Source organism: Brachypodium distachyon, chromosome 5, assembly GCF_000005505.3.
Source record: "Brachypodium distachyon strain Bd21 chromosome 5, Brachypodium_distachyon_v3.0, whole genome shotgun sequence".
Taxonomy (NCBI): domain Eukaryota; kingdom Viridiplantae; phylum Streptophyta; class Magnoliopsida; order Poales; family Poaceae; genus Brachypodium; species Brachypodium distachyon.
In genome coordinates, this window is record NC_016135.3 from 3,540,184 (window position 1) to 3,612,272 (window position 72,089).

A 72,089-nucleotide genomic window follows, 5' to 3' on the forward strand; every position below is an offset into this window, starting at 1 on the left:
GGGAATAACTAATACTTCCAGTGCCAATTTTGAGTGTCTCAGCTTGTTTTGCAAAATGTTTTCGAATCATCTTAAAGTTTGTGGCTGGGTAACATTTTACTAACAGAGCGGCCCCTTCATGTGTTACCGGGTAGCAACTTTTGAAATGAAAAAAAATAATGTTTTTCAAAACATACCAATATGTGATCTAGTTTTGAAAATCTAGTTTAGCGTGCTATCTAAATAGCACAATAGAACTTAAACTAAACATGTCACTGCATATAAATAGTATCCTCTAGAATTAAGGAAGGGCAATTCATGAAGTCAAAGAGGAATATCTCAAGGGTATGCACTACCAACTTGGCTTTCTATAATATAGATATGTTGTCCCTTTTTTTTGAAAAGGAGATCGTCTGTGTCATTCGTGTTGTAATGACCGTATTACCACCATTTGTTTTTGTTGACATAGATGGCACACCTACTTATTAGATGAAATATTTACGTCAGTTGTGACCGATTAATTAACGACGACCCGTGGAGGACCTAGCAAATCAGTCTTGGGGATTCACACGATCGACAAATTAATAAGGGTTCAAGCTAACCATTAATAATCTAGGGCGTGTTATGAGTGGTAAAGAAAATCCTTAGATCAACCAACCATTACTCGGTTCAACCTTTGGGTATTCACATGTTATATATGCACGTGATACAAAAACACAATAATAAGGAAATATTTATAAATAAGAATGTAACAAAAAACAATTACTAGTCCAGTTGCTTTTAAGATGGCGCAATTTGGCCGGTCAAACTAAATAAATATTTGATACAAAATTACAGCCTTATTACATTGAAAAATGTTGCTCTCTCCAATCCAAATTTGTTGTCGCAACATTTTTTTAAATGAGCGAATCTACACACTGAAATATTGCGTATAGATACATAAGTGTGTAGATAAAACTGAGACAATTAATTTGGATCGGAGGGAGTAGTTCTAACTGTGATTTTGTATGACACGAACAGTACATGTATTAACATAATATAAATTGTTGGTCGAGAGCTTGTTTTAATAAATGAAATCAAACGTTTTAGGGGAGGAAAATAGATGGAATAATTGTTAGTGAAAAAGACTTGTCTAAACGAATCAAATATTATTTGTAAAAAAAGTACATGGAGTACGTAGTTATCTTAATTGGGTAGATGGGCCGCCGAAATTCCAATTCCTTATACAAGTTAGCGAGACAGCTTTGTCCACAACTGAGGTAGCTCTTCTATATATATGCATCTAACTAATTCCCAAGCAATGCAACTGGCTAGCCAGGCATATCGGCTGGTTCGATCGTAATAATGTCGACCGCCTTATTCTTCTCCCTGCCCGCCCTACTACTGCTGATGGCAGCCACCATCATCGAGACAGCCGTGAGTGCTCCTGGCTCTGGCTGTCAGACCAGCTGCGGCGGCGTGGACATCCCTTACCCCTTCGGCATCGGCACCGGCTGCTTCCGCGAGGGCTTCGCGATCGACTGCTCCAACAACAATGGCCCTGTGCTCGCCGGCACGACCCTTCGGGTGGTGCGCCTGTCCCTGGATCCCGACGAGTCACAGGTGATGCTCCCCATTGGGTGGCAGTGCTACAACGCCACCAATCCAGGCGACACCTACGACTGGAGCCATGGAGAGACGAAGATGAACAAGGACGGCGTGTACCGCATCTCCAACACGCAGAACATGCTCGTCGTCATCGGCTGCAACAGCCTGGGCATGACGGCGAGTGAGAGGACCGAGGGCGGCACGGAGAACTACGCCTACTTCGCCGGTTGCATGTCCTACTGCAACAACTCTGCCAGCCCGCAGGACAAGCTCTGCGCCGGCGTCGGGTGCTGCCACGTCGACATCCCTCCGGGGCTCACCGACAACTACTTCAACTTCCGGGAGTATGATCACTCAGCCATGTTGGACTACAGCCCATGTGACTATGCTTTCCTTGTTGGTAAGAACAACTACACCTTCCAGCGCTCCGACCTCCGCATGAACACAAACCGGACCTCGCCGGTGTGGCTAGACTGGGCCATCCGCGGCAACGGCTCCGGCGCCGCCATATTGTCCTGCGCCAACGCCACCACCACGGCCTGCGTCAGCGCTAACAGCGACTGCGTTGACTCCCAAAATGGGCCTGGCTACAACTGCAAGTGCTCCAAAGGCTTCCAGGGCAACCCCTACGTTGTCAACGGATGCAAGAGTAAGTATACTACCTTCCCCATTCCCTCCGTTCCTCTTTGTCAAATTTCTTAAAGATTTATTTTATAAAATCCTTAATCAGCAAAACTAACTTAACCAAACATTCTATGAAATATATATATCTCGATCTGCAGGTACAAAATTATTACAACAAAAAGTTTGTGTTGTCAAACTATTTTTACATGAGAGTGTTGATGGTACCTTCAATATATCTCCGCATAATGAATCTTTATTTTTACTCACTACGCACGTGTTCATACAGAGAAAAAACAACAACATGTTTTCAGAATTATATTTTTGTGATTGATCGATGTCTTTTTAATGTTTATGTTTCATTTTGCGCACACAGATATTGATGAGTGTGCAGATAAGGCCAAGTATCCTTGCTACGGAGTTTGCGAGGACACTGAAGGATCTTACGAATGCACATGTCGTCCAGGCTATCGGAGCAATGACGCAAAAAAGGAACGATGCACTCCTCCGTTCCCACTTGCAGCACAGATTTCCATAGGTACTACTTCGCCTATTCCTAAATATAAGATGTTCTAACTTTTTCTTAAGTGCAAACTTCTTAATGTTTAACCAAGTTTACATAGAAATCTATTAGCATTTACAACTCCAAATTAGTTTTGTTAAATTCGTCATGATTGATGATATATACCTTCATAATACAGTTATTTTATATTTTAGATATTATTACATATTTCTATAAACATGAAAAAAATTTCAAAATTTGAACTTAGGACAAAACTAGAACATCTTATATTTTGGAACTGAGGTAGCCATCCATATGTTTTTCTAACCAAGAGTTTACATATATAATTTGATTTCTATCTTATCGAATGGCGGAGTCTACTGCCTTCTCTTAAAAAAATAATTATATGTTTTCCAAAATTTATTGTTTCTTCGCCACCTAAAATTACACGGCACTACTTCCGTTAAATTCTCTTTATGTTTCAGGATTTTCGTAATTAAATACTACCTTCCTCCGTTTTTTAAGGAATGCATGTGTTCCAAGATCATGAATTTACCTAACAAAATATGTATTACACTTCACAAAAAGCATATCATTAGATTCGTAGTCAAATGAACTTTTGTATGATATATTTTTTTACGTCATATAATTTATATTCTGCTAGTAAAATTGATGATCTTGGAACATGCCATTGCCTTGTAAAAGGGGACAGAGGTTATATTCAATTTCAGAATTTTACTCTTCTTTTTCTTCATATTTAAAATGCCTCAAAATGAGACCTTAAACTAATAAAGTTTATTACTTTCTACGAACAGATTAACGCTCAAAAATTATAGTAATAACTAACACTTTTAAATTTGTTGTTTTTCTGTCCATGTAGGCGTAATACTTGGCCTTTTTGTCTTGGCATCTCTGGTATTTATTTATGTTCTTCGCAAAGAGCAAAGGAAGACGCTAGAGTTTTATAATAAGAACGGTGGTCCTACCCTAGAGAGGGCCAAAAATTTAAAGATTCTTAAAAAGAAGGAACTCGAGCCATTCTTCAAGGATAGCAATTTTATTGGAGAAGGTGGCTTTGGTAAAGTTTACAAGGGTGTTGTTGGTGATGAAGTAGTCGCAGTAAAGAAACCGATTAGTGGCAGTGCGCTAGAGAACAATCAATTTGCAAATGAAGTCATCATCCAATCTCAAGTCATGCACAGGAACATTGTTAGGCTTATAGGTTGTTGCCTAGTAGTGGATGCCCCGATGCTAGTTTACGAGTTTGTCTCCAAAGGAAGCCTAGATGACATTCTTCATAAAGTTGGCAACAAGAAACCGCTCAGCTTGGATGTGCGTCTAAGTATTGCCGCGGAATCAGCACGTGGTCTATCTTATATGCATTCAGAAGCCCACACAACAATCCTGCATGGTGATGTTAAACCGGCAAATATACTCTTGGATGATGAATTCATGCCAAAGATCTCAGATTTTGGCATATCCAGGTTGATCGCAAGAGATAAGCAACATACCTTTAATGTCATCGGTGACCTGACTTATATAGATCCAGTATACATACAAGAAGGCCGATTGACTGAAAAAAGTGATGTCTACAGTTTTGGGATCGTGATCTTGGAGCTCATAAGCAGGAAGAAGGCCACTCGCGACAACAGCTTAGTGAAGAGTTTCCTAGAGGATCACAAACAAGGGAAGAAATCTTCTGAGCTGTTCGATAAGGAAATTGCAGTACCAGCAGATATGGAGCTTCTTCATTGTCTTGCAGGGATCGCTGTCGAATGTCTTAACCTCGATGTGGATAAAAGGCCATGGATGAAAGATGTTGCAAATCGCCTTCTCACACTCAACCAGAGCCGATCTTGTAGGTCGTAAGTTATTTTTATCGGTGATGAACCTGATGAATGCATGCATATATACTCCTTCCATTTCACAAAGAATGGCGCCCATGATTTTTGAGGTCGAACTTTGACCAACGATTGGACCAATTATATGTAGATTATATGTTACAAATTTTATATCGTTGGAAATGTTTTTAAAATACGAATCTAATGATATAATTTTTGTAACACATAAGCCTCAAATCATTAGTCTAATTGTTGGTCAAAGCAAAATTTTGAAATGCGTGCGTGCCATTCTTTGTGAAATGGAGGGAGTATGTTATAGTGTGCACAACATGTGTATTAATTGCCGAATAAAATACGCAATTATCGATGTGGCAAGGTTTATTTTATTTTACTGTAGTGAACAAAGTCCTTGAAATGTAAGCTATGTATTGTAATCCTCTTTCTGAGGAGCGTTGTACTGTGTGTATGTCCATTAATCACAATGCTTTGTTGCCGACGTACCGTGTATTCCTCGGATGCAATCATCAATTTCTGGGTTGCGTTGGGATATAGTGCCTGTGATTGCCAATCTAATCACGATAGCTCAAAAAAGAATATCGTAGCGGAGGGAAAACAAGAAGGCTGGTACCCAAGTCGATCGTCGACACTCATTGGCCCCTCCCAAGCATAATTTTGTTGTTTGCTTTCCTAGATATTGATCCACTTGCTGTTCGTGAAAATAATTAAACTTCAAGTATATCATTCTTATCTCTTATTTAGGGTTTTGTCAAGTGTATGAAAGGTACTAGTTGGTTATAAAATTAAGAGTGAATTCCATTTTAAATCTCCTTTTAATTTTGTGAAACAACTAGCGCTGAGTGGCCCGCTCAATTGTGCGGGCAACATATTCATTTTCACCAAACCGAAGTAAATCTACCTATTTCTTAGCTAGTACATGCTTACCATATTGTATTCCGAGTGAACCTTTTATACATAGTGCAACCTTTAATTTCTATATATTGTATTTCAGGTGAACCTTTTATACAATTAAAATGAAGAATGTAATTTAGTATTTTTCGTTAGTAAACATATTGATATACTTGACATCATGTTGACAATCTCCATTATAAGATAAAGCCTCCAAAATCAAACATAGTAATAAAAAAATTATTGTTATGTTTTCTCTAAACAAAGAGTGCAGGTTTTTGGCTCCCGTGAGCAGAACATTTGAACAAAAATGGGATCAAGAATTTCATAAAATTTATATTTTTTGTTTAGTGAAAGCATAGGTGAATACTACGTACCCTTGTTGAAGGTGGTGGCTCGAAGTGGCTTTGGGATGAAAACCCTGAGTTCGATCTAAGGTCGAATTAGTCATCAGCAGTGCACGTTCAGCAGTCCTTTTTTATGGCATTGGCTAAGACTTATATTTCTTTTCGTTTGTTTCGGCATGTACCATAAAGTCATCGGTAGTTTGGTGAAGTCACTGTTTTTTTTTTCGATTTTGTTCGCCTTTGATGCTTGGAATTTTTGGCTTTAATAATATATGATTGTATATGTACATCAGTCGATGCAGAGGCTAGGGGTTTATCCTTCTTTTCGCAAAAATAAAAGGTATGATCAGAACAGAACATGTACTACACGTGCCAGACTATGTCCGTGGAAAATATAGAAACTAAAGAAGTCTGTACATTATTAATTAATGTTGTTTTCTTATATTTTGATGGGTAGGTATATCCGTGCATGGCACAGCAACAGGGAATTTGTGCCGATTAAAAAAGTACGAGGGCTTAGTTGGCAGTCTTCGGTATTCACACTGGTACCCAAGTCGTCCAAACTAATTGGGCTCTCCCTGACATAATTTTATTGTTTGCTTAACTTCAAGTATGTCATCCTTGTCCCTTGGTTAGAATTTTCTTTCACGCTTAAAAAAGGTACTAGGTAGTTGATGATCCTAAAATATAAAATTAGGCCTGCTGAACCAATTATCTTTTACGAATAGATGCTTTCGTTTTTTGTTGAGATGGAGATGTCACAACAACAGGAATTTGTTCTGTTATCAGAAATACCGAAAGACATGACAAAGTCTTTGATATACTCTCATCGTTTCTCAAAGAATGACACTCACAAATTTTTAGATTTTATATTGACCATCAATTCGATTAATAATACTCCTTCTGTCTAACAAAAGATGTCTCAAGTTTGTCAAATTTTGGATGTATTTAGACATGAATTAGTGTATAGATGTATTCAAATTTGGTCAAAATTGAGACATTATTTGTTAGGCGGAGGGAGTATGTGGATTAAGTTATAAATTTAGACCATTGGAAAGTTTTTTTTGAAAGTGGATCCAATGATATAAAGTTTGTAGCGCGTAACTCACATATCATTTTTTTTACTTGTTGGTCAAAATTAAACCTCAAAATATGTGGATGCCATTCTTTGATAAACAGAAGCAGCATATGATAGAATGACTACTAATACTTCGACACAACTCAAAGAAAGACTTTATTAGTTCATCAGAAGTCATTAGGAATGCAGCACGGGCGTGCCGCTGGTGGTTGAAGGCATTTCAAACCCCTCGGAGTGTTTTTCTCTTGGGAGTCTATTTCTCATTCCTCTTAGAAAGAGTTATTTCCAAGTTGACAATCGTAACCATCCAATGAAAATTTTCTTATCTATCAGACCTACATTAATATTACACGAATCTCAATGATTGAATCAAAAGGGTTGTTATCATCTACTAAGAAATAGTTATTTCTGAGTCGCCTAAGAAATAGTCAAATAGCAAAACCGTTTTTTTTTTTGCAGTAGAAGACTTCATTTCAAACACCTCAGAGTTTTTCATATGTTTTTAGGTTATTCTCACTCTATGTTTCTATTTGTTTTTGCAGAGTTCCTTAGTTGAAAATAGGATATCAGTCATACCCACTAGTTTAGTTGTAAAACATCGCGATTTTAAGTTTTCATATATAGGAAAGCTACCATTGCCACTCACTACAGGAGATTTTTAGTCCTCCCTCCGATCCTAAATTGTTGTCCAAATATTACATGTATCTAGACGCTTTTTAAGAATAGATACATCCATCTTTGGACAAATTTGAGTCACAAGTCCGCCAAACCCGGCGCGTGGTCGCCATAATCCTTTGCCTTCGCATGTCTGACTTTGCGCCCTTCTGTGACTCCCTCCATATCCTTTGTCTTACGGGTCCAAGACACGGTGGGTTTTGGCTTGAGCTTGAGGTTTGTTTGTCTAGAACCGTTTGTCTAAAATGTGGTTGTGCGCATCATTTTAATCCGGAGATTTCAACCTCCTTTGTCTAAAATGTTTTTATAGGTTTTTACTAATTTTTGTTAAGTTTTTGGCAAGACGCGAGACGTGACATCGCACGGAGCCAGATGCTGGGGCACTGCGAGGAGGCATGGAGCTGGATGCTGGGTCACAAACGTGAGCGCTGTAGTGTTAATCTCGTTCAGCTATTTATCCGGTACTGCAGTTTTTCTGTTAGCAGATAGCGTTTTCTTCAGCTAATAACTTGTTCTTCTGTGGACTGTTTCAGCCATACTATGTAACGGTATGGCTCGTAGTTATCTCCTTTACGTTTGTTAGTTGGAGCTCACTAAGTTTCGGTCGTGGGATGGCGCGACAGTAGTGGGACGAAGTGGGCTAGTCGTTGTGTTTCTGTTACAGCATGTACTGAAGAACAAAAGGAATGAAAACGGAAAAGCAGCGGACGGCTGCACGCTGCGCAAATCTTTTGTGTTTTCCTCTTCGTGTATCCACCTACGAGTGAGCGAGAGTGAGAGACATTGCCATTCCAACTTCAAGTGGTATCAGAGCCTGATCTGGTCCTGGTGATCGCCGGTCATATCGCATGCTGGAGGAGAGCGAGCCGCATCCCGGTCTGTGCCTCCGCCCGCTCGTGCACGTTGAGCCATGGCTGGAGCCGCGGGAGATGACGCGATGCACAAGTCGTTGTGCAGCAGCAGGAGGTGGTGCGCGAGGTGAGCAGCGGCAGCGCCGTGACTTTCCCCATGTTGACGCGCACCAACTACGCGGATTGGGCCATCCTTATGCGTGTCCAACTCCAGGGTGCTGGGCTCTGGGAGGCGGTCGAAGGCCTGGAGACATCGAGGCGGCAGGAGCGGCAGGCGTTTGGCGCCATCCTGCGCTCGGTGCCGCTCAACATGATGCGCGTGATCGCGGCCAAGGACAACGCGCAAGAAGCCTGGGACGCCATCAAGCTGATGCGCGCCGGCGTCGAGCGCGTCTGCGAGGCAAAGGCCCAGAAGCTGCGCCAGGAGTACGAGAACCTAGCGTTCAAGAGTGGCGAGTCGATCGAAGACTTCGCGCTCCGGCTGACTGGAATTGTTACTGACCTGCAGCAGGTTGGCGACGACATCACGGAGGAGAAGGCGGTGAAGAAGCTGCTGTTTTCGGTGCTGGTAAGAATCAAGCCAGTTGCTGTGGCGATGGAATCATGCCTCGACTTCTCCAACATGTCCATAGAGGAGCTCTCGGGCCGGCTCTTCGGCGCCGAGGACGGGGTCGATCCAGAGCCTGAGGTGGGCAGAAAGCTGCTGCTCACAGAGGAGGAGTGGCGCCAACGCAGCCGCAGGTCTAACTCCAGTGGCTCAGGCGACAAGAAGGGCAAGTCCCCTATGAAGGCCAAGTCCCCCGTCGCCACAGATAAATCTAGGGGTGGCAGCGCCGGTGGATCCGGCGAGAAGAAGAAGGGGAGATGCCGGTACTGCGGCAAGCCCGGCCACTGGGCAGCTGAGTGCCAGAAAAAGGCTCGCGATGAGAAGCTGAAGGGCGAGCAGGTCAACCTGACCGCCGCCGCCGAGGACCATGAGCCGGCGCTCCTGATGGCGCGCGTCTGTGAACTGGAGGTGCCGGTTGACGACTCCACGCCGGCAGTGTTCTTGAACGAGGAGAAATTGGTTCCTGTGTACGCCGGTGCCAGTGTCTGGTACGCGGACACAGGAGCCACGAGCCACATGACCGGCGACAAGGGCGTTTTCACGACGCTCGATGAGTCTGTCCACAGGAAAGTGAAGTTCGGGGATGGTTCACTTGTGGACATCCGCGGCAAAGGCACCGTTCTCTTCAGGTGTTCGACCGGCGACCAAAGGATCTTGTCAGAGGTATACTATATTCCCAGGTTATGATCAAATATTGTTTCCTGTGGACAGCTGGCCAAGAATGGCTGCAAGATCTTGATCCACCGCGGGATGCTCGGTATCTGGGATCTGGAGGAGGTCCTGCTGGCGCGCGTCCTGAGGGCGAAAAATCGGCTGTACTGGCTTGATCTAACCCCGGCCGAGCCGGTCTGTCTATTGGTGCAAGGATCGGACGCGGCATGGCTGTGGCACGGGTGCGACGGCCACCTACACTTCAGGGCGCTGCACGCGCTCTTAGTGAAGCAGATGGCACGCGGCCTCCTTGAGATCGATCATATTGAGGAGTTCTGCGACGGATGTGCATTGGGCAAGCAGCACCGATCTCCGTTCCCACGGGCTTCTGCATTTCATGCACAGAAGGTGCTCGACCTAGTGCACACCGATCTATGCGGGCCGATCACTCCGGCCACTGCTCCTGGGAACAAGTACTTCCTCCTCATAGTGGATGACCACTCACGGTTCATGTGGGTGAGCTGCTGCGCACCAAAGACGAGGCCCTTCGCTACTTCAAGAAGGTGAAAGCCATGGCAGCAGCGGAGCGCAGCTGCAAGCTGCTGGCGTTCCGGTCTGACCGTGGAGGGCAGTTCAACTCCGGCGAGTTCGTTGATTTCTACGAGGAGCACGGCATCAAGCACAACACCACCGCTCCATACACTCCACAGCAGAACGGAGTTGTGGAGAGAAGGAACCAGACCGTCGTCGAGATGGCCAGGTGCCTGCTCAAGTCAATGTCGATGCCGGGCACGTTCTGGGCGGAGGCGGTGAAGACGGCTGTATACATCTTGAACCGTGCGCCGTCCAGGAGCCTCGCTGGTGCAACTCTGTATGAGATGTGGCATGGTAAGAAGCCGAATGTTAGTCATTTTTGTACTTTCGGTTGCAGTGCACATGTGAAGAAGCTAGGGCCTAGGATCAACAAGCTGTCAGATCGCTCCATTGCGGGGGTGTTCGTGGGCTACGAAGCTGGCGCCAAAGCTGTAGCAAATCCGACAAAAGACACTTCTGCAGTTCCAGCGTCTCCTGTTGCAGCAACTTAGCGGCCGGGCAAGTGGGCAACTCCACCGTCAGAAATTGACAGAGTGGCAGTGGACACCGATGTCACTCCGCTGCGCTACAAGCGCCTCGATGATGTGTTTGCTCAGCTTGATAAAGATCCAGATGCAGATGGTGAAGATGTTTGCATGCTGGCTTCTGAAGAACCTGAAAGTGTAACCGAGGCTCTGCACAATTCTTCCTGGCGTGCGGCTATGGAAGAAGAGATGCGCTCTATTCAAGAGAACAACACAAGGGTGCCTGCAGATCTTCCTGCTGGTCACAAGGCCATTGGGCTCAAATGGGTATTCAAAGTGAAGAAGGATCCAAATGGGCAGATCATAAAACACAAAGCACGTCTCGTTGCCAAGGGGTACGCTCAGCGCCAAGGCATTGATTTTGAAGAGGTTTTTGCCCCCGTTGCCAGGATGGAATCGGTGCACCTGCTACTTGCCATTGCAGCGCACAAAGGCTGGTCAGTCCATCACATGGATGTGAAGTCAGCTTTCTTGAATGGGGAATTAACTGGAGATGTCTTTGTACAGCAGCCACCGGGATTCAGTGATGAAGCATCTGTCAACAAGTTTCTGAAGCTCTGAAAGGCGTTGTACGGCTTGCGGCAGGCACCACGAGCATGGTACTCAAAGCTCGACAGCTCTCTCACTTCTCTTGGCTTCACCAGATGTGTGCTTGAGCATGCTGTTTACAGTAGAGGAGAAGGGGATTCAGCTCTGTTGATAGGAGTATATGTTGATGATTTGGTTATCACAGGTGTTAGCAGCCAGGACATTGCTATGTTCAAGGATCAGATGCAGCAGATGTTCAGAATGACTGATCTCGGGCTGTTAAATTACTATCTTGGCATTGGGGTGCAGCAAAAGGGAGGAGAAATAACTCTGTCCCAAGCTTCATATGCAGCAAAAATTCTTGAGACAGCAAGTATGGGGAGTTGCAATGCTAGCCACACTCCCATGGAGAATCGGCTGCATCTAAGCAAGAATGACAACAGTGCGCCGTTCGATGCTTCAAGGTACGGAAGTGTAATTGGTAGCCTCAGATACCTGGTGAACACAAGACGCGACATCTCCTATGCTGTGGGGATAGCCGGTCGCTTCATGGAATCACCAACAGTGCAACACTGGGCAGCGATCAAAGAAATTCTCAGATATATCAAAGGTACGCTGAGATATGGGTGCTGTTACAAGCCGGGACGTACTGACATTTTGTCAGGTTACAGTGATAGCGACCTTGCCGGTGATGTTGATGACCGGAAGAACAACTCCGGCATTGCATTTTTCTTGGGGAGCAGCATCATTTCTTGGTCATCGCAGAAGCAGAAGATTGTAGCATTGTCTTCCTGCAAGGCTGAGTATGTGGCAGCAGCGGCTGCGGCGTGTCAGGGTGTTTGGCTGGCTTGGTTGATGGAAGAAATCACCGGTGAAAGTCAGCCAAAGTTCAAACTTTATGTGGACAACAAATCTGCCATTGCTCTTTGCAAGAACCCGGTGCAGCATGGAAGAAGTAAGCACATTGATACTAAGTTCCACTACATCAGAGAATGCATTGAGGATGGAAGAATGGACATCGATCATGTTGGCACCGATGGCCAACTTGCTGATATTCTGACCAAAGCTCTCGGGCGAGTCAAGTTCATCGAGATGCGTCAGAAGCTGGGCGTTCAGGAGGTCAGCATCAATGCCGGGTAACGACCTTAAGGTGGTGAAATGTAGTGTTAATCTCGTTCAGCTATTTATCCGGTACTTTTTTTCTGTTAGCAGATAGTGTTTTCTTCAGCTAATAACTTGTCCATCTGTGGACTGTTTCAGCCATACTATGTAACAGTATGGCTCGTAGTTATCTCCTTTACGTTTGTTAGTTGGAGCTCACTGAGTTTTGGTCCTGAGATGGCGCGACAATTGTGGGACGAAGTGGGCTAGTGGTTGTGTTTCTGTTACGGCATGTACTGAAGAATAAAAGGAATGAAAACGGAAAAGCAGCGGACTGTTGCATGCTGCGCAAATCTCTTGTGTTTTCCTCTTCGTGTATCCACCTACGAGTGAGCGAGAGTGAGAGACATTGTCATTGCAACTTCAAGCGCTGCTCAGTACGTGCAGGACTTCTAGGCGTGACAAAGCATGCTGAGGCGCAACATGAAACGGACGGATGGCATGCCGCAACGCCATCAGGGCTCATGAAAGTTAGAACACTTTGCATCGATTTGAGGTAGTAGGTGGGAACCCCTTCTCAGAACGTAGACAATACTGGTTAATTAACCAAACATGACTATCATAACCTACATCAATTTGAAAATCAGCCTAGAGTAGATGATGTATGACGAGACCAGGGTATGACGAGACCAGGGTACGACTGACTATACCATAAGAGTTTTTTTTTTGACCAATCCGAAACAACTCTCTGGCGCTCGTCCGCGCGGTGCGGACGAAAAGCCGACCACGCGCGCTCCTTTCCCTTTTCTTATCGCGACCGTTTCCTTTTCTATTCCGGCCTCCCATTTCCAATTGGTCAAAATATCTTCCTCCCCAGGAGGTCTTTCTTCCCCCCTTCCCTTTTCCCTTTTTTTCAATTTTTTTCTTATCCGCCTCCTTCCTCCTCGCCTCCTCGACTCCGCCGCTCTCTTCTCCAGAGGTCGCCCAAATCCTTGGCGTTGTGGATGGAAGATGCCTTCCTCCATCCGCGAGATTTCTCAGCGGCACGGGTGGGGGCCGGCGTTGGGGATTGGCGTCGCCCCATTCAGGCAAGTCGCCGGTGCGGGTGGCTGCTGAGTCCTCGATTCCAAGAGCGGCGCGAATCCTTGTCGTCGCGGGCTTCTAGGCTGTTGAATTCATGGAACTTCTCCTCGCCAGATATTCTTAGGCGCGGTCATACCACGGTAGCTGGTGTCGTGGTGCCCTCCTCCCTCCCAGGCTGCAGCGCGAGATCGTAGCTATCGGTGATGCGAGACCTCGGCGTCGGGCCTCCCAGTGGAATGCGAGATTGCCTGCGGCTGCGCCGTTTCCAGGCCTCTGAGCAGCGGCTCTTCCCTTCCTCCAAAAGCCCTGGATCCATGGGTGCCGTTTTGCCTGGTGGTTGAAGCGGTGTGTGCTTCTCCCCTATTTTCTTCCTTCCCTTTTTAGAGGAGTTCCAATACTATTCAGTTCACGCATTAGGTTCAGTTGATCTGATTTTTTTGTGAATCAATTTTAAAGATTACGAGTGATTTTTTTTCAATTTTGGCTGGGTTGGAGGCACACGACTGTTTGTTCATGGATCTGGATACTTTTCGTGCAATCAGCTGGCTCTGGATATAGAAAGGGTTAATATGCATCCATTTACTGTTATGTTTTGTTAATGCTGATCAGTGACGACAATTGACAAACATCTGTTAGTGCTGATGATAAAAGGCGAATGGTTAGAATTTGTATTTTACTTCCTCAGTACGTGGTTCCCCTATGGTACTGTTGCAGTTTCAGATTTCGATTTGTTACTGGGAGAAGCAAGCCTGTAAGCAGAGCAAAAGGTAACAAAATGGAGTATATACAGGAAGAGAAGATCTAAAAATATATTTGGGGTGAATAATTTTGTCAATAAAAATAGGAGCAGTGTTGCATGCATGGCTCTTGATTTCTGAATTTTGTGAGAAATGTCTCATTTATGTGGGTAAATGTTTCTATATGTATATAAGTTGTTATGCTCAGATCAGGAATTGCCTCCTGTACGTCTTCACTCTTTTTCCTGGTTAGTGACCATGTGGAAACAAATTCTTCGGAGTTTGGGAATAAAGCTCATTCTTCAAAAAATAAGCATGCATTCTCGTGCAAAGTTCCTACCTGCACGAGCATTCTCCTTCAAGGCAATTCCTACCTTGGTGTTCAAAAGTTCATTATGTCGTGTACCACAGCAAAACCAGAAAATGGTATGCCATGCATGACTCATATTTTTTGCGATCAATTCTCGTTTTTGGGCCAATTGCAAATTCTTTACATGTTTTTTGATAATGCTCATCGTCTAAAATTTTGGTTAGGGATTTTTACCTTTCCCATTTTTAAATAAAATAAAAAATCATCATTTCCTTTGTGCAGCACCACATGTCTGCATGTAACTGTGTCTAATGATGAGTTTTTAGCATTCTAATTCTTGAGATTTTTAACGATGTAATGATGAGCTTTTTTAGCATTCTAAATGACGAGCTTTTAAGAATCCCATGATGAGCTTTTTAACGAATGCATCCCGTGTTTTTAATTTTCAAAAAACCTCGAGACATGCTTTACATTATTTTTCTGAAGCTCACGTTGAGCTTTCAACAATCTCCTCATGAGCTTTTAACGATATCATCATGAGCTTCCAATTTTTCGAAAAACCATTGAACTTTTTAAATTTATAATGATGATAATTTAGCATTCTAATGATGAGTTTTTAACGGACGCATCATGTGCTTTTAATATTTTTTCAAAAATCCTTGAGACGTGCTTTCAATTATTTTTCTAAGTTCAATTTTTTCTGTTCCATTCTACATGAGCTTTTAATGATATCATCACGAGATTTTAACAATCCCATCATGTACTTTTAGATTTTCAAACATCGTCGACATGTGCTTTCAAATTTTTTTCAAGGCCATTTTTCCTCGTGTATTCTACATGAGCTTTTAACGATCGTTCCAATGAGCTTTTTAACGTCCTAACAATGATAATTTTTAATGAATCCCATGATGAGATTTTTAGTGATCGCATCATCTACTATGATTTCTTCGAAAATCCTTGAGCTTTTAGCGATGTTAATTATGCGCTTTTAGCATCCTAACAATGAGATTTTAAGGATCCCATGTGAGATTTTTAACGACGCGTCATGTCCTTTTAGTTTTCAAAAATCCTTGAGATGTGCTTTCAATTATTTTTCTAAGTTCATCATGAGCTTTTGACGTTCGCATCATGAGATTTTAACGATCGAATGATGAGCGTTTAACGATCGCATCATGAGATTTTAACGATCTCATCATAGCTTTAAATGATCTCATCATGACCTTGAGCTTTTAACGACCGCATCGTGAGCTTTTAACGATCGCATCGTAGCTTTTAACGGTTTCATCATGAGCTTTTAACGATCTCGTAATGATCTTTAAAGGTTCTCATCATGCACATTTAATTTTTCCAAAACTCGTTGAGCCTTTTAACGTCCTAACAATGAGCGTTTAAAAGACCGCATGACGAGCTTTTAATATTCTAATGATGAGCTTTTTTGATGATCCCATGATGAGTTTTGTAATCAGCAAGTCTTGTACATTTCCTTTTTTTGAAAACCCTTGAGCTTTTGAAGATCTTATTGAAAGATCGAGTACGTCACAGAGGGGGGGGGGTGAATGTGACCAATTTTAAGTTTTCTTCAAAAATGAAGACCGAAGACAATCACAGTACTTCAACAATAGAGATTAAACTTAGCAAGTTTTAGAGTTGCAGCGGAATGAAGAAAGATGAACAAGTTTAGCAGTAGCAGTGAAGACAAGAACAGTAAGAACAGTTGTACTTCAACAGAAAGTATAAGATTGAGGAACGATATGACCAGAACACGAAGACACAGGGATTTGTACTTCAATAGAAAGTATAAGATCGGCACAATCCTACGTCTCCGTTGAGGGGGCTGAGTCACACAAGACTCGCGGACACACAAGTCCATCCAATCCTCCTGAGCTAAGACCAAAGTCTCGCCCAGTTACTCGTGGTAGATCTTGAGGTGATCTCTGGACCTTCACAGACTGGTTGATGGCAAATCACAAGCTTCGATTGCTCTTCAACACTGACTCCTAGCCGTCTAGGTGATGCCAATCACCAAGAGTAACAAGCTTCAAGTGTTCGGCTAGAGAGGGGATCCCATTCTTCACGCTCAGTTCAGCTCTAAGGGTTTTCTCAGGTGTACTTCAAAACATCTCCTTGGGGATCACCACCGAAACCGATCGGGGTGGGTCGTCTTATATAGCCTTGGCCACCGCCAATCTAGCCGTTGTGACCCGTTGGATAAAGTGATCCCTGAGACTCCAGCTCACACTTTATCTCTTTGTCTCACAACGGTTAGATTACGTGGTCAAAACATAAAGCGACAAAGTTTTTCAAACACATTTGAAATCAGAGTGAAGACTTCACGCGGAAGTTTCTGTGAAGCCTGAAATGCTTCATTCTTCACTCCAACGAAAAACACTCACACAGAAAATGGTTTTCGGCCAAGCTGAACATGAAGAATAGGTTTCACCTAAACCAGCTCCACACTTCATACCCCCCTTAATAGTACGGCGTTCCTATACTCAAGTGAAGAAAAAACCTACGGAAGGACCTATGAGGAAAGCTACGCTTCACATTCTTCTCTGTTCTTCACTGAGTTCTTCATACTTCAACCCAGTACCTATACTTCAATTTTTAGGGGTTGTCGATGACGGCTAAACCAACTCTTCTGAGAAACTAAAACCTGAAACACTCTGTGTAACTCATTAGTTCCTCAACCATGTTGTTATCATTCATCAAAACCCATACAGGGGCAAGGTTTCCCTTTCCGTCTCCCCCCTTTTTGGTGTTTGATAACAACACAGGTTAAAGCTTCAAACATGGTAATAATAGGTGTGAAGGTTTTAGCTTCTGAGTTATATGAAGACTCCCCCTGAAGATATGCACTATTTAAGATTGCTTTTGAATGCAAGTGCAAAGAGCTTTAGGAGTGTGAGGAAATCTTCATATTCTTCAGAAGCAAGGGTGTGCATCGTGTACAAGGTTAGAACAGCAATAAATAAGAATTCATGCATGCTCATAAATTAAAGTAAACAGATGCAGCACCAATTATAGGTATTGAAGTAAACATGCATGCATGAGGAATGAAAATGCATGAAGATTAAATTTATTACAGGCATTGCAGAATCCTCATGCAAGAGGCAATATTAAGTGTACTTCAACACAACCAAAAGTTTGAAACCACGACGGATGGATAGGACTTAAACAAACGATGAAGAACGAAGAACCAGATAAAAAGCAAACTCCTCTTGAGTCAAATAAACGTGAAACCCTCTCCCTGACTCCTTCTCCCCCTTTGGCATCAAGACGCCAAAAAGGTTGAAGACTCTGCTGGCTTGGAGTGGCTTCGCTGTCTTCATGCTTCAGGACGTCTAGGAAGTGCTTAGCGAAGAAATCTTGAAGCATGCCACTGGTCTTGTCTTCGCGGGAAATCAGCTTCTTGATCAGCACCTCTTGATTCTTCAAAAGAGCTGCTTGCTTCTCGAGCATGTCTTGTTGATCATCGATCTTCCGGGAGAGCTTCACTACCAGGTTCTTCCAGGAACCATCCGTGCCTGAGCTGGTCTCATACTGTGAGTCAGATGGACGAAGTGGTTACTTCAGCTGCGGTTGTGACCGAACTGGCTGTGAGGACTCCTTGGACGGGAGATCAGACACTGAAGTAGGAGGGAGCAGAGACGACTCTGGATCTTGAGTTTTCAGCGAGAAGTATTTGTGCTGATGTTCCAACTCAAAGCGTTTCTCAGACAACTGCAATATGATCTTCATGATCTGAGGAGCGTATGGCAATGCACGCACATGGTCGGCAGAGGCATGAGTGATAGTCTGAAGAATGTAATCTCCAAAATCCTTCTTCTCACCCTTGAAGACGGCAAGTAGCAGATTGTGGTGAAGACCGGCAATTTCACTTGAGCTGCCTTGCTTGGGAGAGAGATAGAGTGAAACGGAGAATGTCATTGAGGATTTTTTCTTCAGGCTTCAACCCAAAAAGTAGTCCGAAGGTGCCTGAGAATCCTTCTTCATACAGAATGGCGATGTCTTCATTTGAGGCAACTTTTTCTTCATGTATCTTGGGCTGGCCATCGAACTCGGCTAGACCAAGAAACTCTTTAAGTGCCGGGAGGTGCAGCTGTGCCTATCTCCATCAGTCATCGAGTAAATATTATAACCTTTGGAGTTGTCCTCAAACTTACAAACCTTCCTGCCAAAAGTAGCATAGAACTGAAGAATGAGTTCATCGTTCCAGTTCTGGCAGGCTTCAGCAAACTTCAGAAGATTCAGATCATTTAGCACATTGGCAGTAGGCATGACACCACTCGGACAATTGTAATCAAACCAATCATCATTTAAACACTTCATATTAGCAAAGTGTGTCCTGGGCAGAAGAATCTGCGCATAGTAGTCTTGCTGCTCAAAAGACCAGAATCTTGGGTCTTCAGCTGATCTATCCTCCTTGTACTTCAGCCCATTGTTCAGCCTCACAAGGCGGAGCTCTGCGTTCTTCAGAGCCTTGAAGTTTGCAATCTCACGGTTGGAGGAAACTAGCATTGTGGGCTTCGGAGACAGTAATTCGCGATTGTCTTCAGACATTGTTTGAGATCTCACGAGCATCCGAGAGATTCTCCTGTCCTCATGATCCTTTGCCACGCCAGACCGCTTCTTTTTGGGCACAGTCTTCAACAAATCTTCCGGCAGACGTTCAATCTCCATCAGATCATCAGACTCTTGCGCGGCTTCCTTTTCCTTTTCTTCTTCCATTCCTTCTTCTTCTTCTCTTCTTCCTCCTCATCACTTGAGGAGCTTGGGTCAGACAGTTCGGACGGTACGACATTCTTCACAACAGCTTTCTTCACATGAACTTGCGGCGTTGGCACGGGGGCATCTGCGTCGGTCTCTGCATCATTGACGTTGAGGTCATGGGTAGCTTCAGCTTTGAAGTCACAGGTTCTTCCTTGTTCTGCAGAGGCATCCACAGAATCTGTCAGAGGCAACGAACTGCTGGTGGAGGGTTCTTCAGGACGAGCGAGGTCTTCCTTGTTTTGTCCCAATACCTCATATCCTTCTTCTTCCTGCTAAGTGGTTTGCTCAGACAGTACTGTTGGTGATGATGCAGCTTGTTCCTATTCCTCAAGAAGTGAAGTAAGCTTGACATTTGATGTATCTGGCACAGGAGTGTAAATTGCTTGCTTCTTCCGAGAATCTGCCATAGACGATGAAGTAGAGGGACTTCTTCTAGCAGGAACTTTGATTCTCAATCCAAATTCCTTGGCAGTCTTCTTCACTTCAGCCATCTCAGACGCCTTGCGAGTCATGGAAACTTTCTTCGGTACGACTAGCGCAGGAATATCCTGACTTTCTTCAGTATCCGAGGGGGCTCCAGGGTCATTTCTGGTCTTGAGACCAATCTCGCGACGGTCTCACGAGCGGCATCCCTCGTTTTCTCATATTCGGTCTTCTCTCAGCCAACTTCTTCATTACCACCTTGTTCTTCAGGAGATTTCTCCTTGGCGGCTTTCTTCCCGGCTTCGCTTTTGGCTTTGTCAGCCTTTATGGTCTCGGTTGCCTGCTTCATTTGTTCAGCAAGCACAGCCTTCTTCTTCTTCTTCTTTTTCTTCTTCTTCTTCTTCTTCTCAAGCTCAGCCTGGGTCTTCAAAGCAATTTCTTTTTCTTTCTTCAGGGCGATGAGGTCAGCCCTTTTCTGTTCTTCAGCTTCCTTCTCAGCTTTCTTCTTCTGCAACTTAGCAGCTTTCTTTTCTTCTTTCTTTTTCAAAGCAGCTTCTGCCTTCTCTTTCTCAACACGTTCTTTCTCAGCTTTCTCAGCTCTTTCCTTCTCAGCACGTTCTTCTTCTTCTATTCTTCGAGCAACACGAATACTTCTGTTGAGCTCCCATTCTTCAGCCTGAGCCTTGGCAACAATAAGATCCTCAACATGACTCATGAGGTGATCTGGGAGCAATCCTTCCTCAAATGCAGCAAGAAGAGATGTCAACATAATTGATGTCTCTGATGATCTTCAGAGCCTTCTTGTTGAATTCCTCACGATGAGGCCCTCCATCCTTGCGGACAATCTTGAAGTGCCCCAACTTAGGTGCAGGAAAGTACATGTTGGTGTTCTCAGCCTCTTTGGTTCCTCTTCTGATCTCAGTTGCGAGCACATGGGAATGCTTACGAATGATGTGCTGGAGACGATGCTTTCTCTTCATCCTGGTCTCCCCTTCAACATCGTCTTCTGAGGAATAGAAAACGAAGATTTCTTCAGTTGTGGGAGGAGGCACATCCTTATATCTCTTGGCCTTTTCTTTCTTCTCAGCCTTGGGCTTCGTCACCACTTTCTTTCCATGACTGGCTAGAACTTCACCAGGACGTGGGGAATTGATAGCATACTTCAGTCTGACTCTTGGTCAGAGTGTCACTCTTAGAGGAACTGGTTCCTCAATTTCCTCATCTGAGTCTTCGATGTTCACATGCGGAGACGCAGGAGGTGAGGGTTCAGGAGTTGAATCAAAGATATACTGAGTCTCTTTCTCTGAGTCATTGCTAGACCTGGTCGAACTGACATGGTGACACCTGTGAAATAGAGGGTACGAAGAACAGGCGAGAAGTACACAAATTCTCAGAAACAAAAAATTTGGCAAGAGTTTTAGCTGAAGCAAATTGACCATGTTTATGAAGAATGACTGCTCAGTTCTTCAACGAAGACAGCTACACAGATTTAAACTAAATTCTACTAGAGAGCTTCAGCCTAGATCAAATTTAGCTACAGCTTCAGAATCTTAGAGTAAGTCACTCTATGCAAACACAACAATCTATAGAACAGTTGAGGATTCATCTAATTTTAGTAATTAAATGAAGACTTCAAGTGTACCTAAGATGAGCTCGGTGAAGAATAGAGGAATCACCAAAACCCTAACCGCAAAGCCCTAACTCAGCGAGAGCAGTCAATCTACTGTAGCAAACGGAGGATATCAAGATACGTTTGCTACTTGGAATCGATCTAAGAAGGGAAAAACGACGCTTGCTTGCAGTTCCCGACTCGAATCGGCGCTGATGAAGATTGGAGCTTGAAGACTTCGTCCGGGCAGGAGCAGAGTCGCGGCGAGAAGGAGTCGCGAGAGCTTCCGGGCAAGAGAGAGAGAACTGGGGAATTTGTGGTGCAGGGTAATTTTCCGGAGGGAGTATGGTGGCCTTTTATAGGGAGGTGAAAAAGAGAGGATCTCACCGGTATCTTTTATCCCAAAAATTTCGCTAGGGTTTCCCCGTACACTTAATTTTCCATTGGGATAAGATTTTACCGTTCGGAAAGATTTGTGAAGACGACGGCTAAAACGGAGATTCCGTTGAAATGGTATTCTTGAGAACTTTGAAGACTTACGGTTTTACCAAAAACAAAATTCATTTTTGAAGAATGAAAATTCTTGCATCATCGACAAGGATTACGATGATACATGAATTACGATGAACAGTCTTTGTGTACAGACAAGAAAAAGATAAGATAGATAGGTTCTATGGTGTCCTTAGTTTCATTTTCATCTGACAGTAAGAGGCAAATGCAGTGAAGAACAACTGCACAGATGAATTTGAAGAAAGAAACAAGCAACAAGCTTCTAAACCTACTGAAGACAAACGAAAAGAAGAACAAACAACACTAAAACTGAGGAACAGAAATACTGAAGACAATGCAGATGAAGTAAACATGAATGCAAGAGTATTCACAAGTATGCAAGTCTTCAAGAGATATTCCGATAATCCAAGATGTTTAATTCACTCCTCAGCTCACAGAATCTGATTTTGTCAAGAGGTTTGGTGAAGATATCTGTGAGTTGTTTGTCTGTCCTCACATGGTTTAGGCAAATTTCTCATTTGGGGACACATGATCTCTCAGGAAATTGTGTCGAATATCAATGTGCTTCGTGCGAGAGTGTTGGACGGGATCATTGGCAACCTTTATGGCGCTCTCATTATCACACAGGAGAGGAACGGCATTCACTGAGATACCGAAATCTTTGAGGGTTTGCCTCATCCAAAGAAGTTGGGCACAACAGCCGACTGCTGAAACATATTCTGCTTCAGCCGTCGACAAAGCAGCAGAGTTATGCTTTTTTGAAGACCAACTTACTAAGGATCTTCCGAGGAATTGGCAAGTGCCGGAAGTGGATTTTCTATCAACCTTGCAACCAGCATAATCTGAGTCAGAATATCCAACAAGATCGAAACACGCCTGTCGTACCAGTGGCCCACGGGGCCCCACTGGCACGGGACGCATGGGTCGCAACTGATGAGCTCCTGCTAGGCCGGCTTCCCGAGAGGGGCGAACCCTAGAAGCTACCAGTTCGCTCCCCGCAACTTGCTGGGCAACGGTACGGGGCGCCTTCCGGGTACCGGGGTTTCGGGGGTCGCAGGTGGGGCCGATGGAACAGTGGAGACAAGATCACACAGCAGGCGCAATACATTTAATGCACCGACAGGAGTCACATCGGCAGGGCTAGTCTTGCTCAACAAGTCTACAGCAGCTACCCTAAGAGCTGTTTTCCTTATAGTGCACAGTGGCCTGGGCGCTGCATGAAGCCCAGCGTGGATCTACAGTAGGGAGAGTTTTGCGGCGATGACACGCGTGTAGGGAACGTGTCACGCTGCATGCATTGGCACCTGTGGTATCCCCTTGACTATAAAAGGAGGACCAAGGCCATCGGTCAAAGGGTTCGAACCCCAGACAGTAGCAACTAGTATAGCCCCTGTTCATAGCAGAATCTCTTAGGAGAGCAAGTAGCTCACCCGGGAACTCCCCGGGGCAATCTGTAAGAACACACGCATTTGGTGAATACAACTCCAAGCAGGACGTAGGGTGTTACACCTCCGGGTGGCCCGAACCTGGGTAAATCCGAGTGTCGACACTTTGTGTCTTACAAAAACGGGGTGCCCAGCATCCCCGGTGCCGGAGACCCGTGCTCTGACATCTGGCACGCCAGGTAGGGGGGCGGGCAGAGAACTTTGGGTGACTGCCGGCGTCATCAGCTTCTTCATCCGCGGCATCATCCACGCAAGCTTGCCATGCCCCCCAAGAAGGCAGATGAGCCCGGGGTCGACTTGCGCGACACACTCGCCATGCGCACTCGATCCCAGATGCCGCACGTGTGTCGCAAGGCCAAGGGACCAAGGGTCCCCTCAACGACAGCAGCAGCAGCAACCACAGCTGCCCCCGCCACCTCCTCGGGCGTCGATGGACAACCGTCCTTGGGGGCCTGCGGCGCCTAGCGCGGGAGCCAGTCGCACGGGCGACCTCAACGTCGCACGTGCCAGCCAGCGAGCTCCCTCGCGGGTCGAGGACGCGCAGCGACAGCTGCACCACGACCACAGCCCGTCGCGTGCGACGCCAACGGAGTCTCGGCCCTCACATCTGAGGGCACCGGGCGACCTGGGCGGACGACAGCTGGTTGGAGAACCGGCAGCCCCCCTCCCAAACCCCGGCAAAAGCCATCATTGCTGCGCGTGTCATGGTGCGCTACGAGCCACCGCAAGGCACGCCAGCGGACGACGCGTGGAGCGCGGAGCGGGATGCGCTCCTCGCGCTCGCTACCCAACAGCCACAAGGTGATGCCGGCCAGGTCGGTTCGGGCCGGGGACAGAACCCGGGACGCAGAGACACGCCCCGCATCTCGGGGCATGGAGAGCATCCTCCACCTTCGGGTGGGCAAGGTGACGAGGATCCCGAGGACTACTTGGACTCGTCGTCGACTGTCACGCTAGGTGACGCGCGGGGCGTCCTGAACGCCCGCCAGCAAGAGGATCTCTGCTGGCGCGAGGTGGAGCACCAGCGTCCAGAGGAGCAGGAAGACGCTCCCATGGGCGCCGATGACATGGCCCCGCAAGTGCCCGGTGACATGGCCCCGCAAGTGCGTACGACGGGACCGTGAATCCCAAGGATTTCCTCTTGACCTAAACGCTGGGCATGCACGCTATCGGTGCCGACGACAAGGTCAAGGCCAACTGGTTCCCGATGGTCCTAAAAGGGTCAGCGAGAACCTGGTTGCTCAACCTGCCCGCCGGGTCCATCGCCTCCTGGGTTGACCTACGCGAGCAGTTTATGAACACATTCCAGCGTGGGTACAGGCGCCCGGGAACCGTGGCAGAGCTGCTCACGGTAGTGCAGAAACCAGAGGAGACGTTGCGGGACTTCATCAACAGGTTCTTCAACATTTCCTAATCCATCGAGAGGCGGAAGCGGCCGCCATCATCAACACTTACGCCATCAACGTCCGCGACCCAAAGATGCGTGAGAAGCTGAACATGCACAGGATCAGGACCACGAGGGATCTCTACGCTCTCGCGCACAAGGGCGCGATGGCCGAGGAAGGACGCTTAGCGCCTGAGCTTGCCGCCAAGGCAGCGGCAAACCCACCCGAGGGCTCCGGGAAGAAGGACTCGCGGAAGCGCGGCGGGAAGCAAGTGCTTGCCGCGGAACCGGGGGCTCCCCAGATGCCCACCAAGAAGGCGGCGTCGGCAGGAGCATCGGGTAGCAAGCCGGCGGCGGCCGCCCGCTGCCCCATCCACACCAACGCCACCCACGACGCGCAGACTGCCGCACTCTCCAAACCATCAAGGAGAAGCGCGAGTAGCGCCACGAGGAGTGTCGTGCTGTTGGGGCTTGCTTCAACTGCGGGGATATTGGGCACCTCTCCCGAGATTGCCCGAACAACCCCCGCAACAGAGCGTGCCGGGGCGCAGCCAGTGGCGGCGACAAAGGAGAACCCGCGGGAGGTTGCGGTCAAGCCCGCGGTGGCAAGGACCGGCCTCCTCGGGGACGCGACAAGCCTCGCGCCGAACAGCGCGAGGACAACTGTAGTGACGACGCCGACGAGCCCGGCTTCCAGGAGCCCCGCGACGTCGCCTGCATCCACGGGGGAGCATCCGCTCTCACATCTCACGCCGTCGTGAAGCGGCTCACTCGTGAGGTTTGCACCCACCTCCCTAGCGTGGAGGCGCAACAGCCGTTGAGGTGGTCGCATGTGCCGATCACCTTCAACTCGGACGATCATCCGATTCGTCCCTTGGGATCAGGGGTACTCCCCCTCGTGGTGTCATCAATCATAAACAATGGGACGGTGACCAAGGTTCTGGTGGACAACGGGGCAAGCCTTAACCTCTTGTCCGCCAAGTTGGTGGAGAAGCTTCAGCAGCCTCTGGAGCTCTGGAGCAGATGAAGCCCACCGACCCGTTCCGGGGAATCAACCCCGGAGTGGTGCAGCCCATGGGGCGAATCACGCTCCCAGTGACCTTCGGGTCTCGGGAGGCGTTCCGGACTGAGCACGTCGTTTTCGACGTGGCTCACACGCCATTACCGTACAACGGGATTATTGGTCGGCCGGCGCTGATCAAGTTCATGGCGGCAACCAATTGCACCTATGGCCAACGTACGGTGTACTCTCCATCAAGTGCGACCTGAAGGACGCCACTTGGTGCGTGGGCGAGGTCGTAAAGGCCTCCGTAGTGGCGGATTCCAGTGACTACGACGTTGCCGGGAACGAGGATCCACTTACGGGTGAACAGCCCGCACTGGAGAAGGCACGAGCTGCTCCTGGACAGGAAACCGGGGGCAGCACCAGCTCAAGCCCGCGCGTTAGCCAGGGCATGAAGCTGAAGGAGGAGGGCGCCAAGGTCAAGAAGGTGCCCCTGCATGCCGGCAACGAGGCGCTTACCGTTTCCATCGGTGCGAGCGTCACCGACAAATAGGAAAGCGCCCTCATCACCTTCCTCCGGGAGAATTCTGACATGTTCGCTTGGGAGCTGTCAGATCTTCCCGGAGTCCCCAGGGAGGTGATCGAGCATCGGCTGGCGGTGCGGCCAGACGCGCGGCCCGTCAAGCAGAAGGTTTGCCGGCAAGCACAGGAACGCAAGGACTTCATCCAGCAAGAGGTGGAGAAGCTCACGAACGCCGGGGCAATCAGGGAAGTGTTGTACCCTACTTGGTTAGCAAATCCTGTTGTAGTCCCTAAGGTTGGGAATAAATTGCGCATGTGTGTAGATTTTACTGATCTCAATCGTGCATGTCCTAAGGACCCCTTCCCTGTATCCCAGATCGATCAAATAGTAGATTCCACAACAGGTTGTGAGTCTTTATGCTTTTGGGATGCCTTCTCCGGCTACCATCAGATTAAGATGGTGGTCGAAGATGAAGAGAAAACAACGTTTATCACCCCGGTTGGCTGCTACTGTTACACATGCATGCCTTTCAGGCTAAAAAACACGGGCTCGATGAAAGATCGAGTATGTCACAAAGGGGGGGTGAATGTGACCAGTTTTAATTCTTTCTTCAAAATGAAGACTGAAGACTGAAAACAGTCACAGTACTTCAACAATTTTAGAGTTGCAGCGGAAAGAAGAAAGAAGGAACAGATTTATAGCAGCAGCAATGAAGACAGAACACAATGAATTAGTTATACTTCACAGAGTAAAAGTTGAGGAACGAAATCACCAAGACTAAAGACACAGGGATTTGTTTCCGAAGTTCAGATTGTTGGCACAATCCTACGTCTCCGTTGAGGGGGCTGAGTCACACAAGACTCGAGGACACACAAGTCCACCCAATCCTCCTGAGCTCAGACCAAAGTCTCGCCCAGTTACTCGTGGTAGATCTTGAGGTGATCTCCGGACCTTCACAGACTGGTTGATGGCAAATCACAATCTTCGATCGCTCTTCAACACTGACTCCTAGCCATCTAGGTGATGCCAATCACCAAGAGTAGCAAGCTTCAACTGCTCGGCTACAGAGGGGATCCCATTCTTCACGCTCAGTTCAGCTCTAAGTGTTTTATCAGGTGTTCTTCAAAACAACTCACTCGGGATCACCACCGAATTCCTTCGGGGTGAGTCGTCTTATATAGCCTTGGCCACGGCTGATCTAGCCGTTGTGACCCGTTGGATAAAGTGAACTTTGAGCCTCCAGCTCACACTTTATCACCTTGTATCATAACGGTTAGATTAGGTGGTTAGGCACGAAAGCGACAGATTTTTAAACACATTTGAAATCAGAGTGAAGACTTCACGCGGAAGTTTCTGTGAAGCCTGAAATGCTTCATTCTTCACTCCGACGAAAAACACACACAGAAAATGGTTTTCGCCTAAGCTGAACATGAAGAATAAGGTTTCATCTAAACCAGCTCCACACTTCAAACCCCCCTTAATACTACGGCGTTCCTATACTCAAGTGAAAGAAAAAGGTACGGAAAGACCTATGAATAAAGCTATGCTTCACGTTCTTCACCGTTCTTCATTGAGTTCTTCATACTTCATGCCAGTACCTGTCCTTAAATTTTTTAGGGGTCATCGATGCTGGTTAAACCAACTCTTCTGAGGAACCAAAACCTGAAACACTCAGTGTAACTCATTAGTTCCTCAACCATGTTGTCATCATTCATCAAAACCTATACAGGGGCAAGGTTTCCCTTTCACTCGACATTTCAGCGTGCTTTGCACGAGTGTCTGGGACCCCAGCTAAGCCGGAATATCTGCAGGAGACATTCGATAATCTCCGCAGGATCAAGCTCAAGCTTAACTCCGAGAAGTGGACATTCGGCGTGGACTCGGGGCACTTGCTAGGCTTCTTGGTGTCTCACCGGGGAATCGAAGCCAATCCACATAAGATCAAGGCGATCGAGAAGATGGAGGCACCCAGCAAGGTCAGAGACGTCCAGTGCCTCAACGGTTGCATTGCGGCGCTCGGGCAAACCCCCGGCTACCACTTCTGCCCCGGGAGCCGAGGGCCTGTCAACTGAGGCTGCCCCCCACAAGCGGCTCGTGCAGCACCCCGTGTACTTCGTCAGCACGGTGTTGCGCGATGCCCGGGTACGGTACCCGCAGGTTCAGAAGCTTTTGCTTGGGATCCTACTCGCTTCGCGGAAGGTGCGCTATTACTTTCAGGTGCACAACATCACGGTGGTGTCGGGGTTCTACTTGGAGCGGGCCCTGATCAACTGTGAAGCCACCGGGAGGGTGGCCAAGTGGAGAATGGAGTTGGCGGAGTTCGGGCTGCGTTTCGCAAATACCAAAAGCATCAAGACCGCCGCTCTTGGCGAATTTGTCGCAGAGTGGACGTCCACGGGGATAGAGGAAGAAGAGCTGGAAGCAAGCCTTCCCGGCAAGTTGGACGAAGGGTACCAGGTCATGTATTTTGACGGTGCCTTCTGTCTGTAGGGCGCCGGTGTCGGAGTGGTGATCGAGTCGCCCACAGGAGATCAACTCAAATTCGTGATACAACTCGACTTCGCCAACTCCACCAACAACACAGCAGAGTACGAGGGGCTGCTAGCGGGGCTACGCGCGGCGATCGCCCTCGACATCAAGCGCCTGGTTGTTCGCAGGGTTCACAACTCATGATAAACTAGGTAAACAAGGACTACGACTGCCCCCAAATGGCAGCGTACGTGGAAGAAGTGCGAAAACGGGAGTCCAAGTTCAAGGGACTTTGGTTTGAGCACGTGAAGCGCAAGGACAACTTTGTTGCGGATGAATTGTCCAAATGGGCAGCGGAACGCAGCAAGGTGCCTCCTGGGGTGTTCGTACAGAGGCAGTTAAAGCCCTTTGTCGATCCCAAGATGGTTGCCGGGGAAGCCCCTCCGGCAACCCAAGGAGACCCCGCAGCTGCGGGGCACCATGCCACCAAGCTCGTGGCATGCGCGAGCAGGGAACCGCCACCCGGGGGTGCAGATATTGTTCGCTACCTCAGGGGCGGGACCCTCCCGGAGAAAGACGTTGCCGCGGAGCGAGTGGCCCGGCAGGCCAAGATGTACGCTCTGGTGGATGGGGATCTCTACTAGAAGCGTCCTAACGGAGTTATGCTCCTCTGCATGCCTCAGGAGGAAGGGCGCACGCTACTGGAGGATATCCATCGAGGCACATGTTCGCACCATGTGGCCTCCAGGGCATTAGATGGGAAAGCATTCCAGCACAGCTTCTACTAGCCAACAACCTTAGCCGATGCTGAGCAACTAGTCAAGACCTGTGAAGCGTGCCAATTTCACGCCAAGAAGAACAACCAACCAGCGCAAGCCCTGCAAGTCATCCCTTCCTCGTGGCCGTTCGCGGCCTAGGGGCTAGACATCGTCGGGAAGTTACCGAGAGCCGTTGGTGGCTACAAGTACCTGCTTGTGGCCATCGACAAGTTCTCGAAGTGGATTGAGGTGGAGCCTGTCCGAGCTGTCACGGCACAGGAGGCCATCAAGTTTTTCAAGGGGTGTGCCGGTTTGGTGTGCCTAACGGCATCATCACCGATAATGGCACGCAATTCACTAATGCGGTGTTCCAAGCTTACTGCGAGGACATGGGCACTAAAATTCACTTTGCCTCCGTCGCAAGTGGAGCACGCCAACGCAGAGGTATTGCTGGGGCTCAAGACGAGAACCTTTGACAAGCTCAAAGGCCACGGGAAACACTAGGTTGAAGAACTCCAGCCCGTGCTGTGGTCGATATGCACCACACCAAGTCAGGCGACGGGACAAACTCCGTTTGCCCTCGTCTACGGGGCAGAAGCTATACCGCCCCTCGAACTCAAGCATGGGTCACCTTGGGTACACGCGTACGGCGACAAGAGCCAACACGCGCAGAGGATTGACGACCTTACCTTCATTGAGGAGATTCGATGCTGGGCTGCTGTGCGAGCTGCAGGCTAGCAGCAGGGGCTCCGTCGTTATCATGACAGGAGAGTCCGTCCCTGGGGGCTCGAGGTTGGAGACCTCGTCCTGCGCCGGATACAAGGAACGAAGGCCGGGAACAAGTTGACTCCAAACTGGGAAGGCGCTTTCCGGGTAGTGCAGGTGACCAGATCGGGGGTTGTCCGGCTGGAAATCAAAGAAGGCTTGCCGGTGCCAAATAGTTGGAACATTGAGCACCTGCGCAAGTTCTACCCGTGAAACGGTGGCGCCTTACCCACGGGTGACGCTGCGGCAGCGTGCCTCTTTAAGTTAGTGTAACCGGGCAAGGCCCGATTGTAATCCACTAGCACAATTAAAGTTGAGTAAAGATAAGTGTTGCTACTGTTAATGTGTGCTTTCGTCTCCTGCTTTAGGGCCACCCCAGAACGAGGCCCAGCAGTTGGTGAACCCGTTCACAACGTGCTGCGTGCCAGCACGGCACCACGGAATAGAAAAGTTGCTCACACCCAAGCCTGAGGTCGACTCTTCTGTGCCCGGGGGTAGGGAGGCAGGAGGTCATCCAAATAGTGTTGTCTTTTTTCGTGCATTTCGAAAAAAATTCTGGGCATTGCAAAGATCTAACATGCAGGATAAAAGCGGGGACGAAGGTGCACTGTGATGCTCGTGGAGCAGTCACAGGTGTTGTCGTCTTGCGGGTAAGTTGTACGTATGGCAATTACTTCGAGGCTTGATGCAGGACTCTGAGACAGGGCCAGTGCCTCCATGCGTCAACCGGCGGATTTGTGCGTGTGGCGGTAGAGGCAGCGCTCTGGCTATTTAAAGACCAGAGCAAGCGCGACACCAGCAACGGGCATGAAAGCAAGAGATGTCGTAGAGAGGCGATGGTGGTGCATCCTTCTGCGCTTGTCATTGAGGGTGTTCCCACCATCGCGGCCCTGCCCCATCTATTAGGGAAGGACACCAGAAATGGCGATGCAAGAGGAGAGAGGCGTCGTGAAGACACGGTGGTGGTGCATGCCTCCGCGTGTGTCGCTGGAGGGTGCACGTCCACCGCGTCCTTGTCACGGCTCTCAACGAGGTGCTCCAAGAGCAAAGATAACGGAAAGCTAAGTACTTTGTTTCGAGTCCTTAGTTCCTCGTTTAATCACACTGGTTTGCCGAGGTAAGCTCAGTTCCCGTGTAGCTGGAGCGTAGGAAAGACGCTTGCGGGGGGAGGACGCCCCCCACACGTGGCTCGCGGGTCCCGGAGGCGTGCGCGCTGGGGTAGTTAACCCGCAGGCGGAGTGGCTAGCCACTGCTATTTGGCCCTAGGTTGGCACCGCGGGTTCGTCCCGGGTCCCTAGTCTGGCCAAGCAAGTAGTTGGCGAGGCCCCGGCTACGCAAGGTTAAAGCACGGGAAAGACAGAGCCCCTCCCAGCAAGCCAGTCTTAGGCGGAAAAGCAAGTAAAATGGCATTGGATAAAATAAAATTCAAACTAACAAGTTTACGGGCAACATTCAGAGTGACAAAGGGCTAATACGAAATAAGGCGCCTCGCGCCAGTTGCAGGAGTACAAACAAAAAAGGGAGAAATGAAAAGTAAAGGGAACAGCTACGCGGGGGTGCTTCCGGGGCAGCAGACTCGGCGGCGGGTGCCTCCTCGGCGGCAGCCTCCTCCTCATCGTCACCAGCACCAGCCTGCCCCGTCATCCGCACGACCATCTCATCGACGAAGTGGCTAACGGCGTTGGCATGCTCCTCCTTGTTCTCCTCCGGCGACCAGTCGTTGAAGATGGTCTCGAAGGGGAAGTCCGGATAGGCCTGGTGGACCCTCAGCAGGATGGCGGCGGCAACCTGAGATGCGGCGACACTCACTTGCCGGTCCCCGAAGCTGCGGATGCGGTCCTCCACGGCCGTCAGCCTTCCCACGAACTCCGCGAAGAAGGGGGTGAGGGTGCTGACGTCGCTGCCGTCGATGGTTGTCGGGGCTACCCCCAGCTTCGCCAGCGACTCGTTCCCCACCTCTGCCAACCTGCGGAGCAGGGCTGTGCTTTCTTGGCGCTGGCTCCCGAGCTTCGCGTGGTTGCGGCGCGCGAGCTCGGTTTCCGCCTTCTGGCTCCGGAGCTTGTCCTTCAGCCGAGAGATCTCGACGCCTTCTCTGATTTTTCCTCGTCAAGCTGTCAAAGATCGTTCCTCGCGACGTCCAGCTCGCCCTTCAGGGCTGCGTTGGCGTCGGTCGCGGCCTTGAGCTGCTCCTGGAACTCGCGTTCCCGGGTTTGGAGCTGCTCCTGCAACTCCTTCTCCCGGGACGCGGCTTGCGTCGCAGCAGCCTAGGCTGCTGTGGCCTGCTCCCCGAGTTGCTGCCGCAACTGCTGTATCTCAGAGGAGTAGCTGGAGATGAGCCCGCTCTTCTCGTCGAGGCGCTCCTGGAAGCCCCTCAGTTCTTCCTGGTGCTCCCCCTCGGCGCGAAGATGCGCCGCCTCCAGCAACTTGAGCACCTATTGGTGCTCCACGCGCAGCTCTTGTAGCTGGCGCTGGATGTGTGCTTTCGGGACCGAGGGCGTGGATACCTCAGCCCGGGCTTGCTGCGCCACCCAGATCTCCTCCTGGAGGTGCGCCGGCTCCTGCCGACGCTCCTCAACTTTCTCCCGCGCACCGTCCAGCCAACCCTGGGTTACGGAGAGCTGTTGGCGCACCCTGTTGTAGCAGCTGAGGAATCCCAGCTGCTGCCGCTTGATGCCCTCTATGATCTCGTGCCCCTAGTTGAAGTTGCTGGAGTCCCAATTCAGCGGACCCCAACCTGCGCCCGCGATCGCCCCGGAACTCGAGGAGGCACCCACGGCCACCGCTTGTGACCGCACCACGTCCTCGGGTGCTGGCGCCGGTAAGTGCGTCCTTCCGATTCCACCAGCCGCGAGCTCGACCCTTGCCTCCACCGGGGGACTAGGCGATCGCTCGCGGCGGGCCTTCGGTGCGGCGAGTTCGAGGGGCTCAGACCCGGTGTCCGCTGCCTCCCCGGTTAACACCGGGTCGGTGGCTTGGACGCCAGGAGAGCCCCCTCCGTCCCTGCTCTGTCCGGTGGGGGGTTGCTCCACCGTCACCACAGGGGTGGCCTCCGCGTCGGCCGCGGTGCCTCCCGGGGTGAGTTCTGCGGCCCTAGTTCCTGTGGTTGCGGCGGCAGGAGGGGCTGCAAGGAGGATTGTTGGAAAGAGATGAAGCACAAGACAAGAAAAAGCGACCGGGAGGAATACTGTGGTGGGCGTGGCATACCTTGCGCGGTGTTCCCTCCCCCTGCATCGGTCGCCTCTTGGCGGCCGCCGTCGATCGTTGCCGGGTCGACCTCGGAAACGCTTTCCGGTCCTGGATAAGAGAGCAGAAAAGAGTGTTAGGCGCTGAAAAAATAAAAGGAGAGAAATTTACACAACCAGGTTGCCGGGCGCACCTGCTCCCGGGGCCGCCGGCTTGCTTGCCGTCTGGGCGGCGTCGCCCACACCCGCTGCTGCTGCCATCACCGTGACCCCCGTCCCGACCTAAGGGCTTCCCCCACTCGTGCCGGGGGCTGTGCGTGGCTCGAGGTTGCCGGTGGAGAGCTCACCGGACCCCTCTTCCCTGCCGGCCTGAAGCAAGAGGAATTATTCGCCGAAAACATGCCAAGGGAAACAGGAAGCACGGGTTAAGGGAAAGGAACTTACTTCGCTGGTTTCAACACTAGCCTGCGGTCAGCAAAGATTCCCCCCACGGGAAGCGCCTCCCGCACAGTGGGCGGGCGGGACAGGGGCACGATGTCGTCGTCGTCGCTGTCCCCTTCCGCAGGGCTGTCGGCACCCCGAGACCCCTCGTCCTCGGAGGTGTCGGCGACCTCGCGGGAGACATCGTAGCCGGCAGAGGCGTCCGCCGGCCCCTTGGAATCCCCGTCCGAGTTGTCCTCCTCCTCCTCTCTCTCGGCCACCGGTTGCTTCCCAGTCCGGGCCCTTGGTCGCGGGGGAGGGCGGCACGACGGGGTTCCCGCCATGATGCCCCATTTGTTGCAGGGTGGGTAGTTGCTGGCTCCCGGGTTGGCGACATGCGCATGGAGCGCGGTCACACTCGGAGGAAGCCCGGTGAAGGGGGAGTTGTCGCCGGTGATCCCCCTGAGCCACGTGCGGATTTGCTCCATTGTGAGCCCGCCTCGCCGCAGCCTCATCCGGTCGCTCTCCCCCGAATAGGTCCAGACTGGGTGGGTTCGGTGCTGCACCGGAGCGATGCGCCTCACGATGAAGCTCTGGGCCACGTCCAGATCCGTGAGCCCCACATGCCGTAGCACCACGATCTTGTTGCAGATCGGCGCGAGCTCGGTGTCCCTGGCATCGCGGTCCTGCCAGACCCTGGAAGACATCGCCTCGCCCTTCTCGACGCGAGGATAGTAGTAGTGGCGGAACAACGCCACGGACGGCATCACCCCCACGAACGCCTCGCGGAGGTGTTGAAAGACGGCGAGCTTGAAGAAGAAGGTGGGGTGAATCTGCGCCAGCTGCAAGCGGTATGCAGAGAGGATAGCATGGAGGAAAAGGGAGTGCGGCGGCACAAATCCGGAGAAGATGAACCTCACGAACACCCGGTAGTAGTGCTCGTCAGGGTCCGACCCAATGGGCAGGATGCGCGTCGGCCCGTGCTCGTTGTGCTTGGTGGCCACCGCCAAGCGCAGCTTCTCCACAGCCTCGCCGTTGTAGCCGGGCTTGAAGAACGCGAATTGGGCCCTCTTCTCCTTGTCCCTGCGCTCTCGCTCCGACATTTCCTTCTTGCCGCTCTTCTCTCCTTTACCGCTGGCGCCCTTGGGACGTGCTGGGCCTTTGGGTGTCATTGGTGGAGGGAGAGAGGAGAAAGGTGGGAGGCTTCTCGGGGGTCAGAGCTCAAGGGGCTTGGGGGAGGCAACGGCAGGGGCAGTGGCGGAGGGGAGTCCTTGTGACACCGCCCCTGGGTATTTATATCCGGCGGACGGAATTGCAATGGACGCCCCCCACGATCAGTAATCAAGCGCCCTAAAGATTTGGAGGAATCAAGACAGCATACGCGACGTGGCCATAACTCCCTGCTCGCAGAGGAATATGGGGGCCAGAGATCGTGCATCCGCCTCTCCCGTTCTAACGGGAGGAGGCGTAACGGCGGCCTACGTGGCCGGGTTTCCAGCTTGGCCTAGGGACCCACGCGTCGGAAGGGCGTAGCCCGGCAACCGACCGAGGACAATACTGCCCGGGAGCTCAAGGTTGCCGACCCACACCAGGGGGCTACTATCATACCAGTAGCCCACAGGGCCCCACGGGCATGGGACGCGTGGGTCGCAACTGATGAGATCCCGCTAGGTCGGCTTCCTGGGAGGGGCAAACCCGGGAAGCTACCGGTTCGCTCCCCGCAACTTGTCGGGCAACGGTACCGGGGAGCTCTTAGGGTACCGGTGCTTCGGGGTCGCAGGTGGGGCCGATGGAATAGTGGAGACAAGACCACACAACAGGCACAGTGCATTTAATGCACCGACAGGAGTCACATCGGTAGGGCTAGTCTTGCTCAACAAGTCTAGAGCGGCTACCCTAAGAGCTATTTTCCTTACAGTGCACAGTGGCCTGGGCGCTGCATGAAGCCCAGCGTGGATCTACAGTAGGGACAGTTTTGTGGCGATGACACGCGTGTAGGAAACGTGTCACGCTGCATGCATTGGCACCTGTGGTATCCCCTTGACTATAAAAAGAGGTCAAAGGGTTCGAACCCCAGTCTGTAGCAACTAGTATTGCCCCTGTTCATAGCCGAATCTCTTAGGAGAACAAGTAGCTCACCCGGGAACTCCCCGGGGCAATCTGTAAGAACACACGCATTTGGTGAATACAACTCCAAGCAGGACGTAGGGTGTTACACCTCCGGGTGGCCCGAACCTGGGTAAATCCGAGTGTCGACACTTCGTGTCTTACGTCATGCCGGCGATCGTCGGAGCGCTCGCCTCGCCTCTCACCGAACAACAAGGGGGTGCCCAGCATCCCCGGTGCCGGAGACCCGTGCTCCGACAAGCACCTTTAGGATACCAGAGACTGAAGCATGGGGTGTGAACTAAATATCTAAGTATTCTTTTCACTGCCATGAGGAGACAGTTTCGGGGATTTGCTTGAAACCGCATCGTGAGCTTTAAAGGTTCTCATCATGCACATTTAATTTTTCCAAAACTCGTTGAGCCTCTTAACGTCCTAACAAGGAGCGTTTTAAAGACCGCGTGACGAGCTTTTAATATTCTGATGATGAGCTTTTTTGATGATCCCATGATGAATTTCGTAATGAGCAAGTCTTGTACATTTCCTTTTTTCGAAAACCCTTGAGCTTTTGAAGATCTTTTTGAAAGATCGAGTACGTCAAAGGGGGGGGGTGAATGTGACCAATTTTATGTTTTGTTCAAAAATGAAGACTGAACACTGAAGACAGTCACAGTACTTCAACAACAGAGATTAAACTTAGCAAGTTTTAGAGTTGCAGCGGAATGAAGAAAGATGAACAAGTTTAGCAATAGCAGTGAAGACAAGAACTGTAAGAACAATAGTACTTCAACAGAAAGTATAGATTGAGGAACGATATCACCAGAACATGAAGACACAGGGATTTGTTTTCCGAAGTTCAGATTGTTGGCACAATCCAACGTGTCCATTGACGGGGGCTGAGTCACACAAGACTCGCGGACACACAAGTCCACCCAATTCTCCTGAGCTAAGACCAAAGTCTCGCCCAATTACTCGTGGTAGATCTTGAGGTGATCTCCGGACCTTCGCAAACTGGTTAATGGAAAATCACAAGCTTTGATTGCTCTTCAACACTGACTCCTAGCCGTCTAGGTGATACCAATCACCAAGAGTAAGAAGCTTCAAGTGTTCAGCTAGAGAGGGGATCCCATTCTTCACGCTCAGTTCAGCTCTAAGGGTTTTCTCAGGTGTACTTCAAAACATCTCCTTTGGGGATCACCACCGAAACCGATCGGGGTGGGTCATCTGATATAGCCTTGGCCACCGCCAATCTAGCCGTTGTGACCCGTTGGATAAAGTGATCCCTGAGACTCCAGCTCACACTTTATCTCTTTGTCTCACAACGGTTAGATTACGTGGTCAAAACATAAAGCGACAAAGTTTTTCAAACACATTTGAAATCAGAGTGAAGACTTCACGCGGAAGTTTTTGTGAAGCCTGAAATGCTTCATTCTTCACTCCGACGAAAAACACTCACATAGAAAATGGTTTTCGCCCAAGCTGAACATGAAGAATAGGTTTCACCTAAACCAGCTCCACACTTCAAACCCCCATTAATAGTACGGCGCTCCTATACTCAAGTGAAGAAAAACCTACGGAAGGACTTATGACGACTCTGGATCTTGAGGCTTCAGCGAGAAGTATTTGTGCTGATGTTCCAACTCAAAGCGTTTCTCAGACAACTACAATATGATCTTCATGATCTGAGGAGCGTATGGCAATGCACGCACACGGTCGGCAGAGGCATGAGTGATAGTCTGAAGAATGTAATCTCTGAAATCCTTCTTCTCATCCTTGAAGACGGCAAGCAGCATATTGCGGTGAAGACCGGCAATATCACTTGAGCTGCCTTGCTTGGGAAAGAGAGTGAAACGGAGAATGTCATTGAGGATTTTTTCTTCAGGCTTCAACCCACAAAGTCCTCCGAAGGTTTTAATAGTCTCATGGTGAGTTTTTTTTATGGTCCCATGATTAGTTTTTCAATGAATAAGTCTTGTACATTTCATGTTTTTTTTTGAAAACTTCTAGATATTTTAATGATCTTATAACGAGCTTTTTAGCATTCTAATGATGAGGTTTTAATGAACGCATCATGTGCTTTTATTTTTTGAGAATCCTTGAGACATGCCTTCAATTTTTTTCTAAGTTCATGATGAGCTTGAAACGATGTCATCATGAGCTTTTTATGATTGTGTCATGAGCTTTTAACGATTGCATCATGAGCTTTTTCACGATCTAGCACGTGGTTCAGCAGCCGCACTTTTCCTAGCTCAGCGCGGGCCGCCACCGAAACAAGAACTGAGGAACGAGCGCGTGATGGAAGAGGATATTTGTGGGACGAGCGCCAGCGCGGATGACGGCACCTAGTTGGAATCTTCTGCCAAAACACGACCACGCAGAGCTTCACCAATTAGCTCCACCCGATTGAAAGTGTCTAGCAAATGTGATTGAAAGTGCTATTCCCCACCGATTTTACTCCCTAAAAACCACTCTCCCAAAAAGGAAAAAAGGAAAGTCCAACAGACAAGTTTTTTCAGCGTGTAAAAGATGAAAAATGGGAAGAGAGGAAAGAACCCACTAGGCCAACATTTTCACGTACATATTGCAAGATTATAAAAGGGAAGAGGACAAAAAGGCCAAGGACGGGCTGGGCTCTCAGCTTGACTCTACACCGTCCAAAATAAAAAAAAGGGAAAAGAGGGAAGGCCTGAAGATGGATTGTAGTTGTTGGGCTCTAGCACGAGGCCCACCGTGCGGATAAAGGAGAGCGCCAACACGGGCTGAGGGCTGGACGGAAATGAAAAACGGGAACCGAGGAAACTTCGCGGGACGAGCGTGCGGGAACTGCCTGATCGGGCGAGCTGGAACGAGCGCGTGGACCACGCGGAGCCTGGTCGGAAAATCATCTGCCGAAACAGGATCTGGCGGAGCTCCACCAATTAGCTCCGCCCCCAAGGCTATACCATAAGAGTTACAATTGTTTGAAAGATCGGACTTTCTAAGTTGGGCAGGTGCCCAGCCCGGTCCGTCCGATCTCTCTCTCCCTGGTATCTTTCTGCACTGTCCAATTTCTCGCTCTCTCCCTTCCTCAATCTTTCATCGTTTGTGCCACTACCTGTCTCGTGTGTCCTCTCCCTCTTCCCCGCAACCGCTGGCGCACCCTCAGCCGCCACCAGCAACCGCCACATCTCTCCATCTTTCGAAGGATCGATTTACAGCGAGAAACGACAAGGCAGCGGCGTGGGGATCCAGATCCGGCCGGCTTGGTGCTAGCCGCATGCTCAATGGTCGTGTTGGCTGTCCTCCTGGCCGCCAGGGACGTCGCAGGGCATAATCCCACTGCGGTGCAGCAGGTCGCGGCGGCAGAGCAGAAGCAGGCGCGGCGGAGGGGCCGCGATGCAGCGGGCGCGGCAGTGGTGGGAGTGGCGACGGCTGAGCAACGGCAGATCGCGGCGGAGGAGGAGCATGCAGCAGGCTCTGCGCTGGAGGCGGAGTAGGAGCAGGTTGCGACGGCAGGGGACCTGATGTTGATTGGGTTCAGTCGATCAGAACGTGCGTCACTCCAATGCAGAAGCATTCTCGGTTCCTGAAGATGCTATTTTTTGATCCTTTGCTTCCTGCCATCGATTAATGTTGCTTCAAATATGAAGCCTCATGTTGCTATCTACCTTGAACAATGCTACAGACGTTGTATGGTGGATGGAGGCGAGGCCAGTGATAAAGCGCATGTTTTGCCACTACATTTAATCTGGACAGAAATCTATGTTGTACCCAATTGATGGAGTACCATGCACATCAGATATGTGCTTCATTGTTGGATACAACAATTACTTTCATTAGCATAACAACTTGCTACAGTCTCAGTGACCTTCTCTGAACCCCTTAAGCACCGCCCGATCATTAGTTTAGTACTCAACCGGAATGGGGAACACACTGAGCACCGAGTAGTAACCACCGGTAAGTGGGGTGGCAGAATCCTTTTTATTCTGGTCGGAACTCGTGTAAACTAGCGAGGTGGGACTAAAGCGGGGAAATAGGTAGGCGATCTACAGTGGCGGGTCCCAAGTTACCCGCCACTGTTGAGGTCTCCAGGGGCGGTTTATTTTTCCGTCCACCGCTGGAGGTCACCAGTGGCGGTTTATCCGTACACCCGCCACTGGTGAGCTTCCTATATATAACTACTGTGCAAGCCCGAAGCTATTCGAGCTCATGCGTCTATCTTGGACCAGCTGCGGCTCTACTCCTCACCTGCGGTGAAGCCCTGCCAAAATTGATGGCGGCGGCTCCAAGGTAGCTCTCCCCCCTTCTCCTTCTTCTTTCTCTCCCTTCTTCCTCCGCTTCTTCTTCTCAATTTGGACAAAAAGCCATTAATGGCGCGGTGGCCGATGGTGGCAAATCCGTCCCCGATCTCTCTCCGGCGGCTCTCCCGGGCTGCCCCCGCAGTCTCTGGAGCTCCCCTCGCCCTAGTGAGGGCCCTCCCTCCCGAATCCCTCTCTCGCTCGCTTTAATTTTGCTCCTATGAGCTCCCTCTCTCTCTAGCTCTCTCTCCCTAGCTCTCTCCCTAGCTCTCTCTCTGGAGCTCTCTCTCTCTCTCTACCTCTCTCTCTGGAGTCCATGGCTGCTGCTGCTTATGGGGGAGCTTAGCCCCTGGGGGTTAGCCCTACGGTTAAGCTTATCCTCGGGACCGGTCTACGTGCATCTTCAAGCATATTAACTGTGTGTTGACACCGGCCTTCGTGCCGTGTATTTCTTATGTGATGTGATACCTGCCGTCGTGCCGATGTGGGTGGGGGTAATTTGTTTTTGATGCAGGCATCAAATTTCGTAGTGCAAAATGCTATTGTTTTTAGCAAAGGTCATGCCGAAAATTTTCCATTTTTGTCGATCAAGCTGATTCGTTTTTTTTTTAAATTGTGTTGTAGCTCGATGGACCGTGCTTGGATGTACGTGAAAGGAATATGCCTGAGAGGCAATAATAAAATAGTTATTATCTTATTCCATATTTATAATAGATGTTTATTTCTCATGCTAAAATTGTATTAACCGGAAACGTTAATGCATGTGTGTCTAATAAACTAACAACGGTTCCTAGTGATGCCTCTCATTTAACTAGCTTGTTGATTAACAGATGATCAAGGTTTCCTGATCATGAACATTGGATGTTGTTAATAACAGGGTCACGTCATTAGGAGAATGATGTGATGAACACACACCCAAAGTAGGTATAGCAATACGATCAAGTCTTTAAGTTTAAATTGCTATATCAAACACATACGAAGTAGCCCTAATCCTTAGACCATGAGATCATGTCAATCACTCACACCGGAGGAGTGCTTTGATGACATCAAACGTCACACCGTAACAGGGTGACTGTAAAGGTGGCGTTGGGTACTCTAAAAGTATTAGTTGAGGCTCATGGATCAAGAGTGGGATTTGTCCATCCAGATGACGGAGAGATATACTCAGGGCCCTCTCGGTGATATCATGTCGATACCGCTTGCAAGCACGTGACTAGGTCACAAGGATGTCATATCACGGAACGAGTAAAGAGTACTTGTCGATAACGAGATCGAACTAGGTATAGTTGAACCGATGATCGGATCTCGGACAAGTAAAATATCGCGAGACAAAACGAATTGGTTCTGACGTTTATGGTTCACGCGAGATTTATCGTCGAATGAGTGGGAGTCATGACGGATCTCTAGATCCCGCTGATGATTATCGATCGGAGATATGTCTCGATCATGTCCACATCATTCACGAACCGTAGGGTGACACACTTAAGGTTCATCAACGTTTTTGAGTGGATACGGAACACCGGAGAAAAGATTGGACAGCGCGGTGATTGTTTTCGAGGAGCACCGAAATTGTTTCGGAATATCGGAATAGTTCAAGGGGATAAGTGTTAATGTTTGTTGATTAAATGAATTGACAAATATTAAATAAAAGAATTAATTTTTTTTATTCATTTATGGGAGAAAACCCCCTTCGTTTTGAGTGGAGTTTTACACCCATTATGGGGACTTTTGAGTTTGAGTGGAGTGTCCACTCACATGAAGAACCCTTGGGACTGCTGCCCTTCCACTCCTATATAAAGAGTTGTGGTGCTCCTCTCTCACTAACTTCATTTGCACCTCTTGGTCCCTTCCTCCCACTGCTCCCCCTCACGAGCCATGGCTTAGGCAAAGCCCTGCTCAAATAGTTTCTCCACCACCACCACCACGCCGTAGTGCTGCTGGTGTTCCCGATGGATCCACTACTTCTGCTGCCCCGCTGGAACGAGGGATCGGAGGTCGTCGTCAAGCCGTACGTGTGACCGAGTGCGGAAGCGCTGCCCGTTTGCACCGCTCATCTTCACGATCTTGAGATCGGCAAGTGATCGTCTACATCATCCACGAGAACCGTTCTCATTAACAAACCTTTTGGTCTTCGAGGGTGAGTACTTCTAAGACTACGGTTTACCCGTTAGTTTCATCTCCTAGATATGATCTTGGCCCGTTTGTGGTTTCAACCGTAGGAAATTTTTTGTTTTCTATGCAACAAACCCTGCAGTCGTATCAGAGCCGGATCTATGCCTAGATGTTCTGTACGAGTAGAACACATATGGATGTGGGCGTTGATAATCATGTTATTGCATCCTGTCGTGTATTTTGTATCTTAGTGGCATAGTGGGATTGAAGCGGCCCGGACTGACCTTCCATCTCCTCACACATGAGACTTGTTCCAAGCTTGACATGCAACGTGCTTTGCATAAGTGGCTAGCGGGTGTCTGTTTCTCACACTATAGTTAAGATATAATCTACAACGGGTTGCTAATAATTTGTTTATCACTGTTGTGGTTTCATGTTCGTAGGTAAGAACAGTTCTATGCTCGAAAGCCCAAAACCGCGTAAAATATGCAAAAATAAATTGTTTTTGCAGGGCATGTGATGTGATACGGTCAGTGTTACAAAATTGATGTATGCGATGATCCTTTTTTTGTAAATTATGACAACCGGCAGGAGCCAAAGGGTTGTGTTATTATTTTATGGCTTGCGTGCTGTATATATATATATATATATATATATATATATATATATATATATATATATATATATATCCATGTGATATATTGTATTGATGGAGGACAACCAAGATGGAGGCACCATGGACCTTGGCGCCTCGCCGATGGAATGATGGAGATCATGCCATGACGCACAAGATGGAGATTGAAGCGATCCCCCCCTTACAGGGTTCGATCTCTGTGCTTATTTGTGCTAATCCTTGGATCACCTCACTAGCACACACAGTTTCAAGATGTAATACCAAGATACAAAGGTCAAAAGTAGTTTATTACATCGCATCATTCAGAACTTAATTGTACTTACAAACTTGCATAACCCCTTGGGTCAGCATAACAAATAGAGTTCCAAAATAACCAAATATTGTTTCACAAACGGCAGCGGAAAAAGTGGAGCAAATGGGCCTCAACTACTCCCAGAGGAGAGAGCATGTTGGAATGTAAGCACATGACCAAAGAACATCGACGAACCTCATTCTTCGTTAGATTCACCTGCATTATTGATTGCAGCCACTACGTGGTCAATACATTGAATGTATTGGCAAATTCACCTGGAAGTTATAACAAATCCTACCAAGTATATGCAATTGAGGTATAGTGGGGTTCAGGCTTTATGGCGTGGTAGCAAAACATAGTTTATCCTACTACAATTGAATGTTACATTCTTGTTAACTAATGGACACGGGGTAGAAACACCCATACTCCTATTAATGGAGATACATCAAGTGCCCCTACCCTGTTCAAACCATTCATTTTATTTAAGAAATTGGAATGAGTGAGACCTTCCTTACAGCCCCAATATCTAGTTGCTCATAATCGTCTGTAACCGAGGACATGGCTAAGTACTTAGTTTCACACTCTCGAGAGGTGGTACACTTTACCCACAAGAAATCGACGTGTTAATCCCTTGCTGTCCTCAGGGTAGAGTAGCAACGGCATCGATTACAGGAATTTTCAGAACATATTCTCCCAAACCACCTGAGGGACGCGTTCCAACCTACACTGTTACATACCGATGTCACCTCGGATCCAGGTTCATATTTCTTACGTCCATCCTGGCAGAGCCATGGTACCATGTGGTTGTACTGGAAGCTACTAAACAGGAAACTAGTCCAGTCTCTGGTTACCCCGGGTGGCATTCCTCAGTTGCGACGCAGGCACTCCCATAGAAATGGGGAGACGACTGATAGAAATGGACCCATAGAAATGGACCTGACGTCGCATATATCTCCAATTCCTCAAAGCAGCCCACCCAGGATGGTTCATTGAATTACTTGTTTTGCCATACACTAGGAAAACCATACTTTAATTCACTAACATCACATTGTAATAATACCACCCTCGTATATTATCATAGCATAGTATTTTACTACTATGACGGCAATTGGTGGTGAGGACATGGCAAAGGTATCCTATACTATTAGGAGAAATCATATCTAGCATAGATCCACTAAAAATCCTAACAATGCAACTAATAACTAGTGCATAATAAAATAATAGGTTTTATTCGGGTGATCAACTCGTTCTAAGCATTGGTAATTAAAAACACATCCATAGGGTTTTAAACAAAAAGTAAAAGCTAGGGTTTAAACCCTAAAACAAGGTTTTATTGGCATCAGCCAATTAATTTAATTCAATATATTTATTTCTCTGTCCCAATGGACAGAGGACAATCAAACAAATTTTTGGGCACTGGTTTCAATTAAAAAGGATTTCTAAATAATTATTTATGAATTAAATGGCATTAAACTGTATTCTGTAAATTTACTGTGATTCAAATATCCAAATTTAAATTTAAACAGTGCCAAAAGATTCTACAGCTTGAGAGCTTTCCAAAAAGGTAAAGTTTGTCAAATTTGGCCAAAGGGTTTAAAAGTTATAAGCATTTGAAGTTCTAGGGGCTTTTCTGCAAAAGTGGCATTTAAATCTAATCCGGGATTAAAATTTTATTTTCTTTTTTCTTATTTAAGCAGTGCCACGTGTCAGCTCCTGAGTGGTTGGTACCGGTTCATTTAAAAATAAAAGCTAGATCTAATCCTAGCCGTCGGATAAGATCGGATGGACGGGAGCGTTCGGGCCCACCTCCGGGAAACCCTAGGGTTCCGGCGACGGAGTCCGGAGGCGGCGCACGGCGGCGGGCGGCTCTTCGGTGGAACTGGTGGCTCAGGGAAGCGCGTGGGAGGCGAGGCGCGTCGAGGCGGAGTTGGGGACGGGGTCGGCGCGGCTCGGGGTGGCCGGCGTTGTCGCCTAGGACGACGCGAAGACGGCGGCGGGCAGCGGAGCTCCGGGCGGCGACGGCGAAGGGCTGCGGTGGATGAAACGCGACGAGGCGTGCGTCAAAAGAAGCACACGGAGAAGGAGAAAGAGGCAAGGCAAAGCGTGGCGGCTCTAACCTTTTGGTTCGTCGGGGAGGAGCGAAGAACGGCGGCGGTCGTGCTAGGGTTCCGACAAGCAATCGCGGCGGCGTGGGCGCGTGCGAGCGTGGGCGAACAGAGGGGAAGAAGAGAGGAGGGGCAGAGCTTTATAAGGACGCGGTCGGCGAGTTTCGGAAAGGCCGGGATCAGCGGGAACGGAGATGGCGGCGAGATCCGGCACGGCGGCGTTCACGCGCGGGGATGCCGGCGCCTTCCTTCGGGGACGAAGCCTGTCAGTGGCTGCGGGCGCGCGCGCGTCTGGCCGGGCCGGCTCGGTCCGATTCGGGCACGGGCGAAGCTTGGCCGGTTCGGCCCATTTGGCCGGGCCGGTCCGGTTTCTTCCCTTTTTTTTTTCTTTTAGCCTTTTCTTTTTCCCTTTTTCTCATTTCTTTGATATCTTTTGATTTTGAACTCCAATTTGATCCAAATAAATTCCAGAAAATTTGTAAAATCATGTTTTATCATGATTGAACTTTTGGGAGTAATTTCCCCTCAAAATAAAATATATAAAAATACATTTGCCCTTTTATAAATAAAATATATAACTATAAAAATAGTTTTTCAACTCCAAATAATTATCCATAAATTATGGGATAGCTTATTTATGCAATAAACCCCTTTTATAAATAAACCTTATTGGTTTGAAGATCCAAAGCTCAAATGGGTGAAAACCCTAGGGTTTAAATTGAAATAAAATCTGTTTTAAAACCTTTTGAGATTCAAATTTGAATTCAAATATGCAATTGTGGCATGATGCTCATGAATGCAATGCATATGAAAGGTTTTGAATTTTTTTTGGGATGTTACAGACCTAACCCCCTTAAGATGAATCTCATCCTCGAGATTCGGTTTGGCAAGCAAAGAGGTGTGGGTGGTCTTCTCGAAAATCATCTTCGCACTCCCAAGTGGCTTCCTCTTCAGTGTGATGATCCCACTGAACTTTGCAAAACTTGATGGTCTTGGATCGGGTTTGTCTCTCAGCTGTATCCAAGATTCTGATCGATTTCTCCTCATAGGTGAGGTCACTTTGCAGTTGGACTTCTTCCAGGGGTATCGTATCCCTTAGTGGTGTGTCGGCCATCTCAGGATGACACTTCTTCAGTTGCGATACATGAAAGACATTGTGAACATTGGACAGTGCTTCCGGTAAATCCAACTTGTAGGCCACTTCTTCTTGGCATGACAAGATCTTGAAGGGTCCAATGAAACGGGGTGCTAGCTTTCCCTTGATTCCAAATCTCTTAACTCCGCGTATCGGTGAAACTCTCAGATACGCTCTTCCTTCAATCTCGTAGGTAACCTCCCTACGTTTGGAATCTGCGTAGCTCTTCTGCCTTGATTGAGCTACCTTCAGTCGGTCTCGGATGAGCCTAACCTTTTCCTCGGCATCCTTTATCATATCCAGGCCGAATAGGCTACGGTCTCCTACACCATCCCATAACAATGGTGTTCTGCACTTCCTTCCATACAAAGCTTCAAAAGGTGATATTCCTATGCTAGCTTGGAAGCTGTTGTTGTATGAGAAGTCTGCATACGGCAGGTTGTCATCCCAACTGGATCCATAATCTAGAGCGCAGGATCTAATTTACTCTCTCGGTCTGTCCATCCGTCTGCGGATGAAACGCTGTACTGAATTCCAATCTCGTTCCTAGAGACTCATGTAGTTGTCCCCAAAATCTTGAGGTAAATTGGGTACCTCTGTCTAAAACTATTTCCTTGGGTACTCCGTGTAAACACACTATTCTGGACATGTAGCGTTTCGCTAACTGAGCGTTGGTGTAAGTGGTCTTCACTGGTATGAAGTGGGCAACCTTGGTCAAACGGTTAACCACTACCCAAATGGAATCATATCCTGATCTGGTCCTTGGTAAACCGGTGATAAAATCCATGCCAACTTTATCCCATTTCTAGTCTGGTATTGGCAGCGGTCTTAGTAATCCTGCTGGTTTCGGGTGTTCGGCTTTAACTCTGCTGCACACATCGCACAAGGCAATGAACTCTGCGATGTCTCGCTTTAATCCGGACCACCAAAATGTTTCCCTTAAGGCCATGTACATTTTCGTGTTCCTAGGGTGGATTGAGTACGGTGAATCATGGGGTTCTTGTAAAATCAGCTTTCTGATTTCTGGATCCTGCGGTACACAAATGCGTTTACCGAACCATATGGTTCCTTGGTCATCTTCACGAAAATCCTTTGCTTTCTCGGCAACCATATTTTCTTTTATTTCCTTTATTTCTGAATCGCTCTTTTGTGCTTTTCTAATTCTGTCCAGCAAAGTGGGCTGTACTTCCAATGTGGCCAGATGTCCTTCTGGCACAATCTCCAGTCTTAGGTCCTTGAACTGTTTGCTCAACTCTTGCGGTAACTCTCCTGCTGTCAGACCATTTATATAGCCCTTGCAGCTCAGTGCATCGGCTACAACATTAGCCTTGCCTGGATGGTATTGCAAGTTTAGATTATAATCTTTTATTAGCTCTAGCCATCTTCTCTGCCTCAGATTCAACTCCTTCTGAGTGAATATGTACTACAGGCTCTTGTGATCGGTAAACAACTCACAGAGTTTCCCCATCAGGTAGTGTCTTCAAGTCTTCAAGGCGTGCACTGCCGATGCTAATTCCAAATCATGCGTGGGGTAGTTTCCCTCGTGTTTCTTTAGTTGTCGCGAAGCATACGCTACAACTCTTCCTCCTTGCATCAAAACTCCTCCCAATCCTTGTCGCGAAGCGTCACAGTAAACTTGGAAATCTTCCTACAGATTGGGTAATGCAAGAATAGGTGCAGACACCAGTCTTTTCTTCAATTCCTGGAAGCTCTCTTCACATTTCTCATTCCAGGCAAATTTCTTCTCTTTCTTTAAGAGCTCAGTCATAGGTTTTGCTATTTTGGAGAAATTCTCAATGAACCTCCGGTAGTAGCCAGCAAGTCCTAGAAAGCTGCGGACATCACCGACACTCTTAGGTGCTTCCCATTCTGTCACTGCTGCTACCTTAGCTGGGTCGACAGCAACTCCTGCTCCCGACACTATGTGTCCAAGGAAACTGACTGCTGACAACCAAAAGTCACACTTGCTGAACTTGGCGTACAACTGGTGCGCTCTTAGCTTCTCCAAAATCATGCGCAGATGCTGCTCATGCTCTTCCTTGCTCTTAGAGTAAACCAAAATATCGTCGATGAACACAACGATGAACTTATCCAAGTATTCTATGAACACCTTGTTCATCATGTTCATGAAGTATGCAGGTGCATTGGTCAATCCAAATGGCATCACGGTATACTCATACAGTCCATACCTAGTGGTGAATGCCGTCTTGGGTATATCCATCTCTCGGATCTTCAGCTGAAAATACCCTGATCGCAGATCGATCTTTGAGAACACACAGGTCCTTCCAACTGGTCGAAAAGATCATTGATGATAGGTAAGCGGTATTTATTCTTTATCGTCACCTCATTTAGTGACCGATAATCGATACACATCCGCTGGCTCTTGTCCTTCTTCTCCACAAACAGGACAGGTGCTCCCCATGGTGATGAACTGGGGCGAATGAAACCTTTCGCTAACTGTTCAGCTAGCTGCTTCTTTAATTCTTTGAACTCATCCATAGCCATTTTATACGGTCTCTTGGCTATGGGTCCACTTCCAGGCATCAACTCGATAAGAAACTCTGCATCACGGTCTGGTGGCATACCTGGCAACTCCTTCGGGAAAACATCCGGATACTCATTCACTATTGGATCCTCGTCCAGGCTAAACCCCTTTAAGAGAATTGACCTTAGGTCTCTTAAGTTCAAAAGCAGACTTGAAACGGATTCTCTTATTCTCTAGGGTGGTGAGGGTGATGGTCCTTCTGACACAGTCTATGAGTCCCTCGTACTTGGCCAGCCAATCCATTCCTAGGATGACATCCAAACCCTTGGACCCTATTACTATTAGGTCCGTGGGGAAGGTGTGTTTCCCTATTTCCAAGCTTAGCCCGCGGCTGTCATAGGAAGCTATCAATTCTCCTCCTGGTGAATTTACTTTCATAGGATTCCTTAGGGTGTTTGTAGCTATCTTATTCTCATTGTTGCTTCCACTGCCCTGACCCATGGTGTTCCCTTTGCCATGGTCATTGTCCTCGTGCTGGTGTCGGTGTCCACTCCCATGATAGTTTTCATGGGGGCCATTCCCTCCATGGATGTGGTGGTGGTGGCTGTTGTTGTTGGGGCACGTCTTGGAGGCATTTTCTTAGGACAGCATAGATGAGAAATAGACAGAGTAGAGTTAAGGATCACTAAGCCCCCAAAATGAGATATTAACTCAAGCATATATCAATCATACACTCAAACAATCATAAAAAGGTTTTGGAAATTATAGCAAATCACACTTGTTCATGATGGGACACTGCCCATAAAGAGTACGGAAAAAGGCAATCGATCTACATTGCCATACACATAGATTGTATGGTAAATTACTAACTCGCAATACTGATAACGATAGATAACTGATAAAGACTGGCAGGCATCGAGACTAGGGAGGTGTGGCTGTCGTCGTGGCTCCGTTCACCCTCTTCCTCTTGGAGCGGGTGTTGGTGGCAGGGGTGTCCATCTCATGGACCTCCTGGGGCTCCTCCTCCTCAGTCGGCACTACCTCCTGAGGTACCACCTCCAGATCGTGCGGTGGAGGTGGGGCCTGGTCTGGTGCCGGTGCGGCAGCTGGTGCTGCTGCGGTTGCTGGCTCAGTGGCGGCGGCAGCTGCAGCCTCAATGAAAGCCTTGAACTGCTCGCAGTAGTAGCGTGCTTGTTCTCTCTCATACAGCAGCTGCTCTATGGCTCCTCCCATGATGAGGACAACGTTCTCCAACACGGTCTTGTCCTCCTGTAGCTGGGCATTCTCTCCCAATAGATTACCGACCTGCTCCTCGGCTAGGTCAGCCCTGGTCATCTCGTGCTCGAGGCAAGACTCAAAGTCCACGGTGTTTGCCTCCATGTTCTCGAAGTGGGTTGTCACCGGGGTCGCATCCTCGTCATTGGTTGTTGCCATGGCCGAGCATGCATGGTTCCGCCTTCCAAAGAAGAGGAAAGGGGAGTCCTCTGGAAACTCGTGCCGATAGTCCCGGCACACTTGCGCGAAGGCGCACTGCATGGCAAACTGAAGGCCCTGCTCGAAGGTTGGGTAGCGGCTGATAAAGGTGATATCCGGCGTTGCTGGTGCGATCTCACGCCCGTGGATCTTCGCCTCGATCTCCCACCATGGTTGCCATCCTTCTGGCAACGTACCGCCGTTTACCCGAGTCTACTACCCCTCCATGCAAGTGCAAGAAGGACCATATCATATCACAGTATCCATGCATGTGATGTTAATCCTTTTTATGCATCTTATTTTTCTTAGATTTGATCATGGCGTTAGCATTATAAGATGATCCCTCACACTTAATATCAAGATAATAATGTGTTCTTCCTTAGTATGCACCGTTAAGAAAGTTCGTCGTTTCGAAGCACCACGTGATGATCGGGTGTGATAGACTCTACGTTCGCATACAACGGGTGTAAGCCAGATTTACACACGCGGATACTACGGTTCTACTTGGCGAGCCTAGCATGTACAGACATGGCCTCGGAGCACGTACCGAAAGGTAAAGCATGAGTCATATGGATGATATGATGAACATATTGATGTTCGCCTTTGCAGCTACACCATCTCACGTGATGATCGGTTTTGATGTAGTGAATTTGGTTCGCATAGTCACTAAAACAACTAGAGGGATGTTGTTTTTGAGTGGGAGTTCTCGTGGTAATTTTGAATTAACTTGAACTTTATCTATTATAAACATAGTCTAAATAGTCTTTGCAAATATGTTGTAGATCATGGCACCCCCTGCTTTCAATTTTAATGTGTTCATGGAGAAGGAGAAACTAGCAACCAATGGTAGCAACTTTACCAACTAGGCCCTTAACCTGAGGATTCTCCTCAATGCTGCTCAAAAGAGCTAGGTGCTTGAAGCACCGCTGGGTGCCCCGCCCACTGATGATGCTCCCGAGGAAGAGAAAAATGTTTTCCTGACTCGCAAGGAGGACCACAGTTTAGTTCATTGCGGCATTTTGTATGGACTTGAGCAGGAGCTGCGAAAGCGTTTCGAGAACAGCAACGCTTATGATACAATGGGAGAATTGAAAATGATTTTCGATACCCATGCTGCCGTAGAAAGTTATGAAGCTTCAGAAAAGTTCTTTAGCTGCATGATGGAGGAGAACAACTCCGTTAGCGAGCACGTACTCAGAATGTCTGGGTATGCGGATAAACTCATAGCTCTGGGAATAACGATCCCCAATGAGCTAGGAATTCATCGCGTTCTCCAATCACTTCCTCCAAGCTACAAGAGCTTTGTGATGAACTATAACATGCAGGGCATGAAGAAGTCTCTCCCTGAGCTTTTGTCAATGCTCAAAACTGCTGAAGGGGAGATCAAAAAGGAACATCAAGTGTTGATGGTCAATAAAACCACTAATTTCAAGAAAGGCAAGTCAAAGGGTAACTTCAAGAAGGGCGGCAAATCTGTTGCCGCGCCTGAGAAGAAGACCAAGGCTGGCCCCAAGCCAGATACTGAGTGTTTTTATTGCAAGGGCACCGGGCACTGGAAGCGCAACTGCCCAAAATATCTGGCGGATAAGAAGAACAGGCTTGTGAACAAAGGTATATTTGATATACACGTTATTGATGTGTACACTTACTAGTACTCGCAGTAGTGCCTGGGTATTTGATACTGGTTCGGTTGCTAACATATGTAACTCGAAACAGGAGCTAAGGAATAAGCGAAAACTAGCAAGGGATGAGGTGACGATGCGCGTCGGCAATGGATCAAAGGTTGATGTGATCGCTGCTACCTCTCCGTTTACCATCGGGATTAGTTATGAACCTTAATAATTGTTATTTGGTGCCTGCGTTAAGCATGAACATTATTTCTGGATATGTTTAATGCAAGACGGTTATTCATTCCAGTCTGAGAACAATGGTTGTTCAATATATATGAACAATATCTTTTATGGTCATGCTCCTGAGAAGAATGGTTTATTTCTTTTGAATCTTGATTGTAGTGATACACATATTCATAATGTGAATGCCAAAAGAATTAAGTTGAATGATGATATTGACGCATACATGTTGGTGTTAAACGCATGAAGAAACTCCATTCCGACGGACTCTTGGAATCACTTGATTATGAATCATTTGAGACATGTGAACCATCCCTTATGGGTAAGATGACTAGAACCCCATTTTCCGGGACAATGGAGCGGGCGATGGACTTATTGGAAATCATACATACTGATGTATGCGGTCCAATGAGTGTGTTAGCACGCGGTGGATATCGTTACTTCGTTACGTTCACGGATGATTTAAGTAGATATGGGTATATGTACTTAATGAAACACAAGTCTAAAACATTTGAGTAGTTCAAAGAATTTCAGAGTGAAGTGGAAAATCATCGTAATAGAAAGATTAAATTTCTACGATCCGATCGTGGAGGTGAATATTTAAGTTACGAGTTTGGCTCACATATGAAACAATGTGGAATAGTTTCACAACTCACACCTGCCGGAACACCACAGTGTAATGGTGTATCCGAACGTCGTAATCGGACTTTATTAGATATGGTACGGTCTATGATGTCTCTTACCGATTTGCCACTATCATTTTGGGGTCATGCACTAGAGACAGCTGCATTCACTTTAAATAGGGCACCATCTAAATCCGTTGAAACGACACCGTATGAATTATGGTTTGGAAAGAAACCTAAGCTGTCATTTCTAAAAGTTTTGGGGATACGATGTTTATGTGAAGAAACTTCAGCCTGATAAACTCGAACCAAAAGCGGAAAAATGTGTCTTCATAGGATACCCTAAAGAAACAATCGGTTACACCTTCTATCATAGATATGAAGGCAAAGTTTTCGTTGCCAAGAATGGATCCTTTTTGAAGAAGGAATTTCTCTCGAAAGGTGTGAGTAGTAGGAAGGTAGAACTCGACGAGGTTATTGAACCTTCTCTTCATGAAATGGCGAGTGGCCCAGCGCCGGAAACTGTTCCAGTGTTGACTTCACCAAATGAAGAGGGAACTAATGATGAGGATCATGAACCTCCGACAGAGGATACTACCACACTACGCAGGTCAACAAGGACACGTACAGCTCCTGATTTGTATGTTCCTGTCATGAATGTCATGGTAGTTGAGAACGATGACCCTGCGACGTATGATGAAGCGATGATGAGCCTAGATTCCGACAAATGACTAGAAGCCATGACATCCGAAATGGGATCCATGTACGAAAACTAAGTATGGACTTTGGTGGACTTACCCAATGACCGCAAGGCCGTTGAGAACAAGTGGATCTTCAAGAAGAAGACAGACGCTGATGGTAATGTGACCGTCTATAAAGCTGGACCTCTCAATAAAGGTTTTCGACAAATTCAAGGAGTTGACTACGATGAGACTTTCTCACCGTAGCGATGCTAAAGTCTGATAGGATTATGTTAGCAATTGCTGCATTTTTCGACTATGAAATCTGGCAGATGGAAGTCAAACCCGCATTCCTTGATGGAAACATTGAGGAAGAGTTGTACATGGTGCAACCCAAGGGTTTTGTCGATCCTAAGGATGCTGACAAGGTATGCAAACTTCAGCGATCCATTTATGGATTGAAGCAAGCGTCCCGAAGTTGGAATATTCGCTTTGATGAGGTGATCAAAGGGTTTGGATTTGTCCAAACTTATGGAGAAGCTTGTATCTACAAGAAAGTGAGTGGGAGCTCTATAGCATTTCTAATATTATATGTGGATGACATATTGCTGATTGGAAATGATATAGAACTTTTGAAAAGTGTAAAGGATTACTTAAACAGTAAGTTTTCAATGAAGGACCTGGGTGAAGCAGCTTATATTTTAGGCATCAAAATCTATAGAGATACATTGTAACATCCCAAAAAATTTAAACTTTTACATGTGCATTGCATCCATAAGCATCATGCCAGAATTGCATATTTGAATTCAAATTTGAATCTCAAAAGGCATTGGAAAGATTTTTACTTTTCAAATTAAACCCTAGGGTTTACACCCATTTGAGTTTTGAATCTTCAAACCAATGAGGTATATTTATAAAGGGGGTTTATTGCATAAATAAGCTATCCCATAATTTTTGGATAATTATTTGGAGTTGAAAAACTATTTTATTTAAATAGTTATATAGCCCTAAAGGCATTTATAGGGCAAATTATTTTTTAGATATTTTATTTTGAGGGGAAATTACTCCCAAAAAAGGAATCATGATAAAACATGATTTTACAAATTTTCTGGAATTTATTTGGGTCAATTTGGAGTTCAAAATCAAAAGATATCAAAGAAATGAGAAAAGGGAAAAAGAAAAGGCTAAAACAAAAAAAAAAAGAAGAAGAACCGGACCGGTCCGCCCGCTTGGGCCGAACCCGCCCTGTCCCGCCCGATCGACCGAGCCGAACCGGACCGGCACGCGCCCGAGCCACTGACCCGTGGGACCCACACGTCAGGGTCTTCTTCTCCGCGAGGAAAGCCCCGGATCTCCGCCGCGACGCGCGCGCGTCGTCGCCGCCGCCATCCGCGCCGCCCCGTCCGCTTCGTGCTCCCTGCGAGTTTCCTTCCGCGCCTCCATAAAGCCCCTGCTGCCCGCGTTCGTTTCCCCCTCTTTCCCCTCCCTCTCGCGCCCCCAGGCTGCAGGAATCCCTCGCCGGAAAATCTTCGGCCGCAGCCGCATTCTCGTTCACCGTCAGCGAGCAGGTGCGACATCTTTGCCGCAAACACGCGCATCCTTCTCCCCTCGTCGTCGCGCGCATTTTGACGCGATTAGTTTTGTTCCCCGTGCACTGTAGCGCCCAGAAACGCTGCCGCCCGCCTCACCAGAGCTCCCGTGGCGCCGCCGCAACCTGTCGTCGTCCTAGGCGACGGCACGGACCACGCCGAGCCACGCCATCCGCGTCGCCCACGACGGTGACCTCCCCAAAGACCGCCGACCGCCGGAGCACCGCCCGTGCCGCGCCGCCGCCGGAGCCGCGCCACCGGAACCCTAGCCCCGCCGAAGACGAGCCCGACGCGTCCTAGCCGTTGGATCTCGGCCAACAGCCGAGATTAGATCGGACGGTGAGTTTTAAGTGAGCCGGTATCGGCCAATCACGTGGCGACACGTGGCATTGCTTTACTAAAATAAAAATCTAAATTTACTTCCTGGAATTTTAGAAATGGCACTTTTGCAGAAAAACCCCTGTAACTTCAAATGCTTATAACTTTTAAACCCTTTGGTCAAATTTGACAAACTTGACCTTTTTGGAAAGCTCTCAACCTGTAGAATCTTTTCGCACTGTTTCAATTTAAATTTGAATATCTGAATCACAGTCAATTTACGGAATAATGTTTAATGCCATTTAATTCATAACTAATTATTTAGAAGTCCTTTTTAATTGAAACCAGTGCCCAAATTTTTGTTTTATTATCCTCTGTCCATTGGGACGGAGAAATAAATAGTTTGAATGAAATTATTTGGCTGATGCCAATAAAACTATAATTTAGGGTTTTAATAAATTGTTTTTGCCTTTTGTTTTAAACCCTAATGCATTATTTATTTTAATTACCAATGCTTAGGATCAGTTGATCATCCAAATAAAATAAACCAAATCATGTCACATATTAAGCATCGCATCATAGCATATCTTATTTTGTCGTGATGTGAATTGTGTGTTTATGTATGTGTATGTTTCTTTGCCTCGTATAGTTTTCTCGTAGAGCGAACCTTGCGAGTGTGACGAGTATTTGAACTCAAGTACTGTGACAAAGGCAAGTTCACTTTGATCATTTCACCTATTATTTTACTATGCATTAGATGTTTTATTAGTTGCATTGTTAGGAATATTATTGTACCTATGCTAGCTATGAATCTCCTAGTAGTATAGGATACCCCTGGCATGCCCTTACCACCAATCGCCAACGTAGGTAGTCAAATGCTATGCTATGTTAGTATTCGAGGGTGGTATTATTACAATATGTTATCATTGTCATTGAGAAGTAATTTTGGATACTTGGCAAAACAACCCCAACGAATCATCCTGGGTGGACAGCTTTGAGACTTTGAGATGTTATGCGACGTCAGGTCCATTTTTATGGGTCCCTCTGAGTCGAGTCTCCGTGGATTCGGGGAGCGCTTGCGTCGCAAATGTGGAATGCCACCTAGGGTATCAGAGACTGGACTAGTTTCCTGTTTAGTAGCTTCCACTACAACCACATGGTAATATGGGCTCTGCCAGGATGTAGGTAAGACATATGATCCTGGATCTGAGGGATTGTGCAGATGTAGCCATGTAGGTGGGAACGTAGGTCCCTCAGGTGGTCTGGGTGATTATGGTCTGAAAATTCCTGTAATCGATGCCGCTGCTACTCTACCCTGACGACAGCAAGGGATTAACACGTCGATTTCTGTGGGGAAAGTGTACAACCTCTCGAGAGTGTCAAACTAAGTACTTAGCCGTGTCCCCAGTTACGGACAATTATGAGCAACTAGATATGGGGGCTGTAAGGAAGGTCTCCCTCATTGCAATTTCTTAAATAAAATGAATGGCTTGAACAGGGTAGGGGCACTTGATGTATCTACTCAATGTGCTCTAGGTTAATAGGAGCATGGGTGTTTCTACCCCGTGTCCAATAGTGATAAAACTATTTCATAAAATGATAGGATGATACATTGATGCTTTTATGCAATTAGCCAAACCCCACCTTGCCAAATACTGCATATACTTGACAGGATCTGTTATAACCATTTTGTGAACTTGCCAATGCACTCAATGTATTGACCCCCTAGTGGCTGCAACGTTTAAATGTTGCAGGTGAACCAGGTGAAGAGTGAGGTACGGATTGTTTGTTTCGACTCTGGAGTTGTTATGAGACTCCTACATCATTTGCTTTCCGCTGCAAGGTTTTTATCTTCTTCTGAGCTAACCCACGAGGTTATGCGATATGTAAGGTTCTGGATCAATGCGATGTAATATACTCTTGACCTTTGTATCTTGATATTACATCTTGAAACTGTGTGTGCTAGCGAGTCGATCTAGGGACTAGCACTGTAAGCACAGAGATCGAACCCAGTACGGGGGCGGTCGCTTCATAGATCGAAACACTTAATTAGGTTATCGCAAAGTACATACCTTGACAAGATTCTGAAGAAGTTCAGAATGGACGAAAGCAAGACTCAAAGTCCAGCTACAGCAGAAGATAGAGAAATGATGAATAAGATTCCCTATGCCTTAGCCATAGGCTCTATTATGTATGCTATGTTGTGTACAAGACCGGATGTGGCACATGCTATTAGTTTGACTAGCAGATACCAATCTGATCCAAGTTTGGAACACTAGACGGCGGTCAAGAATATCTTGAAGTACCTCAGAAGGACCAAGGATATGTTTCTCGTGTATGACGGTGAAGAAGAGCTCGTCGCGAAATGTTACGTTGATGCTAGCTTCGACACCGATCCGGATGACTCTAAGTCACAATCCGGGTACGTATTTCTCATGAATGGAGCAGCGGTGAGTTGGAGGAGCTCCAAGCAGTCCGTAGTGGCGGGATCTTCAAGAGAGGCGGAATATATTGCTGCTTCAGAAGCAACGCAGGAAGCAGTTTGGATGAAGGAGTTCATAACTGAACTAGGTGTGGTTTCAAGTGCTTTGTATCCAATGGTTATCTATTATGACAACAATGGTGCCATAGCCAATGCTAAAGAACCAAGGTCTCACAAGAATTTCAAGCATATCAAGCGTCGTTTCCACTCCATCCGCGAGCATGTCAAGGATGGCGATATAAAGATTTGCAAAGTACACACAGATCTGAATGTGCCAGACCCATTGACTAAAGCTCTCCCAAGGGAAAAACATTATCAGCACCAGAACTCCATGGGTGTTAGATTCATCACAATGTAATCTAGATTATTGACTCTATTGCAAGTGGGAGACTGAAAGGAATATGCCCGAGAAGCAATAATAAAATGATTATTATCTTATTCCATGTTTATAATAGATGTTTATTTCTCATGCTAAAATTGTATTAACCGGAAACGTTAATGCATTTGTGTCTAATAAACAAACAACAGTTCCTAGTGATGCCTCTCATTTAACTAGCTTGTTGATTAACAGATGATCAAGGTTTCCTGATCATGAACATTGGATGTTGTTAATAACAGGGTCACGTCATTAGAAGAATGATGTGATGAACACACACCCAAAGTAGGTATAGCAATACGATCAAGTCTTTAAGTTTACATTGCTATATCAAACACATACGAAGTAGCCCTAATCCTTAGACCATGAGATCATGTCAATCACTGACACCGAAGGAGTGCTTTGATGACATCAAACGTCACACCGTAACAGGGTGACTGTAAAGGTGGCGTTGGGCACTCTGAAAGTATTAGTTGAGGCTCATGAATCAAGAGTGGGATTTATCCATCCAGATGACGGAGAGATATACTCAGGGCCCTCTCGGTGATATCACATTGATACCGCTTGCAAGCACGTGACTAGGTCACAAGGATTTCATATCATGGAACGAGTAAAGAGTACTTGTCGGTAACGAGATCGAGCTAGGTATAGTTGATACCGATGATCGGATCTCGAACAAGTAAAATATCGCGAGACAAAAGGAATTGGTTCTGACGTTTATGGTTCACGCGAGATTTATCGTTGAATGAGTGGGAGTCATTACGGATCTCCAGATCCCGCTGATGATTATTGATCGGAGATATGTCTCAATCATGTCCACATCATTCACGAACCGTAGGGTGACACACTTAAGGTTCATCAACGTTTTTGAGTGGATACCGAACACCGGAGAAAAGATTGGATAGCACGTTGATTGTTTTCGAGGAGCACCAAAATTGTTTCGGGATATCGGAATAGTTCAAGGGGATAAGTGTTAATGTTTGTTGATTAAATGAATTGACAAATATTAAATAGAAGAATTAAAAATGTTTTATTCATTTATGGGAGAAAAACCCCTTCATTTTGAGTATAGTTTTACACCCATTATGGGGACTTTTGAGTTTGAGTGGAGTGTCCACTCACATGAAGAGGGGAGAGGTGGGGGCACCCCTTGGGACTGCTGCCCTTCCACTCCTATATAAAGAGGGGTGGTGCTCCTCTCTCACTAACTTCATTTGCACCTCTTGGTCCCTTCCTCCCGCTGCTCCACCTCACGAGCCATGGGCAAAGTCCTGCTCAAATAGTTTCTCCACCACCACCACCACCACCATGCCGTAGTGCTGCTGGAGTTCCCGGTGGATCCACTACTTCCACTGCCCCGCTGGAACGAGGGATCGGAGGTCGTCGTCGAGCCGTACGTGTGACCGAGTGCAGAAGCGCTGCCCGTTTGCACCGCTCATCTTCGCGATCTTGAGATCGGCAAGTGATCGTCTACATCATCCACGAGAACCGTTCTCGTTAACAAAGCTTTTGTTCTTCGAGGGTGAGTCCTTCTAAGACTACGGTTTACCCGTTACTTTCATCTCCTAGATATGATCTTGGCCCGTTTGTGGTTTCAATCGTAGGAAATTTTTTGTTCTCTATGCAACGAATCCTGCAGTACGAGGACAGATTACGTGTTGATTGGATAGAGCGGCTGAAGACTTTTGTCGATGCCGGCATAGAAATATGCATAGGAAAGGGGGTGATAAGATGTGTTGTCCCTGTGTGAGCTGTCGGAACAGCAAGCTGTACGAGCCAGAGGATGTCGAAATGCACTTGCTCATGCGGGGATTTGTGTCTGGTTATTCCAGGTGGACTTCTCACGGGGAGGATGGCAATGAAGTCGATGACGGCATTGAGATGGAAAACATGGAGTCTGACGACCAGTCTGGTGAAGAAGCATACCGTGGCGAGGATCCAGTACAGGACGTTCCAACCGGTAGGATGGTTGAAATGCTGGACGACCAGCATCTACAGAATCAGTTGGATGACCCTGAGGATGAGAGGGTGTCCCATAAGTTCGAGAAGCCGAGGGAGGATGCCTGAAGCGATCCCCCCCTTCACAGGGTTCGATCTCTGTGTTTACAGTGCTAGTCCCTGGATCGACTCGCTAGCACACACAGTTTCAAGATGTAATATCAAGATACAAAGGTCAAAAGTATATTACATCGCATTGATCCAGAATTTAGTAGTAACTTACATATTGCATAACCTCATGGGTTATCTCCAAAGAAAATAAAATCTTGCAGCGGAAAGCAGAAGATGCATGAGTCCCATAACAAATCCACAGTCGAAACATGTTGGAATGTAAACTCGCAACCCTAACAATTCGTACCTCACTCTTCACCTGGTTCACCTGCAACATTTAAACGTTGCAGCCACTAGGGGGTTAATACATTGAATGTATTGGCAAGTTCACCAAAGGGTTATAACAGATCCTATCAAGTATATGCAGTATTTGGCTTGGTGGGGTTCAGGTTTTATGGCGTGGTAGCAAAACATAGTTTATCTTACTACAAAGAATGATACATTATTGTTAACTAATGGACACGGGGTAGAAACACCCATGCTCCTATTAACCTAGAGCACATTGAGTGGATTACATCAAGTGCCCCTACCCTGTTCAAGCCATTCATTTTATTTAAGAAGTTGGAATGAGTGAGACCTTCCTTACAGCTCCAATATCTAGTTGCTCATAATTGTCCATAACCGGGGACACGGCTAAGTACTTAGTTTGACACTCTCGAGAGGTTGTACACATTCCCCACAAGAATTCGACGTGTTAATCCCTTGCTGTCCTCCGGATGGAGTAGCAATGTCATCGACTTCAAGAATTTTCAGAACATGTTCACCCAAACCACCTGAGGGACCCGCGCTCCCACCTACACAACTACCTCAGTACAATCCCTCGGATCTGGGTAAACATTTCTTACTCCATCCAGGCAGAGCCTATATTACCATGTGGTTGTACTGGAAGCTACTAAACAGGAAACTAGTCCAGTCTCTGGTTATCCCGGGTGGCATCCCACATTGTGACGAAGGCGCTCCCCAAATCCACGGAAGAGACGTCCATGGACGATCCATTCCTGAATCCACAGGAACTCGACTCAGAGGGACCCATAGAAATGGACCTAACGTCACGACATCCGAAAACTCAAAGCAGCCCACCCAGGACGGTTCATTAGGGTTGTTTTTGCCAAGTTTCCAAAATACTCTAATCACGATGATTCCCTCCCACGTATACTAACATAGCAGGGCTAAGCAATTCTAATCACGATGGCAATTGGTGGAGGATTCATGGCAAAGGTAACCCTATAGCTAGTAGCTCAAGCATAGCTAGCATAAGTACGAGTAATAGTCCTATCAATGCGTTTCTACAAACAACTCTAATGCATAAGTATTTTAAAAACAAACAGTAATAGGATATGATCAAAGTGAACTTGCCTTTTTAGTGTCTTTGTATCCTTCTTCTTTGCCGATACTCATAGTTACCGCACTCCGTATAATCTATCACGAAGAACGAAAAGCAATAATAAATAACTATTCGAGAACTCCAAATCAAAACTCCAAATAAAGAACCAAAGCAATATATGAAGTTTAAATTAAATAGTACCTAACTACTGTTAGGTTGTCCTAGTCATAGATCTAAGAGGTAGGAACAAGGTTTGGGTTCTATCGGAGTTGAAACGGTGAAGTCATTGTTTGTTAACAGATACAATTTTCTAGGGGTCATGGGCTACTGTAGAATAACTTTGGAAGGTGTACAAAATGGTCCAGAAATTAGAGTTTGGTGTACTCTTGTCACAACAGAAAAAATTAACTGGTTTGACAATATGGAAACATGTATGGGCTTTGGAACATTGCTAATCAATAAGACAGTGTTAATAGATTTAAAGTCTGGTTGGGCATGTACTAGTGTGGCTAAGTCTGGAATTTAAGTCTATAGGAATTGTTATAACTTAGATAATTTGGCTGTTTATAAAATGGTGCTAAATGGCAGAACATGGGATGAAAAATATACTACTATATAGTACTAAGATTGTACTTGCTAACACAACAAGTCTCATCCCAAAAAGATCCACGGAGAAATAGCTACTGGCTTGCAAAGCTGGCTAGTCTGATTCTGACAGATTAAAGATACTAAATTATACTGAAAATGTACTGGTACTAATGGCTTCAAAAGACAAAGGGCCAATGGGATGAGTTAAACTAGATCTAACAATCTTTCAAAATCAACTGGTTTTACCTAAATAGGAGTTGTGAGTCAAAATATACAGGCTTACAAAACAGGCTAATCTATAACAAAGTTTCTGTAACTAAAGGCTTAGAATTGGCCGTGTGGGAAACTGCTGAAGGTACTGTTTTGCAATGACGATGCACTAGTGTGGATGAACTTGGAAAGGTGTGAAAAGAGTTTTAGGTTTGATATTTGGATTTTATCTTGACATGACAGAAAGATTCATCTAATTTGAAGTAATGGCTCAAAAGATATAGGCTTTGGAAGATAGCTAACTGATGTGACAGTGTTAACAGATATGACTTTTGATTGAAGATGCACCTCTGTAGATGAATCCTAAGTTGAGCAAGAAGTACGCTAATGTGTAGAACGTGATATAATTGATGATCTACAGAAGGTTTGGAACCAAACGGATCAATGGAACAATTTATATTAATTTCGAAAGGTGGCTAATCCAGAAACAGCATACTGTGAATAGCAATTTCCAACGAAGATTCCGTGCTGAAGATCATGGAGACGGGGTATAAAATCTGGTCTGGTCTAGAGAGGTGGACATTCTCTAACTATAACAGAAAGATTGGGCCAAAAATGATACACAGATCAAAAGATATGGGCTTCTAAACATAGCTAATCAAAACTGAAAAGTTACTCACCGGAAAAGACACGGAGTTCGCCGGAGTTGAAGGAGGACGGCGATGATGTCGACGTAGGGTTCGATGGGGCCGTGGAAGACGTCGAGGCAGACACCGTGATGCGGCTTGCGCGGTCGTAGCATCTCCGGATGGCGATGGGCGGAGCTCCGGACGCGGCGTCGCCATGGGTTCGGGGACGGCGCGGCCAACAGCATCAAGAGGTCATGAAACCTTGTCACAAAGGTAGGTAAGGGTCACATGAGTCTATCGGTGAAAGGAATCGAAAAACGGAGGTTCGGGGTGATCTCACCGGCAACAATGGTGGCGGTGACCGGCGGAGGAAGACGTCGACGTAGCCGGCTATACAAAGGTTTTGAGGCCAAACTTTCAGAGAGAGACGCGCGGGAAGGAAAGTAATCGAAGAAAAAAAATATGTACGGAGAAGATTCCTTACGTGCAGAGGATGAAAGAAGCACGAGCTCGTGCTCGTGGCTGGCTGGGGCGCTCGATGGAGATGGGCCGGCCCATTCTTTTTTTTTTCCTTTTCTTTTTTTTTCCATTTCTGTTTTTATTAATAACTTTTGATTTTTAACTCCAAATAAGTCCAAATAAATTGCAGTAAATTTGTAAATTCAAATCCTATAAAGTGTGAACTTTTGAGACTTGAATCATTTGAAAAGAAAATAAGTAAAAATACTTTTGCTTATATAAATGTCATTAGGGCTTTATAAGTAATAAATAAAATAGATTTTGAAATCTATTATGAAACTTTTGTTTCATAAATTAGTTTAAACTTCAATAAAATATTGGGTTGGCATACTTTGCACTAAAACACTTTCTTAGCTAAATACCTCATTGGGTTGAACTCCAAATAAAATCTCATAATAATTATACGGTTCAATAAAATTCTAAAATGGATTTATAACATCAAATCACAAACCATGTAAACATCGCAGATGTTTCTAACTATATATGTTTGGGAAGTCACGTTATCCCACTCTCAACAATGGAATAAATGTTGGAATAACATTTGCACATGAGGATGTCACGTTATCCTCTTCTCGAATATTTGATAACTTCTCGAAAACAAAATTAACATGTCAAAATAAAAATCGAGAAAACATAGGTGAATCATTATATATGTTTCCCAACCTTATACTTGGGAAGTCATATTATTCCCTTTCTTTAACATTTAAATAAATGTTAGAGAACATTTCTAATCGATTTAAGTATTCCAACGATGCTCTCAAATGATCATGGCATCCAAATTGAAAACTTAGTGTGCTAGTAAAATCTTCAGAAAGAAAATAGGATTTACGAGATGCGAATAATAGTTCGGCTAGAATCATAATATGCAAGTGATTCCAAATAGAATACTTTGGACTTATATAAATGTCCCAACCATGTTGTATAATTTGGATAGTCATATTCATCCACTCTTTTGTTGAATATTCAAACAGGGTGTGGAAAAGTTTAAATAAGTCCTAAAAATTTCAAATCCTTCTGAAATTCACAACCAAAATATTTCCAAAGCCAATATTTTAATTAAAATAATTATTTTATTTAACATTCCAGAATTGGAAAATTCTGGGATGTTACAATGCCGAGCCACCGTTATAGGAAAATGCCGGCGTGGATAACAGTGTGCCAGAAGTAACACTCGAGCTTTTGCATATAAAGGCAAAATACAACATCGTGGACTCGGGATTCACGGAGATTTTGAGTTACCTACATACGGTACTTCCTCTAGGCAAAAATTTGCCTAAGAGCACGTACGCGGCGAAGAAAGTTACATGCCCCCTAGGGTTAGAGGTCATCAGATACCATGCTTGTCCGCTGGACTGCATCATATATAGGGGCGACTACAAAGACATGCACAGCTGTCCAGTATGCAAAACATCCCGATACAGGAAGAAAGACCCCAATCATGAAGAGGAAGTACATCCACCTATCAATGCTTATACAAGGCCCTAAGCAGCCTGGAGCTGATCTGAACGTGTATCTGGAGCTGCTAAAGGATGAGCTTAAGGAGCTTTGGTAGAAGGGTCGAAAGGTTTGGGACGCTCATAAGAAGGAGGAGTTCACCCTTCGAGCGGCTCTCCTGACATGTGTGCATGACTTCCCAGCGAACGGGAACTCATCATGCCAGTCAACACATGGGTACAAAACGTGTACAAAGTGCGGGGACGAGACAGAAGGGTTGTTCCTGCCAGAATCACAAATAGATTGTGTACATGGGACACCGTAAGTGGCTGGAGACGAAGATCCCATGGAGGGATGATAAGAAAAACTTCAACGGGAGGGCAGAGAGGAGGCACAAACCGAGGGAACTGACTGGACACGAAGTATACGAAATTGTCAAGGACCTCGAAGTCATGGCCGGGAAAGCACAGCCGGCTACTGGTCCAGATGGCGGCCTTACGTACAAGAGGAGGTCCGTGTTCTGGGACCTGCCTTGCTGGAGGTTTTTACAGAGCCGTCACACCATAGACGTCATGCATGTCGAGAAGAACGTGTGCGACAGCCTGTTGGGCTTGATGATGCACCACGCGGACAAGTCAAAAGATGGACCAAAGTCACGGAAGGACCTGTAGTGGATGGGGATAAGGGAGAAGCTGTGGCCAATAGAGGAAGAGGCGCCGCAAGAAAACAAGAATGGTGAACGCACGATATATACGCGATGCAAACCTGCGTGTTACAGTCTGAGCAAAGCCGAGCTGCATAGAATGTGCAAGTGTCTCCATGGCATCAAAGTTCCATCGAACTACTCATTCAGCATCAAGAAACTCGTTGACATGAAGAGCCACAAGCTGGTTGGCATGAAGTCTCATGACTGCCACGTGATTCTCAAGCAGTTACTTCCGGTTGCAACAAGAGGCTACATGGAGCCATGGGTGAGAGAGACGGTCATGAAGCTCTGTGACTTCTTCGACACGATCGGCCAGAAGTCGATCATGCGTGGTGGACCGTTGCCTGCAACTGAGGTACGCAATGATACAGATATTGTGCGAATGTAAAATGTTCTTTCCCCCAACGTTCTTCGACATTATGGTCCATCTGATGGTCCACGTCGCCGATGAGATCTTGTTGTTAGGGCCATCGTTCCTGCACAAAATGTTTGGGCCTGAACGATACAACGGGGTGCTGAAGTGATATGTTCGTAACAGAGGGCGTCCCGAAGGAAGCATCATGGAAGGCTATCATGCAGAAGAGTGCGTTGAGTTCTGCACTGATTGGTTGGCAAACCGCAAACCCATAGGGGTCCCCGAATCAAGACATAAGGGGAAGCTAGAAGGTGAGGGTGGGCTTGACCGGAAGGATCTTGATGTGCATGCCCGCCAAAGAATGGACGACTTTATAAGAGCACACACAATGGTGCTGCAATTCACGCCAGAGGTCGCGCCGTTCATCGACATGCACATCGAAGAACTTCGAAACCTCAACCCTAACAGGAATGATGATTGGATCTAGCGAAAACACAATTCTACCAAAAGAGGTTTCCCGTCATCAGGTAAACGTCAAAAGAATCTCGGCACGGCTTGAACCATGGCAGTTTGCTTCCAAATGCAAACAAGTCTTCTTCATAGAAGACCCGATGGTGAAAAACCGCGTAGTCGTGAGGAGAGGCAAAACGAGCATTGTTGGGGTCGACGGAGTAACTTCACAACAAGACTATGAAGGTTTCCCTGATCCCACGACCAAGCAAGAAGAAGAGGTGGAAAGACGGACGATCCAGACAAGAAAGAAGTCAAAATTACCCACACAAGACGGGGCCTACGCCAGAAGCAGCCACGATGAGGTCCAAACGTATAAGAGGAAAGAGAAGACAACAAAGAAAAAAGACAAGATTGTCCAATAGTTCACTATTTGTGTAATTTTGATAAATTATGCTCGTTGATGATTTTCAATCTAATTTGAATTCTAACGAGGTTCGAATTTTAACTTGTTCAAATTTGTTCGAAATATTTTTCTAGTCATAATGCATATTTTATTTGCTTGTTTCGATTTCGGTAACAATTACAGAATGCATATTTTATTTCAGAATGAATATTTTTTAAACTTATTACATGTTATTTTCATTATAAAGGAGAAAAAAAAAGGTTTTTAAGCTCGCCCGGGTCAACTGAGCGTTTCGGGTTCGGGCCCAGCCAAGCGAACCTGGGAGCAGCCTACTACCTAGTAGGCCAGCGCAGACCTGGGCCCACGGGGCTGTAATCCGAGCCCACAATGAACTAGGCTGTTTTGGGTTCGGGCCCAGCCAGGCGAACCCGAGAGCTGCCTACTTCCTACTGGGCCAGCAGAGCATGGGCCCATAGGGCTATAATTCGAGCCCACTAGTGCGCACATATAGGGTACCGGGCCCACAGGCTGTGATTATGTGATTATGTGTGGCTTTTCTGCTAATTTAATTCCATGAATCAATTTTCATCGAAATGAGCTGAAACTTTGCATGGGAACACCTCTAAGTCTAATGAAGCCACATGGAGAAAATAAAGCTCAAAGTTGTTTTAATGTGACAATTAGGATGTTGGCTTAGAAGGTATCAGAGATATCTACCTAGATGATCCCAAAATGGTATTCTTATAGGCTTCATTTGGAATTTTGACACCAAACTTCAAATGCAGGCATATTGTTGTGTGAGAAGCTTCCATGCCAAATACCAGACCATTGGGAGCAATTTTCTAATTTGTAACAATTTTTAACCACAGTATACACTGCAAAAGCATACATATTTCATTTTCAGCAATGCATTTAGCATTCAAAACTTTAGTGAGACAAGAAATTATTATTATACACTTGAAAGTACAGGTACTATAATTTTCAAAGAGACACAAAATATAATAAGAATATAATACTAAAGCCAAAATAGTCACCAGGGGCGGGTAGTTCTCAGATGCCCCCCGCTGGTGTGTCGAACAGGGGTGTGAAGAACCCTCACTTTTGTTCCTACTACCAGTGGCGGTGGTTGTTTAGTGCCAGCCACTTGTGAGCACCAATGGCGGGTATCCGTAAGAATGGCCACTGGTGGTCTCAATTGTATACAGGGTGCAATGGCAGAGTGGGAGTCGGATGGCTCCCACTCATCTATCAATCAACACTGGGATGATGCCATCAGCTACGCTCTGCAATGAAATGAGCACGGGGGCCATATGCGAGGTGTCAGTTTCAGGCCCTTTCGCAGGCAGATGGCGTAAGAGCAAGGTTCCCGGAAATGCAGAAGGACGACCAGCAAAGAACAGAGCTTAGAGAAATTGGATGAGAAGATCCGGGTGTTGGCGAGGGAGGAGCTCAGGAAGCTCATGCGGCATGCAAGGGACCCACACCGGATCCTTCCCCGATGGGGAATAAGAGCACCTCATGCTCCGGCACCGAGTGCCAGCTTGACCCGCTTAGGCCACCCGACGAGAACCTCACGGTAAGCGTCTTCGCGCGGTACGAAAAATAGTGAAATACCACTATCATGCTCTAATCTATTAATGATGTTGCCATGTTTGTCATGCGGAGAAAGGCGTCAAATGTCGGCTACACATGCCGACGGTGGGAAATCCTCTGGGCGCGCGGGGGTTGCTGATGCCGCGTACGGCCGTGGTGCACCACGTGACCCTGCGAGACGACATGGTCAGGGTGCAAGTGGACTCCTTGCTCAAGGGCTTCGAGGACGAACCGGGTCCCTTATACTCCGCACGAAGAGGTGACGACCCTAAGGGATTGCATTAACTCCTTCGTCATCTGGCCTAGGAGGTTGGTGGTCCTCGCTACGGAGCCTTCTCCGTCTCTATCTCCGTCGCCCTGTCTCAGTCCGTCTCCACCTGCCCAGCGCCTGACGTCTCCATCGCCGCTTGGCGCCTCACCCGAGCCCGCAGAACGAGACTTCGCACCTGCGGCGGAGTGCAGCGATGACAATGCAGGCCAAAATCCTCCGTCACTGCCCAAACCCGAAGCCCCGAAGCCATCAATACCAAGACCCGTCCCTCGGAGAGCCGCAGCAGCATCGGCCCCGTTGGAGCCCCGTCCAAGTGCCCCATCTGGGATGCAAGTCCCCCATAAACCGGACAATTCCGATTTCCTGAGACGCAGGAAAAACAAGAGGGGGACAGGTGGCAAGGCAAGCAAGGTTTCCTCCAAGGATGGGAAAGAGTCGTCTTCTACAGGAAGATAACCAAAGACCATGCCGCAGATAGAAGGGATTTGAGAAGAGCGACCAGACATTCTGAAGATGCCCACCCACCCCCGTGTTGGAGATAGATTGTCCGATGGATCTTATTTCGTGGACAGGCGACTCTCCCAATTTTTGTTGTTCCACCCCGAACAACCGATGGTGTCCCAGGATGACCTGTATCGCCTGCCACGGGAGATGCAAGAGCTCCACGAAAAATACCTGAATGTGGCATCATCAGGCGCAGACCTAACAAATCTGGAAATTAGGGTTCGAGTGCCAAAGCATTATGGCTTTTTTGACTCCAATACGGGGGAAATCCGGAGGGAAAACGACTTTACCTTCAGCATTGACTTACTCGACTTGTTTCATCTCCGCAACCGCAAGTGCCTCGACAACGCCATATTAAGACTGTGATGTGTACACTACACGAGGGAGGCCTATAGGGTGAAGCAATATGGCATGGCCGTCACCGAACCCCTTCTCTTCAATGCCACTTTGCTTGGTCCAGACCCATTGTTGGCCGAAAGTAGCAGGCTGAAGATTGAATACCTCACTCAATTCATGTTGAAGCACCAAGACCGCGGTGTTATATTGATATTGTACCATCTACAGTAAGTTGTTTTCAATTCGCATGAATACATACATCTTTTTCCATCGGAAGACTTGCTTGTTATATTATTTGGCTAATACAATGTGCGTCCTTTCGTGAAACAGCAGCCATTGGGTGACAATCGCCATCCGCCTCGATCTTGGAGGGGTCACATATTTTGATCCACTACGACGCAAGGAGAATGAACCACAACGCGACTGGGACCTAATCAAAAATGTCATCGACTCAGCTTATCGCGACGCGGTGAAATGGTACGCGAAGCCTGGCTTCAGCCGCAATCCTGACGCTCCCCTCAGGCACACTTTCAGGTTCCCTTGCGAGCAACAGCCTGAAGGATCCGTCTACTGTGGTTACTACTGCGCGCACACTATTCAGCAGTTCATCAACGACTTCCAACTGAAGGGGAAGAAGACCTTCGAAGAAGTGAGGAATTTCTTTCTGGCCAACGCCGAGTTAGGGCACAACTCAAAAATTCTCGTGTACGAGATCCAGAAGGACATCGGCGAAATTCTCAACAAGGAGGTCCTCAAAACGAGCGGGGATTACTACGACAGTGGGATTGTCGCCAAAAGTGGTTAATTTGTGGGGAACACTTTTATATGTGACTCATTCTTTCAAATACTTTGTATACATGCATGTGACTTGAATGTTTAACTCGTGTGGAACTTTGTAATATATTTGCTGCTATTCTGTTTCTTTGGTGATGATGTATTCCTGCTATTTTCTGTGCTGTGATGCATTCCTGCTATTTCTGTGCTACAAGAATATTTATTTTTATACATAATTCATTTATTTTTTTTTCAGGAAAAATAATACCCATGGCGGTTATAAACCACCGGCACTGAACATATAGCAGTGGCGGTTAGACACCACCGCCACTGGAAACGGTTCCAGTGGCGGTGGCCATAGACCGCCACTGGAAATGTCCAGTGGCGGATACTGCGCCCGCCACTGCTGTACTCCACGCACTTTTCGGGTGGTGCCGGAGGGATTTACGGTGGCGGTTTGTAGGTCTTCGGTGGCGGGTATTTTACTCGCCATTGGTGATCTCGGTGCATCAGTGGCGGATATTTTACTCGCCACCGGTGCTAAAACCTCCAGTGACGCAGAGTTGGTGGCGGGCGTGATCACCGCCACCAACCCCATTTTTTGACCGCCATTGTAGGGGTTTTCTAGAGTAATGTGAACCTAGTAAGTAGGCATGGTGATTAGGCATAATTAACCTGGCAAGTGTGCATAGCTAATCTGAACCTGGCAAGCAGGCATGGTGACTAGGTATAATTAATCTGGCAAGTAGGTATAGTTAACCTGGCAAGTAGGCATACTTAATCTGGCAAGCAGGGGTAGTTAACCTGGCAGGTAGGCATACTTAATCTGACACGTAATTATTGTTAACCTGACAAGTATCCATAGCTAACTCGAACCTGACAAGTAGCCATTCCTAAATTGGCAAGTAGGCATGTCGATTAGGCATAATTAACCCGGCAATCAGAGATAGTTAACATGTCAATCAGGTATAATTAATTTGGCAATTAGGTATAATACGTTAATCTGGCAAGTAGGCCTATTTAATCTGGCAAGTACTGCTATTTAACCTGGCAAGTAGGCATTGCTAACGTGGCAAGTATGCATAGCTAACACGAACCTGACATGTAGCCATTGCTAAAGTGGTAAGTAGCCATAATTAGTTAACCTGGCAAGTAGGGATAGTTAACCTGGCCATAAAAGATAATTAACCTGGCAAGTAGTGATAGTAAACCTGGCAATCAGGCATAAACAATTGCTATAGTTTTTGCCACGAGCGACCAAGTTATTTTATCATAGTTGTGATGCTATTTGCCACCGTTCAATTGTTACCTGGAAACTAGTGGCGGTTATAAACTACTGCCACTGGAAAAAGTTCCAGGGGCGGTGTTCATAGACCGCCGCTCTCCAGCGGCGGGAACTGCGTCCGTCACTGCTGTACTCCACGCACTTTTCGGATGGTGCCGGAAGGATTTACAGTGACGGTCTATAGGTCTTCAGTGGCGGGTATTTTATCCGTCATTGGTGATCTCGGTGTAGCAGTGGCGGGTATTTTACCTGCCACCAGTGCTAAAACCTCCAGTG

General features: G+C 47.2%; 2 protein-coding genes across 2 annotated transcripts; one reads left to right on the forward strand and one right to left on the reverse strand.

Annotated features, from left to right (window-relative positions):
• Nucleotides 1–1,293: 1,293 nt before the first annotated feature.
• On the forward strand, nucleotides 1,294–4,711 carry LOC100829260 (wall-associated receptor kinase 2). Its single transcript, XM_003580984.3, has 3 exons — nucleotides 1,294–2,215; nucleotides 2,564–2,725; nucleotides 3,570–4,711. The coding sequence occupies exons 1-3, from the start codon at nucleotides 1,324–1,326 to the stop codon at nucleotides 4,556–4,558; spliced, it is 2,043 nt and encodes a 680-aa protein (XP_003581032.1). The 5' UTR covers nucleotides 1,294–1,323; the 3' UTR covers nucleotides 4,559–4,711.
• A 15,744-nt stretch (nucleotides 4,712–20,455) lies between these two features.
• Nucleotides 20,456–33,624, reverse strand: LOC104585505. The gene is made up of 5 exons (XM_010242418.1): nucleotides 33,558–33,624; nucleotides 33,386–33,475; nucleotides 32,916–33,302; nucleotides 31,732–32,268; nucleotides 20,456–20,844 (listed from the first exon to the last, which is right to left on the reverse strand). The coding sequence occupies exons 1-5, from the start codon at nucleotides 33,622–33,624 to the stop codon at nucleotides 20,456–20,458; spliced, it is 1,470 nt and encodes a 489-aa protein (XP_010240720.1).
• Between the last annotated feature and the right edge of the window lie 38,465 nt (nucleotides 33,625–72,089).

Bases quoted from the DNA above. Each gene is read 5' to 3' on its own strand.
- LOC100829260 (XM_003580984.3), top strand. From the start codon at position 1,324: ATGTCGACCGCCTTATTCTTCTCCCTGCCCGCCCTACTACTGCTGATG. The intron at 2,216-2,563 runs GTAAGTATACTA...TTGCGCACACAG, and splicing joins CGTTGTCAACGGATGCAAGA to ATATTGATGAGTGTGCAGAT. The intron at 2,726-3,569 runs GTACTACTTCGC...CTGTCCATGTAG, and splicing joins TGCAGCACAGATTTCCATAG to GCGTAATACTTGGCCTTTTT.
- LOC104585505 (XM_010242418.1), bottom strand. From the start codon at position 33,624: ATGGCAGCAGCAGCGGGTGTGGGCGACGCCGCCCAGACGGCAAGCAAG. The intron at 33,476-33,557 runs GTGCGCCCGGCA...TCTCTTATCCAG, and splicing joins GCCGGCGGCCCCGGGAGCAG to GACCGGAAAGCGTTTCCGAG. The intron at 32,269-32,915 runs GTTGGGGTCCGC...AAATCAGAGAAG, and splicing joins CGGGGCGATCGCGGGCGCAG to GCGTCGAGATCTCTCGGCTG.